The sequence below is a fragment of the Humulus lupulus genome, chromosome 4 (assembly GCF_963169125.1).
Source record: "Humulus lupulus chromosome 4, drHumLupu1.1, whole genome shotgun sequence".
NCBI classification, from domain to species: Eukaryota; Viridiplantae; Streptophyta; class Magnoliopsida; order Rosales; family Cannabaceae; genus Humulus; species Humulus lupulus.
Window position 1 is genome coordinate 211538413 of NC_084796.1, and position 72089 is coordinate 211610501.

General features: G+C 38.1%; 2 protein-coding genes across 2 annotated transcripts; one reads left to right on the forward strand and one right to left on the reverse strand.

The window, feature by feature from the left end:
* Positions 1–21860: 21860 nt before the first annotated feature.
* On the forward strand, positions 21861–24971 carry LOC133831175 (ACT domain-containing protein ACR10). Its single transcript, XM_062261380.1, has 6 exons — positions 21861–22300; positions 22619–22837; positions 23139–23244; positions 23613–23949; positions 24160–24444; positions 24576–24971. Exons 1-6 carry the CDS (start codon positions 22147–22149, stop codon positions 24711–24713), a joined length of 1239 nt encoding a protein of 412 aa, XP_062117364.1. The 5' UTR covers positions 21861–22146; the 3' UTR covers positions 24714–24971.
* Positions 24972–26678: 1707 nt separating this feature from the next.
* Positions 26679–53516, reverse strand: LOC133832856 (uncharacterized). The gene is made up of 15 exons (XM_062263137.1): positions 53430–53516; positions 30181–30245; positions 29649–29976; positions 29390–29527; positions 29195–29276; positions 29010–29086; positions 28800–28915; positions 28612–28708; positions 28403–28519; positions 28215–28306; positions 28025–28091; positions 27862–27943; positions 27635–27726; positions 27390–27533; positions 26679–26825 (listed from the first exon to the last, which is right to left on the reverse strand). Exons 1-15 carry the CDS (start codon positions 53514–53516, stop codon positions 26679–26681), a joined length of 1731 nt encoding a protein of 576 aa, XP_062119121.1.
* Between the last annotated feature and the right edge of the window lie 18573 nt (positions 53517–72089).

Here is a 72089-nt window from a genome sequence, read left to right on the forward strand (position 1 = left end):
CCGTACCGGGCGAGTAGTGGAGGCACAATCAAGTACTAAAGTAGAGGTGCTCCCACCAACCCTGATCATGTACTGGAGCAGACACCACTACCCCTGAGACCACTCACCTGACAGTGTACTTGCGTACTGCCTGGTCCCCTGGACCACATTGTATCAGGGGCCATTAGAGCCCACTATAAAAGAAACGCCACTTCCATTTGGAAGAGGGTTTGGAGAAAATACTGTAGCATTGCACCATAATCAATACAAACTGAGTTCACCATTTTTCTTCTGCAATTATTCTTGGAGTTTCTACTTAGATTTCTAAAGCTTTTCTTTTGATAATCTCTACGTTTCTATTTTTCTAACTTGACTTAGTTGGCGAGTTCTCACCGTCAACATATATATATTTATTTAATAGCTTTAAAATATATTATAACCGTAAACCTAAATCTATATTATAAATATTTATCTAATATTTTAAATAACATAAAGCATGGATTTAAATTATAGAAAAAACTAAATATTTATAATAATTAATTAATTAGTTGTCGACTACGATTTTGGCCAACGACGAGTAGACGTCAAAACTACAATGAACCTTCAAGAGAAAAATACGACACAGATAATTTTATAGTGGTTCAGCCCTAATTTGTTGGTAATAGCCTAATCCACATGGAGTTGTGATATATTTAGCCTACACTTAAGATCAGATGAACTTGAGCCAACTGAGTTTCTTAAGTGCAAGTAGAAAAATATAGAGTTTCTCTCTCTAGAGAATACAAGTTTTTCCTCTCTAACCTCTCAGAAAATGCCCTAAGAATGCCCCAAGTAACAGTCCCAAAATCTCAAAACGAGAGAGTTTTCTCAGTCTAAAAAGATCAAATCCCCCCAAATGATGCCATGAGCCATCTATTTATAGGCTCATGGATCGTACATTAAATATTCCCTTTGACCGGGTCTTTCTGTTACTCTCACAATATTTAATTAATAATAACATTTAAAATACAACAATATGCGATTCTTTGGAATAATATGAGAGATTCCCGCGCAGGTACGACCGATTATAGCTGAAGCCGTTACTGGGATCCCTTGTGTAGCACTGTTCTGTTTAGTCGGAACACATCACACCCAGAAGGAAAATTGGAGGGCCAAAACACTTCACCGGTCGCCCAAACCCTCACTAGTCGGCCAAGACAAGTGACTGGTCGGCCAAACACATGTCTGGTCGGCCAAACACTTTACTGGTCGGACAAGCACCTGACTGGTCGGGCAAGCACCTGACTGGTCGGACAAGCACCTGACTGGTCTAACATGGCACATCTCTGGTCTAGCATGACACTTGACTAGTCAGTCAAAAATCTTCACCGGTCGGATAGAAATTCTATCAGATTGGTCAGATCACTTTATCACAACTTCGAAAAGCCAACACATTTATTGACTATTAATGTGTCTTTTACTGACCATATATTGCCACTTATCACTTTTGATTGCCACGTCATCGAACTGAAATTTTTGGGATAACATTAGTCATTATAGATAATCTAAAAATTAAATTAGAAATAACTAAAATATTATATATTATTTTATTCAATGTAACTTAAATTTAAATAAGTGTTTAATTGAATTTAAATGTTTATTATATTGCAAGAAGATATTTATAATAAATTATCTAAAAATTAAATTAAAAATAACTAAAATGTTATATATTATTTTATTTAATGTAACTCAAATTCAAAGGAAATGATGTGACATTCTAAAATCTATTCAAACCATATTAGTTTAAAAATAAATAAGATATTTAGAAGACATTATTTAAATAAAAGTAATAACATAATTGCTATTATTTAGTAATACAAGAATTTCTTGATTTTTTTATTTATATTTATATTTATGCTTTCTTTCCTATCGTTAAAGAGATAAACTTTTTCCATTTGTTTCGCATGGGAATGTGAAAAGAGTAACTAGTACATTTGTTATTAATAAGCATACCCTGTAAAAAGAAAAAATGTAAGTATATTTACAGCAATGGCCATAGTAGTATTTGAATCATGAGAATCTAAAAAAAAAAAAACTAATCAACATATTATTATTATTATTATTTTGATTTAAAAACTATTTCTACTAATAATAAAAAAATATATTATTAATATTACTAAAAATCGTTTATTTACTATATACACACTTCATATCTTAAGATCATAAATGATTTAAATTTGATTATATATTTATTTTGCAATCTATACAAGCATAAATTTAATCAAATTAAATATCTAATTTAAAAAAAATTGACAAATCATAATAAATAAAATTAATTAAATATCTAATTTAAAAAATTTGAAAAATCCTAACCAATACACATTAATTTTTTTTAATGAATATTCGTATAAAGAGAATAAAATAAAATAAAATAAATCTCAAAATAACAACCAAGCTATGTATACAATTTAAATTTGAATTATCTATTTTTTCTTTTTTTCTCATTTTTATTTTAATAATAATTATAATAGATGAAAATTAAAAATAGGGTTTATACTTTTGTGGACCCTATGTTTTGTCTAATTACATATTTGGACATTGTATTTTGATAAATTACTTTTTAGATTCCGTGTTTGTAAAATTGTTTAATTAGAACCCTAAACTCGATTTTGGTCAAAGTTTTCTGAGCTAAAATTACAAAATAATTCACCAAACTAACAATTTAAAAAAAAAAAAATCATTTTTCCTAACAACTATGTTGTTATATTCAATTTTTTTTTCTTCATCAAAATAGAGTTTAGGAGTCTATTGAACCATTTTACAAAACACGGGATCCAAAAAGAAATTTGTCAAAACACAGGGTCCAACACAGGTAATGAGACAAAACACAGGGTCCAAAAATGTATAAATCCTTAAAAATATATATAATAATAAATAAATAATATATCTATTTATATTTTAAACTTTAACAAAACAAATGATTCAAATGTTAGTTTTTTACAATAAAGGGTTCAAACGGGTAATTGGTCAAAATACATGTGGTTCAAATAATCGTTATATGTATAAATATATATATATATGTATATATATTCCTATTTGTAAGCTTTTGACAAAACACGAGATCCACAAATTAATTTATAAAAATAAAAGGTCCAAACGGCTAATTGACTAAGATACAATATTCAAAATTGTGTGAACTTTTACAGAAAACATAAATTATATATTTATATAGTTTACTTTTTATAAGAAAATTTTAACCTTTAATAAATACATACTCTATATGTTAGTTTTTAAAATTAAAGGGTCAAAATGGGTAATCAGCCAAAATACACTGTTCAAATAATTTATCTATTTATTCATATTTTAACTTTTTGACAAACTACGATGCCGAAAAGTTAATTCTTAAAAATAAATGGTCTAAATGGGTAATAAGCCAAAATAATAAATAAATAAAGTATGCGTACAACAAGTTGTTACTTTATTTTTGATACTTTAATTATTCAGAATTTCTCGAAATCCTGCAGGAGGTTTGCTATATAATGAACACTATCATGAAAAAACTTTTGACAAAACATGAGGTCCAAAAGTTAATTTCTTAAAATAAAAGGTCAAAGCAGGTAATCGGCTAAAATACAAGGTTCAAAATTGTGTGAACCCTTACACAAAACATAAATTATATATATATAATTTATGTTTTGTGTGACTTTTCATTAAGAATTTTAGCCTTTTGAGTACATACATGGTCCAAAGGTTATTTTAAAATTAAAGGGTCAAAACGGGTAATCAATCAAAATATAATGTTCAAATAATCGATCTATCTTTCTTATTTTTAACATTTTGACAAAATATGAGGTCTAAAATTTAATTTAAAAAAATAAAGGGTCCAAAATGGTAATCGACCAAAATAACCCTTACACAAAACATAAATTTATTTCTACACAATTTAGAAAATCAAGTAAAGTGTATAATAGTAATATAAATAAATAAAAGAACACATACAACAAGTTGTTTGACTATGTTTTCATTTATTTGTTATACTGTAACGCCCTAGATAATCAAGACTCTTACACTATGTATTTGAAATAATGCAAGACTTGCTAATTAAGTCATTTGAATAAAAATGTGATCCTAAGGTCAATCATCAGGTTAGGGTTAAAAGATTTTGAACATAAACGGTTAATTTTCATTAAAACGAATGTTTAATACATGGGATCCCAAAAACATGGTATTAATGATAATTTACAACTCTCAAAAGTTTTATACAACCAAAAGCCACTCTAATGGCAAAATACAAATTTTAAGGATCCATCCCTGTACTTTCCCTCGACTATGGTGGACGAGTAGCTGGCAATGTACACCTCGCCCCCAAAACTCTTCAACTCATGGCTGGTCCAGGTTCCCTTTACCTTTACCTGCACCATGTAGCACCCGTGAGCCAAGGCTCAGCAAGAAAACCAAAGAAAACAGCAGATACATGTAGTAATAGTGGTATTCGATCAAGCTTAACTCATTCAATTCAATCATAAAACAAAGTACGAATGTTCAACTAATCAATGATAAACACATAATCTCAAGTTCACAAATATTTAGGGTTGGCACACTTAGGCCGAGCCCCCTGTTGATCTTGCTGACCCCGGTCGCTTGGGCTGAGCTGCATTCAGTGCGCTTACCGTCAGCCCCGACTCTCTTAGGCCGTTCATTCTCGCACATTACATCAATCTTACAAACACACACTACAAGCATTCAATACTTGGGAACCTCAGTCCTGTTCACAACCAAATAGGGGTGCAGTTTTCTTACCTCAAATCCCGAGCGAAGAATACAAAACAGTCTCGAGCACGATCCTCAATCCCGAGCCTTAGAAATAAACCTAGTCACAGTGTCAGTAGGTGATCATCAATTTCTAATCCAAATAAATACTTAGAAAACAATAGCTAGCCTCCAGGACCTTGATTTCTAGTAAACTAGGTAGTAGAAATTGTCCCAAGCGCTTAGGTTCGAACCCCCCGAGCCTTCCTAATCCTAAAGACCAACTTAGGCCAAAGTTCCCTAGGTGGCCTGCGACCTGGCCCTAAGGGTCGCGGCGCGCCCTTAAAACAGAGACACGACCCCAAGCATTTGGGGGAGGCAGGCCGCGACTTGCCCCCTCGGGCCGCGACACGCCTTCAAGACAGATAGCCCTCCCAGGGCACTCTAGGCATGCGGGCTGCGGCGCCCATGAGCTGGGTTGCGGCGCGCCCCCACGAACCCAGGATTTCTGGGTTTTCTCAGCATCCTTCCCAGCCAAAACCTCCACAATTCAACTTTAAAATGCACCCCAATCAAAACCAGATTCAGACTCACGTCTAGAAAGCTTTACCCCATAACCTAAGCATCAAATTCAAGCCATAACAATTTCTTACTCCTATTAAACACTCAAATTCAACCAAAACCAGCTAACAAAATTAAGCCTCATGCAAACTCAAACCTTAACATGGTTTCTAATAGAATTCTAGAGGAACTAACACAAATTCTTACCTTAGGTTGCAGCTCAATTCCTCAGCTTCAAACTTTCAATCCTTGAGCTTTAATTCCAAACTTTCCCCAGTTGAATTCCCTAGTTCAATGCTTCAATTCACCAAGAACTCCTTAAGCATATTGAGAGAGAGAGAGAGAGAGAGAGAGAGAGAGAGAGAGATGGAAGTTAGAATTTTCCTGGGTCGGTTATATCCTCTAACTTAAAATGACCAAACTACCCCGCTTGGATTACCTAGCCCTTTAGTTTGTTATAGGGGTAAAATAGTCTTTTCCCCGGTTCCCGCTACTTCCTCAAGTGTTCTTAATATTTACTAATTAATCTTGTCGTGTCCAATTAATTACCAAGTATTTATTCATCACCCAATAAACCCCAACATATTCTCTATATTCCCAAAATACCCCCAGGCTCCCCCCAAGCCGGGTATTAGACACTGTTGTGACTATTTCACTAATTCGCTCACTAGGACCGTCTTGAGTCAGATACTGCAAATATATCCATATAATAATGTGGTCTCAACCATATATCACGAAAAATCACATTTATGCACCCAATGAGCCAAAATTACAAATATGCCCTTATAAGCTATAAAAGGTCCACATGCATATCTAATACTCATAACACATGCATATAATATATTCATATAATCATATTAATCATGAATGCCACATAGTCACGCATTTAACCAATTGAACATACATATATCAAATTATGCTCTCCCGGCACGCTAATCAAGACACTAAGCCTTATTAGCAATTTTGGGTCGTTACATGTATATAATGAATACCATTTTAGAAAAAAACACTTGGGTCAAGACACGTCCATAGTCCATATGGGGAGCATGTTGTAAATGTAGGATGAAAATGACAACCTACAACACAATCTCCTAAAAAATATATATTTTTTAATCATTACAAAAGATTGCGCGAATGGTGGTTATGTTTTCTAGTATTATATATAAAAGAATGACATAGCCATATTAAATAAAAAATTAAATTAAATAAAAAATTAAATCAAAACACTGTTTATGTTTTTTTTTTGTATATATATATATAATATGATAATATTTTTAATAAAAATTAAGATTATTTATTATATATTATTATAATGATATTTTATAATATTTAAATTTATATTAATATAAGTATTAAATATGTAGTAAATATTATTATGATAATAATATTTAAATTTATATTAATATAATTAGTAAAAAATAAGGATTATATATTATTATTATAATAGTATTCTATAATATTTAAATTTATATTAATATAATTATTAAATATTTAGTCTTGCATGCATTATATATTGTTATAATAATGATATTTTATAAAATTTGAATTTGAATTTATATTAATATAATTATTATGTATGTAGTTTTATATTAAATATTAATATTTTATAATATTTAAATTTATATTAAAAAAATTATTTAATTAAATATTTAGAATTTTCTGTTAACAAAACAAATGGTTACAGTAAAAAATTTGTGTTATCAACATAATTTTTATAAAGGGATTTCATATATATTTTTAATTAAATTTAAGTGGGATAAATAAAAAAAAAATAACAATTAGGTGTAGAGGAATCTTAATTAAGATTTTGAAATAGGTTGAGAGAATTGACAAAGGAGCTCTACTTGAAGCATCAGTTAAGATTAAATTTAAGAAAGATAAGCAAGTGGGGACCATCTTTTTTTTTTTAAATATTATTATTTTTAAAAAACACTATTATAATATCTAAAAATAAATAAATAATTAATAAATTACAAAAGAGTCACGTGACGGCGGCTGGTGGCTTTGTCAGTCTGGCTGGACGACTCGTAGCCCTAGGTTAGGGGGCCATATCACGATATATTAAATCCGATATATCGTTAAATGAGTGGCTCCAACTTATCCGTAAATGAGTGAATGGAACAGATACCGACATGTGTTTTTTATTTTTATTGTTTAAATATAAATTATTGTAAATAGGAGTCCAATACCGTTGAACCACGTCACCACCATCTCATGCTGTTGTGTTACCTACTAACGTTTTGGATAAGAAGCTCTTATTTAAAACAAGGAAATTCATCATTATTATTTAAAAATTATATATTCATGTATTTATTATTTTTTTTTTGCCAAAATTATGTTCACTGATTTCTTTTGGGTTGAAGATAAGTTCAATTGGATTGGATCATTGATCATATTTGTCCATGGAAAATGGTTTGTGCTTGGTTCAAAATCTTTCCCTAATTCTTTTATTTAATTAGCTAGATCAAGAATTCATCCTACTATTATTTGATGATGTAGTTCATCTAGTAAATACACATTTTATGGCTAAACCAATATCATAAATGCGTTCTCCACTGAATTTATTAGAAAGAACAAATGAGAGACTACATGTAAAAGACACTAAAGTTTAAGGTCCCTAAAATAAATCTATCTTCTTCTATTTATAGAAAAATAACAAATAATAAAGTTAAGAAAGCATATCATGATTGGTTCACGTGTCTAGTTTTATTAACCTTCTTCTCGCTTTTTCTCTATTTCAAATCATGAGCTCTCAGGCTCACCGATCTTTTTCGCTAAACTTAAGCTCTGGACTCTTATTTTAGTTTGTTCGTTTTGAGCTCAAGACTCATTGTCCCGTTCATTTATTTTGAGCTCATAGCTCTTCAATCTATTCAATCATCTTGAGTTCAAAATCTCATCAATCTATTAAATCATTTTAGGTTCAAAGCTCATCAATCTATTTAATCATTTTAGGTTAAGAGCTCATCAACCTATTCAATCACTTTGAGCTTAGAGCTCATCAATCTATTCAATCATTTTGAGCTAAGAGAACATCAACCTATTCAATCATTTTGAGCTTAGAGTTCATCAATTTATTCAATCAATTTTAGCTCAGGGTTCAGCTATCACACTTTAATTTTTTTAACGATATACTTATCCAAAATAAGCATTTTCCCTTCTGTTGACGCGGTTCTTCGGCAACAGATAATTAAGAGAAGAAGAGAAAGAGATTAGTACTAAAAGTAGAACCGTCGCAGATATGAAATCTTTTGGAAAGAACTAGGTGACTCAAGACACGTTATTAAGTGGTTCGAAGGTTAAAATCCCTCTACTCCACTAGTCAATATTATTGATCTTCTCTGGGTATTTGGTTTACAAAGTATATAGTTCTTCAAAGACTATTTTTTCCAACCCCTATCAACTCCCAGGGTCTCCCTATTTATAGGAGAAGGCACCTGGAAGTTGGTAGGGAGGTCATCCCGTGACCTTACCATTTGTCATATCAAATCTGTGACATTCATGATTAATTCCTAAACCTGACACACAAGTGTGGTCTAATCAGTATGGAAGGAGATAATGGGCCGCACGGCCCAACCCGTCCGTGGGTGTCTGAATACGCACGTTCCTGCTGTGTGTCCGAGAAGTCAGGGGGATATCGGACACGTGATGGCAGGAATATGCACGTTTATCTTGCGTGTTGACTTCCCATAGGGTCGGAGCTTCCTGAGAAGCTCATGACCGGAGCAGTTCGTAACCCGAGCTGCTCCCGTCCGTGGCCTTCGGATGTCATTCTCAGCTCCTGGGCAACAAATGCGAGCTGGAAACAGGACCCCCTCGAGCTGACAAGGGTCCGTCCTGGAAATAGATCCTCCGGCCTGCGGGGGCCTCGGACTAAACCTGATTAGTCCGAGGCTCGCCCTGCTAAACAGCCCGTGGGAAAACCAGGGCGTACATCTGCCCCCCAAGCTCCTGCTCGTGGTCTATGACGTCATATACAGGAGACAACAGTAGGGGCTTCTAGACTTCCCCCACAACCCTTCGCATTCCATTCTTTTCGCAGGCGTCTGATACGTGGAACGCCGTGGGTGGCGACGGTACACTCTACGAGAACCGCATTAAATTGCCTAGCCTACTGTCCAGTCGTCGTTTCACATTTCGAGTGGAGGGTCTCCCAAGAGCGTTTTACACGTGATCCTCCCCTTGTATAAAAGGGGGTGGTCATCCCACGCACGGGCCACCTTATCATTCAAAAAATTCCCAAATTTCCTTCTTCTTTCTCTGACCTTCCAAAGAACGAAACCCTCATCTCTGCTGTTCTCATCTTCTCCGTTCACGAAGCTTAAGCGTACGAGTTTCTTCAAAGCCTTGGAGGTCACTGTACCGACGAAGCTCCTACCAGCGCAGCAACCTCGCTCACCATCCAACCACATACTGTAAGTTCTTCTGACGAAGTTCACTTTGAAAGCATGCCACTGTAGCTTAGGTAAAAAATATTACTGTAGCCACATGCAGGGGTTTTCTGAGCTGCGTGAATATAGAGGGTGACAACCCTTCTTAGGTTAGGGCACGCCTGCCATGGGACACCGTCTTAGAGTATGGGTTCATGGTGCTTCTTCAGGGAAAATTTCTGGGTAGGACCTTTAGGAATTTTGGGTGCAAAACCAGGTAGCTTAGGGAATACGCCTCAAAAGCGGTTTTGCACGTTTTGCCTGTTGAAACTTTCCCCCCAAGGCAAATTTTTACTCTGAGCCCCCTGACACACGAATTCTGAGTAATATGGGATCTGTTGAGGGCCTAGGCGCATGTTCATTGAACCGCGTGGTTCTACTCTCCACGGGCTGGGCTTACCCCAGCTCGTGTAATTATCATTTGTTTCATCCTTCTGCTTGGGTCGCCTTTTCTAAAGTGTTTTCTTTTGTTCGATAGGCGACCAGATGGCCCCGAAGAAGAACCTGCCCCAGAAGAACGTGGGAAGCTCGGCCTCCCAACAAGATAAAGGAAAGGCGGTGATGCCCAGCTCGTCGATTCCCCACTTTGGCCCGGCCGTGGAGAAACAGGCTGAGGTGGCCCCTGACGCGTTTTTCGAGGCGGAGAGAATCATCTCGAAGATAACCGAGCAGGCCAAGATCACCAAACTCTTCATCACCCACAACATTCCCTTGGGGAAAGCCTCAGTGATTGCCCGACCTGCTGCGGAGGGTGAGCGGAGCTGCACGCCGCTCGACGAGTCGTTCGCGACCTGGAGCGGTGAACACTTCAAGGCAGGGGCCTTCCTCCCCCTGGACCAGTATTTTGCTGACTTCCTGAATTATGTGGGGTTGGCCCCATTTCAGCTCCCCCCCAACTCGTACCGTCTGTTGGCGGGGTTGAGGTATTTGTTTCAAAAGCATGAGTGGGAGGTCCCCACTCCTGCTGACATTCTATACTTCTTTTGCCTCAAAGCCAGCCCGAACCAGCGGGGGTGAGGTGACGGGTTCTATTACTTAACCCGCTTCCCTAATACAGCAGCGGTCATCGAGCTGCCGAGCCATCCGAACGACTTCAAGGACCAGTTTTTTATGTCAACTGGGTTCCGCAGCTGCGATCATCACTACTTCAACCGTCCTCGTAAGTGATCCTTGATCTAGCCCGCCTTCTAAAGGTTATCTTATTTTAGCTCTTCCCTTATTCCACTTCTGACTTCAACCATCCTTGCAGCCATCTACGCGAGGACCGAAAAGTCTGTGACCCTCGGGGGTCAATACGACACACTGGCGAACTTGCCCCCCAGTGAGAAAGACTACCGCGTGCTCGTGACAGACGAGACGATGGTATTCTGCAAGCTGATTTTCCCAAATCAGACTTTGAATTTGAAGAGGCCTCGGGGGCCTCCCCCAGCCCGCGACAACAGACCGATCATCGCGGAGGGGATTGCCGACGACGAAGGCGAGGAGGAGGGTGATGAAGTTCCTCTCGTGATGAACAGGAAGAGGACCTTGGAGGTCGCCCAGGGTATGGGCGAGGAGAGGGTCCGATCTGGAGCAGCCGCGGGTCCCTCCGGCCAAGGTAATCCTTACTTATTTAAGAATGTAGATAGGGCCACTGCAGACCCTCGGTTGGTTAGGTTCAATCCTAGGCAACTCGTCCATCGTCACCCGAGGAATCCGGACCTGGACACGCTCTTGCTCCATTGTGTTGACCAGCTCGTGCTGGACAACCAAGAGAGTCGGCCTAGGGGTACCGTAGTAGTAGATAACACCCTAGCTTTTAGGTCGATCCTTTTTGAGGAGTACGGGACCAACTTACGCACGTGGCCGGCGCTCCAGAGGGGCATCTATGCCCCGGGGATTAGGCAGTATGTAGAAGAGTCCAGCCCCGAGTCGGAACCGGACCTAGAACCTGCGCCAGTTCGTGAGACAATCGTCTTAGACTCTTCCAGCTCGGGGGGTAGGGCTCCCTTAGTATTCGCTTACTCATTGCCTTTAAACCTTTTCTCTATTTCTGCATGATTGCTACCTTGTAATAACCATGTTTTTTGTTCTTAGCAGAAGAGATGCCTCAGCCCGGAGGTAGTCTGCGGGGCGTGGTATTCGGTGGGAACCCCCCAGCAGGGCCGAGGTTAAAAAGGCTCCGCGAGTCCAAGAGCTCAGCGGGGACCTCCACCAAATCCCCGGCTAAGGAGAAGGAGAAAGCCCCGCCATCCCAGGTCGCGGGGGCGATCCTTCCTGTTGCTAGGACAGGGCCCATGCCCCCGCCACCCCAACGATCTCCATTAGCCACCCAGGACGGGGTAACAGAGATCGGGAATCTGGCCGCGGCAGCCCCGGATGTGCGTATCCCGGTCGATCCCCAGGCTCTGGAGAAGATGCCCGAAGCATTCCGGGGTACGGTGTATGAGTCGGCTAGCTATGCCGTCAGCCATTTCTACAATCTCAGGGAGAGGGAGCTCCGGGCCATCGAAACAACGAGCCTGGTCCGAGTTATGGAGTCTTCGATGGACATGACCCTAACGGTAAATTGCCCCATTCTTTTAGAGCTTTAACATTCACACGCCGCCCCTTTTTTTTTCTTTTTTTTTTTCTTTCTTCCAGTTAGTTAATTTATCCTTCCTTTCTTGTAGGGCATTGCTGCCGCATACAGAGGCATTGCTAGGACCAAGGTCCAGCTCGAGGGTTTGGAAGCTGAGCGCCAGACCGCCCTCCAGGAGGCTCAGGAGGCGAGAGACGCGCTGGCGGCCTCTAAAGCCGAGCTAGAGAAGGTCCGCTCCGAGAACCAAGAGCTTAAAAACTCCCTGGCCGCATCGCGGACAGATCTCGAGGTAGCCAAGACCGAGGCCCAGGCCGCCTTGGAAGCCGAGCGGGCCGTCTCGGAGCAGTCCATGCAGGACCTGTTCTATCACTGCTGGGCCCATAATCCAGACGCGGACTTTTCTTTCATGCCGTCGGACCTCTGGGCATTCTTGCTACCGAAGCTCCAAGCCCACCTAAATAAAGAGGTACCTCCCTCGGAGACTGGAGAGGCCTCTGCCGCGGCGGAGCAGGACGAGACCGCGACCTCCAAAGGGCCAACTGATGGGGCTTAGGATACTTCTCTTTTAAGTATTTTGAACTCTCTTACTTTCTATTGTAAATTTTTTTTTTATGAGGTGTTTCCACCTCGAGACAATTTTCTCAGCAATTTTAACATATATATTTTTATGCATTTGGCTACAATTTATCCCTTTGTTTTTATGAACTTAGTTCGGGTTAACCGTTATTTATATCCCGGGCTTTTAAAGAAGAGCCACGATCTATAAATTTTTAGTTAACTTCTAAGTTTTATGACCTGGTTAAGACCAGGAACTTATTTTGAAAACTTAGTTCGTGTCAACTTTTATTCATATCCCGGGCTCTTTAAAGAAGAACCGCGGTCAATAAATTTTAGTTAACTTCGAAGTTTTATGACCCGGTTAAAACCAGGAACTTATTTTAAAAACTTAGTTCGTGTCAACTTTTATTCATATCCCGGGCTCTTTAAAGAAGAACCGCGGTCAATAAATTTTAGTTAACTTCTAAGTTTTATGACCTGGTTAAGACCAGGAACTTATTTTGAAAACTTAGTTCGCGTCAACTTTTATCCATATCCCGGGCTCTTTAAAGAAGAACCGCGGTCAATAAATTTTAGTTAACTTCCAAGTTTTATGACCTGGTTAAGACCAGGAACTTATTTTGAAAACTTAGTTCGCGTCAAATTTTATCCATATCCCGGGCTCTTTAAAGAAGAACCGCGGTCAATAAATTTTAGTTAACTTCTAAGTTTTATGACCCGGTTAAAACCAGGAACTTATTTTGAAAACTTAGTTCGTGTCAACTTTTATTCATATCCCGGGCTCTTTAAAGAAGAACCGCGGTCAATAAATTTTAGTTAACTTCTAAGTTTTATGACCTGGTTAAGACCAGGATAAGGCTTAGTTTGTGATAACTCTTATCCATGGATAAAAATTAACACCTAAGTCGTTAAGGAGACCTGGTTATATCCAGGTACCATATGCCCCCCAAGTAACTGGGAAAGGGTCTTTCGTGATTACTTTAAAATCACACTTGCAAATAAAGAGAAACATTTGATTTTTATTTATACATGGAAGGTGACCTTCTAGGCCTTACAAGTGGATCATTGATAGTATTTCTTTAGGTGGATAGCATTCCAAGTCCGCGGGACCGCCCCTCCACCAAGTCGAGCTAACTTATAAGCTCCCTCTTTGATGACTTCGATGACCTGGTATGGTCCTTCCCGGCTTGGTCCCAAAACCCCATCTTTGGGATCTTTCCCGGCCAGGAAAACTCTCCTTAAGACCAAATCACTGACGCTAAAGGCACGTCTTTTGACCTTAGTGTTGAAGTAACGAGTGATCTTCTGTTGATAATGGGCGAGCTGGAGTTGTGAATCTTCTCGCCTTTCATCTACCACGTCTAGGGAATGGCATAGGAGCTCGTGGTTCCTGTCTTGGTCGTAGGACTGGACCCTATGTGACAGAACTTTAACCTCCACGGGGAGGACTACTTCACTCCCAAAGGTTAGGGAGAAAGGAGTGTGACCCGTGGGAGTCCGATGTGAGGTCCTATATGCCCACAGGACTTGGGGGAGCTGTTCTGGCCAGACCCCCTTTGCCTCATCTAGCCTCTTCTTGAGGCTCGCCTTCAGAGTTTTATTGACAGCCTCGACCTGGCCGTTCGCCTGGGGATAGGCCACGGACGAGAAGCTTTTCACAATCCCGTGCCTTTCGCAAAATTCGGTGAACAGATCGCTGTCAAATTGAGTGCCATTATCGGAGACGATCTTTTTAGGTAGGCCAAATCGACATATGATGCTTTTAACCACGAAGTCTAGCACCTTTTTCGATGTTATTGTCGCCAACGGCTCTGCTTCGGCCCACTTGGTGAAGTAGTCAATGGCTACTACGGCGTAACAGACCCCGCCCTTTCTGGTAGGCAGGGCGCCTACCAGATCTATCCCCCAAACGGCAAATGGCCAGGGAGACGAAATCATTTTTAGCTCGACCGGAGGAGCTCGGGCAACCGCAGCGAATCGCTGACACTTGTCGCACCTTTTTACATATGAGATCGAGTCTTTGGATAGAGTCGGCCAGTAATAACCTTGCCGGAGAACCTTCAAGGCCAGGCTTTTCCCCCCAGTGTGGTCTCCGCAGAATCCTTCATGAACTTCTTGCAGGATGGCCTTCGCTTCATTTGGAAGAACGCATCGGAGGAGAGGTAGGGAATACCCACGTCGGTACAGCACCCCTTCGACTAGCGTGTATCTCGAAGCTTGATAAAGGACTCGCCGGGCGTCGTTGCGCCCTTCGGGTAACTTGCCCTCGATGAGATACTCAAGAATGGGAGTCATCCAGGTCGGCCTGATGTCAATCATTTCAATTTCCGCCCGATCCTCGTCTATGCTAGGATTCTCCAAGAACTCAACTGGCACCAACCCTAGAGTTTCCGTCTCGCCCGAGGTGGCGAGCTTGGCGAGAGCATCTGCGTTGGCGTTCTGCCCCCGAGGTATCTGTTCGATTGATCCTCGAACAAACGCAGACAGTTCGGACTTTACTTTTGCCAAATAGGCGGCCATCTTGGGCCCCCGCGCCTGATATTTGCCTAGAACCTGGTTCACCACGAGCTGGGAATCGCTGAAGCATTGGACAGAGCTCGCCTTTAGCTCACTAGCTATCCTAAGTCCAGCCAACAAGGCCTCGTACTCTGCCTCGTTGTTAGACGCCTTGAACCCGAACCTTAGCGCCGAGTGGAATCTATGACCCTCTGGGGATATCAGAATGATTCCGGCCCCGGAGCCGTTCTCGTTAGATGAGCCATCAACGAAGATCTTCCACGATGAGCGTGAGGGGGCGACCTGAGATGAGTCTTCTGATGGAATCTCCTGAAATCCTGCGCATTCAGCCACGAAGTCGGCCAAGGCCTGACTTTTTATGGTAGTTCGGGGAGTATAGAAAATCTCGAACTGACTGAGTTCGACCGCCCACTTTAGCAAGCGTCCCGATGCTTCAGGCTTTTGCAAAACCTGCCTTAAAGGCTGATCGGTCATGACGTGCACAGAGTGGGACTGGAAGTACGGCATGAGTTTTCGCGAGGCCGTGATTAGGCAGAACGCCAGTTTTTCCATCATTGGGTACCTTGATTCAGCTCCGAGGAGTCTCTTGCTGATGTAATATATCGGTTTCTGAGCTTGGTCCTCTTCTCGCACAAGAACGACACTAGCTGCGTCCTCAGTGACGGCCATGTAGGGGAAAAGAGGTTCTCCTACCTTGGGCTTTGATAGCACAGGCGGTTCAGCCAGATGCACCTTCAGATCGAGGAATGCGCTTTCGCACTCTACTGTCCATTCGAACTTCTTATTTCCCCGGAGCAGGTTGTAAAAGGGCAAACACTTATCGGTCGATTTGGAAATGAACCGGTTTAGTGTTGCCACTCTTCCTGTGAGGCCTTGGACATCTTTCCGCGACCTGGGGGAAGGAAGCTCGAGCAGTGACCTGATCTTGTCGGGGTTTGCCTCGATTCCTCGGGTATTGACTATGAAACCCAAGAATTTCCCCGATGCGACACCGAAAGTGCACTTCTGAGGATTGAGCCTCATGCCATATTCTCGCAGTATGTCAAAGCATTCTTCCAGGTCGGCGACGTGGTTGCTGGCAGTCTTTGACTTGACGAGCATATCATCGACGTACACTTCCATGCTTTTCCCGATCTGGTCCGCGAACATTCTGTTAACTAGCCTTTGGTAGGTAGCTCCAGCATTCTTCAGACCGAACGGCATGACCTTATAGCAATAGACATTAGTCGGGGTCATGAAGCTGGTATGTTCCTGGTCTGCTGGATTCATCGCGATCTGATTGTAGCCCGAGTACGCGTCCATGAAGGACATGAGCTCGTGCCCTGCCGTGGCATCCACCAATTGATCGATCCTCGGCAATGGAAAGCAATCCTTAGGGCAGGCTTTATTCAGGTCGGAGAAGTCAATACAGGTCCGCCACTTCCCGTTGGGCTTTGGAACTAACACAGGATTGGCAACCCAAATGGGAAATTTGGCTTCGCGGATAAAGCCACACTTTTTGAGCCGGGCCACTTCTTCTTCAAGGGCTTCGGCTCGGGTCGTCCCTAAACGTCTCTGCTTTTGAGACTTGGCAGGGACGCTTTTATCTAGGTGGAGCGTGTGCATGATGATGCTCGGGCTGATTCCTATCATGTCCTCATGCGACCATGCGAATACGTCAAGGTTCTCTTGCAGAAACGCAGTCAGCTCCGCCTTTCTTTTATCGCAGAGGTTCTTTCCGAGCTTAACCGTCCGTGACGGGTTTTGTTTATCGATGCTCACCTCCTCGAGCTCCTCAATAGCTTGTAGCTCGGACCTGTCCTCGTCTACACGGGGATCAATATCCTCACTTAGGGCGGTCTTTTCATCTTCGGAAATCTGAGGTTTTTCAATCTCAGGAGCTGCCTTTGGTCCCTGAGATTCCTCTTCATCCTAAATGGCCATCGTCACCTGCCCGGGTTTAGATTTTCCCTTCATGGAAATGCTGTAGCATTCCCTGGCAGCGAGCTGATCGCCCTTGATAGTACAGACCCCTGTCGAAGTGGGGAACTTCATGGTGAGGTGCTGGATGGAAGTGATAGCCTCGAAGGCTATGAGTGTAGGTCGGCCCAAAATGGCATTGTAGGCAGCGGAGCAGTCAATGACCACGAATTCGAGTAGTTTGGACACTGTCCGGGACTCCTCTCCTAGGGTGATCACCAGCTCGATTGTCCCTATCGCTGCTGATCCTTCTCCTGAAAAACCATACAGCATCATCGAGGTTGCCTTAAGCTCGGCAACAGTCAGACCCATTTTTTCTAAGGTGGATCGGAACAGGAGGTTCACCGAGCTCCCATTGTCCACCAATACTCTCCTTACTTTCCGGTTGGCGAGCTGGACTGTTACGACCAAGGGATCGTTATGAGGGAATTGGACATGGCCTGCGTCTTCCTCCGTGAAAGTTATCGGTTGTTTCTCTAATCTTTGCTGTTTTGATTGACGCACATCCGGGGTGAACTCCGCTCCGTTGTGGGCCTTTAATTCATTCACATACCTCTTCTGGGCGCCTCTACTCGTGCCGGCCATGTGCGGTCCTCCAGAGATGGTGGATATCTCTCTCTCGACCACGGGGGGAAGGACGTCCTGATCTACCCGAGGTCCGGGCTGACTGGCTGGGACCTCCGTAGCGGGTCGACTTGTCGGGACCCTGTTCCGCGAGTATTGCGCCAATGGACCTGCTCGGATGAGAGTCTCGATTTCATCTTTGAGGTGCCTGCAGTCGTCGGTGTTGTGCCCGATGTCGTTATGAAAACGGCAGAATTTGGAAGCGTCTCTCTTTCCCTTAGGGTGTTTCAATGGCTCCGGCCTCCTCCAGGGGACTCGAGTAGCGTTGGCCAGGAAAATATTTTCCCTGGTCTGGGTGAGCTCGGTATATGTTGTGAACACGGGCTTGAATTTATCCACAGACTTATTCTTCTTTTGACCGTGCTGGCTGTTTTCACCATTTCCTTTTCTTTTGCCACCACCGGGCTGGTTATTCTGCGCGACGTCGGGAGTCGCCACTACGATCTCTGTTCCCGTCCCAGCGGGCTTCTCGGGGACCTGGCTGGTCCCTGCGGCTGAAGCTTCCGCTTCTTCCAAGTTTATCCACTCTTGGGCTCTGTTAAGGAATTCACTAACCGAACTGACTCCCCTCCTTTGAATATCCTTCCACAGGTCTCCGCCGACTAGGATCCCGGTCCTCATGGCCATGAGTTTGGAGCTATCGTCAGCATCTCTGGCTCGAGCAGCGACATTTGCAAATCTGCTCAAGTAGGCTTTCAGCGTCTCACCAGGTTCCTGTCTCACGTTAGCTAGGGAGTCGGCCTGGACTCGGGCGGCCTGAGAGGCGCAGAATGCCCTCTTGAAGTCAGCCGAAAAGGTCTTCCAGGAGCTGATTGACTGCCTTTTACTCTGCTTGAACCACTGCCTGGCAGGTCCAGTTAGGGTGGAAGGAAAGATCAAGCAACGAAGCTCCGGTCCGATGTTATGGGCCATCATTAGGGTGTTGAACATCCCTAAGTGGTCAGACGGGTCTCCATCCCCGTTGAACTTTGACAAGTGGGGCATACGAAAGCCAGAAGGGTATGCCGTCACGGCTATATTGGGGGCGAAGAGTTCCATCTCATCCCCTGAATCATATTCGTCTTTTTCTTTTTCCGATAGGAGCTTCTTCATCAGCTCCTCCATCTGAGTTAGGCGCTCTAGGGTTTTGTCCTGAGATCCTGGGTTATTCCGGGGCTGTTCAACAGCTCCGGACCCGTTGTACATATTAGGCGGGTTGTTGCCCCTCCTATCTTGAGATAGGTCATTTGGGGCATTTCCATCGTTACGTACTTCGGATCGGACCCCCACTGAGCGGGCCTGGCTACCATCCCTAACTCGACCCTCTCTGTGAGAATTGAGTCGATCTCGAAGGTCGCCTCCCTGGGTAGTATGGTGACTTTGTGCTGAACTTAGTCGCTGGCGCAGGTCTCCTCTCGAGAGATCACTCCGTGCACTGCCGGTCCAGTGACTCCTGCTGGACAGACTCGGGGTGCGTCTTTGGCGGCCATGACCTGATCCTTCCTCCGGCACCCTGCCGCGCCAGGAGGGTCCAGCTGACGGCGGGCCCCTCCTGCTATTCCCGTAGGTCGGGATGTCTCGGACGGGCTGAGGAGACGGATATCTGATGGGAGAAGGAGGATGCCTGACCGGAGAGGCGATCCTAGTGCCGTCCGGACGGACTAAATTTGGTGGGGGCCTCTCGGCCCTGCTAGCTTGCTGGTCCCGCGCTGGGCGAGCTGGACGAGGAACTGGATGTCCTTCGGGGATGGGCTGACGTCTCTGGCTCTCCTCGGCCCTTCTCCGGGAATTTCCTCGATCTCTTCTGGGCGTCCTCAAGGAAGGCTGAGAACTAGGGGTTGACGTCCTAACCGAACGACTGTACTGCTGCTGTCCGGTCCGAGGCATTTCCCTGAGGTATGCCTCCTGATGGTGTGATGAAGGGGTGGAGTTGGCTGCAGGAAGTCTACCCGAACGGCTATGCCTGGATCGATTACTCCGGCGAGACTTAGGAGCCTCGCCTTGCCTCTCTCCAACGTTACCGTTGGTTGTGAGAGGGGGTAGTCGGCTCAGAATATCCTGGATTTGCTGACCAGCTGCTGCTAACTGGCTCCTCAGCTGAGCATTCTCCATCTCCACCGCAGTGTAATAACATGGATTCGGATTAGGCGGCCGGGGCGCTGAACTACCAGTGTCGTCTTGGCCCGCCGGCTGCTTCCCTGGCCTCTGCTGGACTTTAGGATCTTGCTCATCAGGGAGGGCAACCTGGTGGGCCTCCTGCCCATCATGCTGCTCTGTCTCGTTGCCATGCCTGGATCGAGTGGTCACCATAGTTGGATGTTTGTGGTAGTACTAATCGAACTTGCTCTCAATGAAAGCACCAAACTGTTGACGCGGTTCTTCGGCAACAGATAATTAAGAGAAGAAGAGAAAGAGATTAGTACTAAAAGTAGAACCGTCGCAGATATGAAATCTTTTGGAAAGAACTAGGTGACTCAAGACACGTTTTTAAGTGGTTCGAAGGTTAAAATTCCTCTACTCCACTAGTCAATATTATTGATCTTCTCTGGGTATTTGGTTTACAAAGTATATAGTTCTTCAAAGACTATTTTTTCCAACCCTTATCAACTCCCAGGGTCTCCCTATTTATAGGAGAAGGCACCTGGAAGTTGGTAGGGAGGTCATCCCGTGACCTTACCATTTGTCATATCAAATCTGTGACATTCATGATTAATTCCTAAACCTGACATACAAGTGTGGTCTAATCAGTATGGAAGGAGATAATGGGCCGCACGGCCCAACCCGTCCGTGGGTATCTGAATACGCACGTTCCTGCTGCGTGTCCGAGAAGTCAGGGGGATATCGGACACGTGATGGCAGGAATATGCACGTTTATCTTGCGTGTTGACTTCCCATAGGGTCGGAGCTTCCTGAGAAGCTCGTGACCGGAGCAGTTCGTAACCCGAGCTGCTCCCGTCCGTGGCCTTCGGATGTCATTCTCAGCTCCTGGGCAACAAATGCGAGCTGGAAACAGGACCCCCTCGAGCTGACAAGGGTCCGTCCTGGAAATAGAGCCTCCGGCCTGCGGGAGCCTCGGACTAAACCTGATTAGTCCGAGGCTCGCCCTGCTAAACAGCCCATGGGAAAACCAGGGCGTACACCTTCCTAGTCCAATGCCATATCACTATGGAGAAATTATCCCCATACATTTTGTAGCTAGAGTTTTAATTTATGAACATTATGTGAGAATTAACTTTGTCCATGCAAACATAAATATTAGTTAGAATCGATAGGTTTTATGAAATATAAAAATTTGAGAACGCCCGAAATGGTAAAGGGAAGAAAAATATTAAATAATTTGATTGGATAATTTGTTTAAATTTCTGAAAAAAGTATATTGTCAAAATTTTTAAAATAGTAGCTTCGATCAACAATAAAAGTATTACTATAACAAAAAAATAATAATGGGATCGATTAAATTAAAAAATTATATTTGAACTTATTATTCTTATTTAAATTTAAAATGATTATTTTATGAGATTAATTAGATTCTATATTTTATAATTGAGTTTTTATAAAAGCTCTTATTTACAGGATCGGTTTACTGTTAAGGTATATATATTACTTTTATAGAATGATCTTAATTTGAAAATAAAAATCGCAAAATATTATTATTTCTAAGTCTAGAAAAATAAATTTGGATCTTGATATTTATGTATATTATAAAAAGAGTAATAATATTTGCACCCAAACATTAAGTTTTTTAAAATAGTGAGTTCCAATTTTAATTAATATGATTGACTAATTCAACATGCCACATTACTATATATAATATTTAAATGTACATTTTAAATACACATATCATTCCACTTATACAAAATATGATGAATATTTAAAAGGTTATATAAAAGAAAAGAAACGAAAAGAATGCGAAGGGAGGAGTAATACGGTGATATTGATATATATTAACGAAAGTTCTCTTTTCGAACTAATTTGTCTTGGAATTCCAGGACTGCACTACATTACCAAACAAAAGTAAACGAGACAAGCAAGCCACAACACCCTCGAAAACAACAACTACAACAAGAGGAAGAAGCAAAACTTGTAGAGAGAGAAGGTTAGAGAGAGAGTGAGTGATTGAGCCTTAGAACTCTGTGTTTCCTTTTTCTTTTACCCTTTTGAATCTTTGTATAAACTGAGTGATGAACAACTGAGAAAGGGGAGAAATAAACTAAACAGCTGAGCCTTGCTTGACAAGAACAAGAAGAAGACATGGGTATTTTACATGAGGATGTGGTCATGATCAGGAGATCAGAGAAAGAAGGAGAACCAATTGAGATTACTATAAACTGCCCTGATAAAACTGGTTTGGGTTGTGATCTGTGTCGTATCATTCTCTTCTTTGGTCTTAGCATTGTCAAAGGAGGTGACTCACATCTCAGACTAACATATTTTTTTAACGAGTTTTATTAGTTTTCTGTTTGGTTCTGAGAATTGGGTTGCCCTAAAAATATATCCTTTACTCTTGTTAAGTGTTTTCTCAACACCCAATTGGTGGTTGATTGAGAGTCACAATCATTTTTCCTTCTAAATTTAGTTTTACCAACTTAAGGGTACTTAAGTTATTGAGTTAAAGTTTGTCATTTTTTCTCACTTAATATATGTTAATCCAGAAGGTTTTTTTTTTGTTTGTTAAAAATTGACTTTTGAACTGTTTGATGTTTCGATAATTATGGGGATGAAGATGTGTCCACGGATGGGAAATGGTGCTACATAGTGTTCTGGGTGATTGGGAATTCAGAGACAAGATGGAGCTTGTTGAAGAGGAGATTAGTGGAGGCTTGTCCTTCTTGTTCTTCAGCTTCTGGGATTTCCTTTTACTGCTCAGAATTACTGCCACCTAAGCCTCCTGATGTGTTTCTTCTCACGATATGTTGTCATGATCGAAAAGGACTTTTACATGGTAAAATCTTTGAGCTAATTTTCTCATCTAAATCTCCTTCAAGCTGTATAAGTAGAGTTTTGGTTCTTGAAATTATGGCTTAGCCTTGCATGGTTATCATGTTGCTATGTTACTTATTTGTCTGCTGTTTTAGTAATTGCCAAGATATGAAGGCTTGCTCTACCACCAAATCCTCTTACATGTTCTTGTTGTATGATTTCTGTCTTCTATTTACATGTGAATATTTATTGAGTATTAGGTGCTGAACAATTGGGTGACTATTTTTGTGTTTTGATTCTTTCCTTAATTCCTGTGTGAGCAGATGTGACGAGGGTTCTTTCTGACCTTGAGCTGACTATTAAGAAAGTGAAGGTATCGACAACCCCAGATGGAAGAGTGGTGGATATGTTTTTCATCACAGACACCAGGTTGGACATTCTTGACTGATTTCCTTGAAATATTTTTTTTAGTTATCTGTTATTAGTTATGGAAGGCTTTACTTACGTTAACCGTCAAGAACTATTTGTAAAGACTGCAAATTTGATGCTGAGCCATGGCAGGCAGTCTTCCTCAAAGTTAAGTTAAAAATTCATAATTTTTTAATGCAGCATCCAATAAACAGATATATGGTCCTTAGAGGATGATGAGTAATTAAACAAACAACATTATTCTTTCTTTTATAGTGCGTCTAGTAAATTTATAATGTGACAATCAGAGACATCGAATGGTGTCAGGCATATGAATTTCCTTCCAGCCAGAAAATGAGAATTGACTTATTTATGTGTGTCTTCATCAGGGAGCATCTACACACCAGTGAAAGGAGGAATGAGACTCGCAAATACTTAGAAACTGTTTTGGGGGATGCAATGATAGATTGTGAAATAGAAAAGGTCGGTTCTGAATTTGCTGCGAGTTCACAAGCACCTTCGTTTCTTCCCTCTGCAGTCACAGAAGATACATTTCTATTGGAAATGCCCACTCAACTTCCAAGCGGATCACTCATCTCCAGTAGTGTTTCGATTGTGTTTGACAACTCGTTGAGTCCAGCTCACACACTAGTTCAAATTATATGCCAAGATCATAAGGGTCTCCTCTATGACATAATGAGGACTCTTAAGGATTATAACATTCAGGTAAAGATATTGAAATTTTATAGAGACAAGTCTGTGTAATTTCTCTGTGCATCTTGTTAAAATCTATCTATATTTTACTTTTTCTTGAATCAATTTAACACAAACTGTGGATTTTTTTACTTCTTAATCTATGTCCTCCACAATCATTCAATTACAAGTATTTGTGAACTTTGGAAATATGAAAGCTGAATGTAACTTCTATGTAAGCAGATTTCCTATGGACGATTTACTATAAAGCAAAAGAGGCATTGTGAGATTGACCTGTTTATTGTGCAAGCGGATGGAAAGAAGATAGTTGACCCAAGTAAGCAGAAATCTTTGACATCTCGATTGGAACTGGAACTACGCCGTCCTCTCAAAGTAGATATTGTCAGCCGAGGTCCTGATTCTGAGCTGCTGGTTACAAACCCTGTGGAGTTATCTGGCAAGGGCCGGCCTCTAGTTTTTTTTGACATTACCCTTGCTCTTAAAATGCTTAACACAGGCATCTTTTCGGTACGTACCAATCTCTCATTTTCTCTAAATTTAACTAGAATGATTGTTGAATTACATTTTGCAGGCAATTGAAAATCATAATCTGTGAAAAATTCAGCTAACTTGATAAATTTTGCTGATTGTTTCTCCAGGCAGAAATTCGGAGACATATAATTGGGGGTCGGGAATGGGAGGTTTACAGAGTCTTGCTTGATGAAGGAGACATCTTCAGTGTTCCAAGAAGTAAGATCCAGGAAGGTGTATGGAATATGTTGATGGGCTGGGAATGATACCAGTTGCAAATATGAGCTCTTGTACAGCATAGTTATCCCTGCTACCTTAGTATTTAGAGTTTAGATGTAAATTATGAATATATACACATTTAAAGGTTATGTGCCATTAAAAGGCAGAGCCGTTTCTCATACTAACTGTTGGTAGTATAAAATGAGAAAAATCAGCAAGACGATAGAGAAGGGAGAGTGGAGTTTTCATGTAATTGGATGCTAAAAATATTGTAAACATGTAAATATTTTTACTGTTTTTAGTTATTCGTCTCTTCTATGATTGAAGTCTATCTAGTAAATTCTCATTAAAAATCAACTTTCAGATTTCTGTTTTCCTTTTTCCCTGGAAAAAAAATCTAAGTATTTTGTTTGGTTGAGTGTAAATATATCATTTGAATATGCTTTCTCTTGGCATTTTCTAGAAGAGTATTGACAGGTGCACCACCCAATTTTTACACCTAAATATTACACACTTTTACACTCAAATATTACACATTTATATGACAAATTTTTTAACCAATCATGTTTAGTATAGATGTGTCCTACGTGTGTAATATTTGGGTGTAAAAATTGTATGCATATATCATTACTCTTTTTTTGTAGACATAAAAGTCTTATATATATTTTTTCTATATAATAAATGTGTAGATATCGAATTTTTTTAGTTTTAACAGTTTTTTATTTTTTTAATGTTAATTTTTTTTTACTTAGTTTTCAGTTTAGAACGACGAGTGATCTTAGCTTATAATGAAAATGTCCTTTACTTTTTTACTTAAAATTTAACTTATTTTTACATTTTGTCTTGAAATATTCTTATATTTAATTGTAGTTTGTAAACAATTAAACTTAAATAAAATAAAATAAATAATTAAAAAAAAATTAAAATATGATATTTTTAAGATATTTTACAATGATAATTATTTAAAAATAATAAATAATTAGACAAATTAAAATAAGATATTTTTGAGATATTTTACAAAGATAATTATTTAAAAATAATAAATAATTAAATAAATTAAAATATGATATTTTTTTTTAGATATTTTACAATGATAATTATTTAAAAATAATAAAATCATATATTTTATATTAGAATAATATCATATTAAACATATAATATAATCTATTGTCAATTAGCAACAAATTATTTTAAAAAAAAACTAGCAAAAAACTTAAATTTAAAATCTATTTATAATATTTAATATTATATTAAACATATAATATATAATTTCTTGTTATCAATCTCAAATTCAAAAATTTAAAACAAACATAACCTTAAACAGAAATAAATAAATTATTTAATTAAAATATAATATTTATTTCAAAATTTATATAACATTAATAAAAATTTAATAAAAATAATAAATAAATTCAATAAATAAAACTAACCAATGTATAAATATAATTGTTTATTTGTCCCCAATACATGCATATGTTTTGGAGATATTTTAGAGAGATATTTGAGTCAAAGAAGAAGGTCAAATAACATTTATGATATTTTGTTTAATGACCATAAGTAACCATAATTTTGGATCAGAGAGATTTTTTTTTCTTTTCTTTTTGGTTTGTCTGTTTCTCGGAAAATATGCCGTTTCATTGGTATTTGATGGTAAGGTGAAGGGACCATTGTACTATGAAAAGAGGGCAGGTTTCAATTTCTACATTTTAATTAACCTTGTCATTTTTCTAAAGATTCCGTGTCATTTATGATTGGCTTACCCCTCAAAAATCTATATTTTAAATCTTTGCTAATGTCAAACATTTGCTTTTCACCAAATTTAAATCTTTACTAAGCTATATCCGGTATTACATAAAACTTAATTAATACAAAACCATTACAAACAAATTCACTAGAGAAGAAGAAACTTTTTCTATAATAATAATAATAATGTAAAAGAAAAAAAACTTTGAAATACATGTTGAAAATTGAGCCTTCCATTGATCTTTTCTATAGTGTTTTCATTTGTTCTCTTACAACTTCCAATAAATTCTCAATTTGTGTAAGATTCCAGCAACTACTCCCCAAAATGTGATTTCTGCAAATATGACATATAAAAGAGATCCTACTCTCTCTGAATGCCAAACATTGATAAAGACATGCTCTTGTATCCAGTTAACCTGTTCATCATATTTTTTAATTCCATAATTAGTTCTTAAACATATATAAATATATATAAACAGTAATAGAATAAATAAAGAGTAATTTTCAGAAATAGACATTTGTAAAATAGTATATGTTATTATTTTTTTTTTACATAACTCATGTGATAACATTCAATACTTGGTATTTTCTTTAATATGGTATAAAGACTAGTCTGCAAATAAAAAAATTGAACTCTCTAATAAAAGAAATAAAGACTAGTTTGTAAATAGTAATAATTGAACACAAAATATTAGAGGAATTGGCAGTTTTTACTAATTTTGTCTGTCAAAATGTTGATTTTATATTCTCTTTTTTTTTTAAAGAAAACAAAAATAAATGTATGGACTTTTGATCGATAAAAAAAAGTCTTTACTTTAAAAAGGTTATATATTTAGTATATATTGGTATATGTTTGATTATATATATATGAAAACTGTATTTTACAAAATATATATATATTTAAAATTGTATATCTGAAATTCATTATATTGGGTTGCGGATACAATTTTTTATTTTGTTATTTTTGGGTGAGTACTTACTAGAGATTTATCTGGGGTTTCATAGTACCATCCATTAAAGAAAGCTGCCAAAATGCCCTGAGCTCCCAACACAAACACTAGCATTGCATTCATTCCAATCCATTCCAGGAATAAAAATGGTGTTCGAAATCCCCAAACATCAATCTGTTTGCTCATTAATATAGAGGGAGAAAAGGATCATAAAACAAATAGTTGACCAGACTTTTATTTTAAGTTTCAATTGAAACCAAGTGTTGTTTTTGTACCAGTATGTAGAGGCCAGAGAACACTAGTCCAGCTGCCCCAGCTGTAAAACATACATAGCTGAAGCTATATAATTGTTTGTTTATAGGAATAGCTGCAAACCCATTATAAACAAGTTTCCCATTCCAATATTATAAAAGATTGAATAAAAATATATGTGTGTGTGTGTGTGTGTGTGTGTGTGTATGTAAAGTTGTAGTGAGATTGATTGTTTGTGAAGAAAGCTCACCATCAGTAAAGTGAAGGATTATGGCTATGATAAGCAAACCAAACCCCATAGACATCCATTGCTTAAGCCTCTCTGAGTGACCCTGCAAATTTTGGTATTCAAATATCTTGGAACATTTGCACTAGTTATGTGTAACATTTTATCCATTTGAGTGGAGTCAAACCTTGAAATGAACCAAAATGTGTCCATAATGGATTCCTATTGTCCCAGAAAGGATAGCTGAGATTGAACTGAAGAAGGCAATCATTCACACCATTCAAAAATCAATACTTAATTAGCTTAAATGATTGTCATATTGAGTTCTAAACTTTCTCTCATACCCGAACTCTTTTTCTGGTTTTGAGTTGACTTACCTCAAGAGGCCTTCGGGTTCAAATGGAGCTTGACACCAAATTGGAGCTCCTTCCCTTAGGGGACCTCCACTTGGTGAGCTCAGTGTGCAAGCCTTGACAAGTTTGAAAAGAAAAGACAAGTTAGTTAACATGTTACATGTATAGCCAGCTATAAAAAGTACATTATTAAACCTTGTTTAGACCAAAACCTTTAAGCGAATCCAAACAGGATAAGAATAAAGATGGTTAACACCCCAAACTTGTCTATCTACATATCCAACTGCATTGCAGGCTGGCCCAAAATGTCCTCTCATTCCACACTTAACCTGAAAAAAAGAAAGACTAGTAGAATGTGTAAGAGAATATCATATGAATGGTGACATATCCATTAGAAATACTATAGGGCATTATTACAAACCGTGTATCTCTCTCCTTCATCCATAAAGCTCCAGTCAGGAACATATAATGCAAAGGTAGTTATCATGTAAATAATGAACGAGATGAACCCTCCGATCCTTGATGAAGACAATTGTGTTATATGGTTATCAAAAAGAAAGAAAGAAAGAAAGAAAGAAAGATTTTAAACCGTTTGATCAAGCTAGTCACCATTGCCATCTGTATGCAGTGAGAATGGAGGTTGGTCTGGAGTCTATAGCAGTTGGTCTGCCTTTGGTTGTGAATGTCTCTATTAAAGATACAACCAAGTACACTAAAGCTATTCTCTGCTCACATACACACATAAAAATGTTTGAAGATCAGTGAGAATTTGAACAAAATAGACAAGTCATATTCAATTTGTTTTTAGTTTCTGAATACCTGAAGTATTCCACACCATCTAATTTTCTTCATGTTAACACCATAAATTAGATCACTCGGTGCATGAGAGTACCCACCTGCATTACATTAGTTAAAATTTACAAGTTTCTTGACTAACAATATAAGCTCTTACACTGACAAATGAGCTATTAATTTATAAGAGAAAAGATAACTATTTGTATTACCTTGCAAAAGAATCCCCCAAAAGAGAAGCTTTAATGTTCTGATAATGATTTTTTTCACTACATCATTGATCTTTGGAACTCTCTGAACAACCAAAAAATAAGCCATGCGACATGACATGTTTAAGAACCAAAATAGTGAAATACTTGATGGACTGAGGTGAGAGCTAGAGTAAGTTAAAAAACAGTGTGCCATACCTTTAGAGCAAGGGCTATAGCCACCCCAACAATGAAGAGAAAGAAGGGCATGACAAAGTCAGCCAAAGTACAACCATTCCATGGTGAGTGGTCAATGCGTGGATAGTATTCTCCACCATCATCTACCAATATCATCAACTTCACGTACATGTACACACATTACTACATATCTATATCTACATCTATATAGAAGATAAAAACTAATGTTCATTGTTAAGAAGTTACTAAAATATATATATACATATATATTTATATATACCACTATGGTAAGGCCTCTGAAGGCATCTAAGGTAGCAATTCTCTTGCTCCTTTTTGTCTGCTTAACCACGGTAATAGCTTGCTCCCCAGCCTTTTGTGCAACATCTTCTTCGATCTTCTTCGCCTCATTCTGATCTTTTTGCTCAATGACATCTCCTCTTTCAGTCTTATTGACCACTTCATGATCATGGGAATGAGTAGTAGTATCAATAGCCTTGTTGTGTTTTTTATATTCCTTGTCTAGTTCTGTATTACTTCCAAGAGTACCCTCTTCCAATTTCTTAGCATCCTCCATGATCAGTGTCTGAATAATATGATTCAGTTCTCCGCTATACAAAAATCAAGTTAGTGGATTAATGTACTATATAGTCAAGTTTATTATTATTATTATTTGCACTAATAATGTCATAATAGTAAAATTAGTGAGTAGAGAGAAAGACAACAAAGAGATCAACAGAACAGGCCGGCAATAGTTGGCTTCTGGTGGAGAACTGGGCCACAGAGAGGCTCAACATAGATACATACAGACAAACCAAGGTTCTTGGCAATGAAAGACAGGAATAAGGTCCAAACTCCATGGTGGTATGGTAGCCAGTAACTGTCAAAAACATATATAATGTTGAGGAATATATGTTCTTTAAATAATAAGTTATAATACCATTTATTTTATATTTCAATATCAGAGTGCTATTTTAGGCTTTAGAACCTCACATATATATAAATAAATAATAAGAGTGAAAAAAAAATTGGGCATTGAATTTAATAGTGATTACTTTTGTCAATTAGTAACTGACAGAATACTGAAGTGTTTCTTTCTAACTTTTAACTAGGCACAAGTGCTTTGACTTAATATGTTACTTAAAAGAAAAAGAAAAAATAATTTTGACTGTAGACATGTTTGAAGTCATTATAAGATGAACCAGATATCAGTGTTCAACAAAGTTAGGAATCTGTATACATTAGTGTAACATAAAATAACATAGCAGCTAAATTATCCTATGGGACTAGAATTTTCAATGTAGCCGGCTATAACATATATATGTTTATCTATACAGGAAAGTATGCATTATATTCACTATATATGTATAGCACCAAATTTAAAATCATTTTTTTTATTATATTAAAAAATTCAATAAATATAGTATTTGATCTTGGCCGTATGTCCATTAGCTTTATTTTTTTTATTTATGCTCGAGACACCTCTCATCCATGGCAAATGTCAAGTCTGTTGGACATAAATATCATACTTTTTTATCATCAGTTGTAATCTCAGCAGTTCAATACAATATAATAGGAAATAAATAGAGGAAGATGAAGGATGTTGCTCACGTGTGAAATTGTCAATAAACTCCTAAGAGAAGACTTGTGCCAGAAAATAAGATTTAAATAGATTTTGTAAAAATAAATCAAGAACACAAATAATTTATAGTGGTTCGGCTATAATCTCGAGCTTACGTCCACTGCTTTCAAATTGAGAGAGTTTTTTCTCTGGAGAATTAGAATTCAAGTCCCTTTTCCAAATGAACTTCAACAGTATATATAGTGAAGCATAGGGTGTTGTAACTGAGAAACACGTGTTGACGTGTCCTGTTCATGGTACAGGTGTCAAGCATTTAGATAGGTTATTCATAGCTTCGAGAATGATACAAGTTCCTTGAACCAGTAGTTCGAGTGAAGACCTATCCGACCAGATCACCTAGCCAGATCCTCAAGTCGCTTAATAGGTAGCTCGAGCATCTTAATGTTTGAGTCAGTAAAATTCTAGAAGCCTTTAGCTCGCGTAGCACGCATTCAGCTCGCTGCCGACACGTGGAACGACAAATATTGTAGCTCGAGCATGAGATGCCGATGACACTACCAAGCTCATGGCAATGCGGTCTAGGATCACCGTAGGAGGTGAATTGTGGAAAGAACTCCAAAGGAAAGGAGTTAAAAACACAGAAGAATTTTAGCTCGGGCTCAAGAGTGGATTAACCTCGAGGAGGCAGAGTCCACCGTAGCAAAAGCTAGTAGTGTTCCATTTCAACCCACTGGAGTGGTGACAAATGTTGTAGCATCCGCTCAGCCAGTTACCCATAACAACCAGACGAGTAATAATAATAAAAGGAAAGGGAACAATGGAGGTGACCAAATAGGGTATAATAAGAATAAAGATGGGAATAAATAAGTATACCTCAATTTTCACTGTGTATACTGATCTAATAGATACAAGTGAAAGCATATACCTAGCTAACTTTTCTTGCCTTCCATGGTAAACGGTCAAGCCCTTGAGAAATTAGCGCGCTAAGAGAGATCCGTCAAAGTTTTGTCGTTACCATAACGATATCGGTTATAATACATACGATTGTCGCCAACTGGAAGATGAAATTGAGATGCTAATTCGGGCTGGACCGTTAGCGCAATATGCCTGAAATTGGGTAGCTCTTAATCAACAAGTCGCGTAGAATCCATAACTAGCTTTGGGTAATCAACCGAATCCACCTGCAGCTCTTCCAGCTCTGAAAAACCCTCTTATCCCACCTCCAGTAGAAGGGAGGGACATAGACACTATCACAGGTGAGCCACATTTAGATGGAACTAGTAATGGGGCCCAGAAGAGGTATATTCAGGGGCTGAAGACCCACGGCGATGTAGTGTATACTCCTGAACAGCGCTTGCCAAGGTGACAAAGAATAGATAAACAACCCATCATTTTTACAGAAGAGAACACCAGCCATGTCCAATTCACGCACAATGATCTGCTCGTGATAACCGTTCAACTCACCAATAGGAGAGTCCGGAGAATTATGATCGACAATGGAAGCATAGTAAATGTCCTATTCAGGTCCACATTGGAAAAGATGGGACTTTCAGTCACAGACTTAAAAGCCTCCTCAACAACTCTATATGGGTTCTCAGGAGAAGGATTAGCAGCAATAGGAACGATTGATCTCCTTGTAACAATCAGTGATGAAGTTCGAGCTACTACGAAGATGCTCAAGTTTATTGTTATAGAGTTCCCGTCTACCTATAACGCCATCCTAGGGAGACATGCCTTAATAATTTTTGAGGCCATAACCTCTGTTCGCCATCTGGCCGTGAAATTCCCCTCACCAATGGGAATATGTACGATTAAAGGAGATCAGCTCGCTGCTAGAGAATGCTATAACATGTCGATGGAGGGAATAACGCAACCTAGGCAACAAACAATGGTAATTATTGATGAGTCAAAAGATGTTCAATTAATGGAGATTGAGGTCGTAGAAATAGATGAAAGTGACCCACGAGTGGGTGGGGATAAGTCAGAGGAGGATTACCTTGCAGAGGAGGATTTACTGGGTTATGCTTTCGTAACGACCCGACTTTTCTTAACTAGACCCGACTAAGACTTTCAGGGGTCCACTAGACCCTTACGGTCAACTTCGGTAAAAATTGAACATTGAGAACTAAATAAACTTAAAGCAAACTTTAGAAAATCTTACATTAGAGTACTTTGAAATAAAATAGTGTTTGGATGGGATCCCTGTTAGGGTTTTACGCCCTAATTAAAACCCAATTTCTTTGTAATCTCATTTAGTATCAATAAAAAAAATAGAAATCATTTTTTGACTTGGTTAATCACTTTGCTCACATGTTTTATTTTCATGATTATTTGTATAATATAAACTTCTATTAAATCCCGAGCATATAGCTAATCGTATTTATAGTGACGTAATCACAGTGGAATATAAATATGATTATATGTTCAAAATAAGTTAGTCCTAAGATTAGTCAGTGCACATGATTTACACTGACTTTCCAATATATGATATGATCTACTTACACATTGTAGTGTTATGTTCTTTCCAGAACATTAACAAAGTAGATAAGATCAGATGTATTTGTTACATCGAACTGGACTCATATTGACAGTTGATAGGGTAAGTAAACATACAGTTATTATCTATTCTAGTCATATCATATAGTTGACCATAGGTCAATTCAATCTCAATTCTGAGTGGTTAGCATTCTAACTAATTGTATTATTTGAGTTCTTTGACTTGTTCGTTACCAGCCTACCTTACGGACTAGCCCATACTTACATCTTGGGAACTCGGTAGTATAATTGAGTGGGAGTGTTAATCATAGATATGAACATCTATAGCTTTTGATGAAGAAGTGAAATGATGTTTTCCTTTTACTTTGGTTCAAGGTGCTAAATGATAGATATCTCATTTCAATAATTAAATTAGTTTACTAAATTATCATTTACAAGGAACTAAGTGTTTTAAGGATAAAATACAATAAGGGGTAAAACGGTATTTTAGTCCCATCTCATTGTAGACCGTCTATAGAGGATTGAGTGACAATTATGGTTGTAACAATGGATAATTAATAGCGTATCTATATTTGTTATAGAGTGTTCTATGAATTCAAGAGTGCAATTCCGAGTCTTTAGTGGAGTCACGAGGAATTAATAAGTTAGTAAATTTATTTGTTAGATTTATGATAATTTATAGGCCCATGGTCCCCACAGTACCTTGGATGAAATCATCTAGATAGTCTCAATTAATTGATTTAATTATCAATTAGAATTATCAAAGTTGACCAGGTCAATTTTGGATAGTTTCACAGAGTTATGAAATTTTGAGAAGAAAAGAGAAATTAGGGTAGATTTATTAATTAAGATAAATTGGTATCTAAATTAATAAATAGGTTTAAATCAAGGTTCAAATTATAAATAATTAATTTGATAAAGGGTTTAAATAATTATTTAATTAATTAAATCAATAGAAAATAATATATGCCTTGATTTTAAGTCCAATGGGCTTATAATCAAATGGGAAATTTCACGGGCCTAAAGCCCATGATAATTTCGACCTAGAGCTGTTAATTGACTATTATTTTATTGATTTTTTAATTAAATAAATGACCTAATTGAGTCTATTAAAGGAATGTTAAGAGAGAAGTCAAAATAGAAGTTCAGATTTCTGAAACACAAGTTTATGAAATGTTTTAGATTCTCTCTAAACATAAGTCCTTTACTAACCCTTATTGTTCTTCTTTCTTCTTCTCTCTGTATCTATCTCATGTGTTGAGAATTGCCCACCCTAGTCTAAGTGATTCTAAGGATACTTTGGAAGACTGTGAAGAAAATTGAAGATCGGTTCAGTTTCTTGATAATACTCTGCGACAGAAAGGATACAAGGGTTAGAGAAACTGAATGAAGGACTCATTCATTCCGCTACGTATAATGTAAGTATTCTTATCATTATTTCTCTTTGAATTCAATTTTAGAAACATGTTCTAGGTTATCTCATATTAATTTGTTTAATATTAGATCTACGTGAAAATAAATAAAGATCATGTATAAGTTTTCCTAACATCTGGTATCAGAGACATTGATAATCTTTATTTTCATGCATGAACATGTTGAAAATTGGATTATTTGATGTGTTTGAATAATTGGATGGATTTTCATGTGTTTTATAAAGCATATTGATTTTATGTGATTATTAGCAATTTTTAGGTTATTTTGTTGTGTTTTCTATGCCATTAATTTTTATATATGCTTTATTTTGTGTAAAATATGTTAAAAATTAATTAGAAAATGATTTTGGTTTGAAAAATTGCACAAATTTTTTTTTGAAATTTTTTGGTCTGCTTGCCCACATGCACGCGCACACCAACGTGCATCACCCCTCCCCGCCCACGTGCGCTTGCGCATGTCCCCCCAGCCGCGCGCGCACATCAAGCAGCCAGCCCAGCCACCGCGCGCGCATGCTTGCGTGCGTTCCCCAGCCGCGTGCGCACACCACGGCAGCCAGACCAATCCATGCACACGATGAACAGTACCCTCATCCAGATTTTTTTAAATTTTTTCAAAAAAATTAATTATTTACAATCAAAGCCAAAAATATCATATTTGTTTTTGCATTTAAAAAATATTTTTTAAAATAAGATATTTTTGTTGGTTGAGATTTAAATAATTAGATATTTTTACAAAGATTCAAATTCAAATTTAAAAATAAACTAACAACTTAATTTTAAATATTTTAATATATTAATTAGAATTAAGATATCAGATATTTAAGATATTTTCTTTTAAATACTTGATAAATTTATTAAATCTTTATTTGAAATATAAATATATGTTTATTTTATAGTTTTTAATATTTAAATTATTTGAAATTTGTTAGTTAGATATTTTCATGGATCTTTGAATTTGTTTAACTGTTTTAATATATTTTAGGGTTGTTATAACTATTAATATATTTTTTAAATGGTTAAAACATTTGCTTATAGTTGTAACAACACAAGATATTTTTGAAAAACAGTTAAGATATTGATTTTAAAATTAGTTAAAATTTGAAAAATGTCATTTTTTTTCAACCAATTAATAAAATATTTTTTAATAAATGTGATTTAAATTAACTTTGGTTAATTATTGATAAATCTTATTTAAATTAAATTAATATTTTTTTTTCTTCAAATTAACCTAAACCAAGTTGATTGTTAATAAATAAATTTAAATTAACTATTGTTAATTGTTGATAAATTTCATTTAAATTGACTTATTTTTTGTAAAAAATTTAATTAATTCAATTTTTTTTGATAAATTCTAGAAATTAATTGTGATATTTTTGCAAATGAACTAAATTGTGGTATTTTTGCATAAATTCATAGACTTGCTCATATAGTAACATGATTAAGCCCATCCAATTATAACATGTCTGTTTGCACTATAGGTGGTATTTTTGCAATTGAGCTTAGATGCATATAGTGGCCCATATGTTTATTAGATATATGGATTTTTCCAAATAAAATATTCATAAAATGATAGGTTTTATTTGGACCCATTAGAAAATGTAAAGTTTAAATTCCTCTCTTGTGGGTGATTCCACTTGTGAAGGCCTATTTGCTTTGCATGACTATAGTGAGCCTAATCAATTAATAACAATTAATAAAACGAATGTTTAAATTCCTGTCTTTTGGACCTTGTATGGAAGTTTGAGGGCCTTTGTAGTGGGAACGACATACTGAACCCAGCCCTCCTCCATACAAGACAAATTATTAAGACCCATTTACCTGAGTTGGACTTAATTGTATAGGTTCATTATATTAGTTAAACCTAAATATTGATTAGCAACGAATTAATTCTAAATTAATTAAATTTGTTTCAATGTGACACTTTAGAATTAATAGGAAATTATAGGACTTTGGTTTTAAAAATTTAACTTTTTCAATTTTTTGGAGAACCATAGTCATTAATTTTCTAAAAATAAATAATAAAATACTATTTTTAATTTTATAATGAGCTTATTTTAAGAATTATATTCGATCTCCACCGTTGGTTTAACAAAGTCAATAACTTAATGTGGCCTCGAGACGCTTTGATTCGTCCCCCTACGGAAGGTGTTCATTAGTTATTTTGACAAGGTTAGATTTTGAAAGATAGATAATTATAGGCCAAATTCTACTAGACTCACCCCTACGGTGACTACTAGGACTAAATCTATGATTATCCAAACCGTGGGTCTAGCTCATAAAATAAGAAATTTTGTTTTGCTTATTTTGATCGAATATTAGGTTGTTAATAATGGTGTCCATTATTAAATGAGTTTACAATTCTATTTAACTCGTGGTATTTTTGACTCTCGCACACCGGGACAAGGATATCATAAATTAGTTAAAAACCTAAAGAAATAGAGATATGATTATTTTGGTATTTTTTCTCATATCTTACATATTTTTGGTATATGTTGTGCTTTTTCTTGAAATTTGTGTGAATAGAAGTTTTATTGAGCAAATGTGATTGATTTCTATTTTATTGATAATTTGTAGTTTTAAGTTAAGTAGTGTCTATGTCAACTCCCATCCTTTCTCAACTTTCGATGGAGAAACTCACTGGAGAAAACTTCCTTAAATGGAAGCTAAACATCAACATTGTGTTGATTGATGACAACTCCAAGTACATCATGATTGAGGAATCCCCAGAACGAGCATCGTGTCCGCACGTTCGTGATGGCACCGTAAATGCTCGGATAGCACCATCTCCGCATGTTCGTGATGACACCGTAAATGCTCGAATGGCACCGTGTCTGCACGTTTGTGATCAACTCAACTATGGTCTGATGCAGCTCATGAACGAGCTTCAGAATATTGAGCCTATCATGGGTGGACTTAGTAAAGGAGGAGAAAATAAGACTACTACTATTGCTGCTATGGATGCCAAAAATCCACCAAGGAAAAAATCTCTGGTCCCTGGTTGGAATACATGGCTAACGGTCACTTAGTCATGCTATCGGGCTCGGGCGTATAGGTCTTGTGAACATGGAATAATTTCCCTTAAAGCTTCCCTCAGTGAAAGTATGAAGCCCTAGGCGCACATCTCCCTCGGCCAATGGCCTCGCACAGTGAGGCCTAATCCCCGTGTGAAGGCCTTCGGGCTTCTCGCATGATGGCGCTAGGCACGTGTGAATACGGGAGATTGTCCCAAGGGAAACATCAAATTATGAGCCATGAAGTTCGGCCTTGCTAAGCTAAGGGGCCAAACTAAGCATTGCAAGAGGACGGGTGCACAAGGCCCTCGCATAGCAAGGTTTGGCGTGCCTGCACGAGGTTGACATGCTCATGGGTTAAGATGCACTCACATGCATAAGGGTTGTCAAAGGCACCCGAGACGTACACCTACCTCTGTGCAAAGGGAGCCTCCTATAGCGAGGCCCTACCTGCCTTGACGCCGAGAGATGTCGAGGGCACCTGAGCCATATGCCTCAACCGCGCCTGCGTCTCGCAACCCTACCTTGCACAGGAAGGCATGCCGCACCATGGTCCTGCGCACCAGAAGCCTCGCGCACCCGCACACCAGGCGCCTCGTGCGCTTGCGCCACCATTCGCCTCGTGCACTTGCGCACTAGGCGCCTCACGCACTTGTGCCACTAGTCGCCTCACGCACCCGTGCACTAGGCGCCTCGCACTCGCGCACCAAGTGCCTCGCGCACCTGCGCCACCAGGCGCCTGGCGCACTAGGCGCTTGGCACACCTATGCCACTAGCCGCGTCACGCTCCCGCGCACCAGGCGCCTCCTTCACGCCTCGGACGTGGTGGGTTACGTAAGGCCCCGTTGAAGAGGCCTTATCTTCCTCATTAGGATAAGTGCCACCAACGGGGCACATCTTCACTAGCTAGTCTAACATGGGGGCGAAGTGGAGGTCCTCCTAAGCATTAGTGCGAAGAGAACTAGAAGTGATCCCAAAGAGGAAAAAACTAAGCAATCCGCCCATAATAACCATCAAAGATTTTGATACTTAGAACATGTAGGAACAAGGCATATTTGAAGGGTGAGAGTACGAACACACTATCACGCCAAACAAGTAGTGGCAGTACAAGGAAGGTACATGGCATGGCCTCCTCCAACATGTACCTGACATTCGTACAAGAGTAGTGGTGGGGGTATGGAATGGTACCATGAGGGAATGTTTTTCCGGACCACTGACAAGTACTATGGACCGACCACCACTCCTTCAACACCACTACCACCTGCTCCACGATCACCTACGACCTGCAGGTGAATCATTTTGTCCTCTTGGGACCACAATGTACCTAGAGCCATTAGAGCTCACCTATAAATAGGGATCCACTTCATCATTGACGGGGTTTTGGAAAGTTCATTGTATACTCAGGCTATTAAGCAATATACGAATGTTTACTCCATTGTTGATATGTGTTTATTTTTCCTTAAGTCTATTCTAAGTGTTTAACTAGCTATCTCCATACTTACCTTTGAGTTTTCCGACCTAACATCGTTGACGAGTTCTCACCGTTAGCAGTTTGGCACCGTCTGTGGGAAGGACGACTATCAAGCCATCGTTCTTCCATAAACTTTGACAAGAAAAAATGCCAAGAAGTTCAAAACGCCTACCTCAGGATGCTGAGATCCACCTTGACGGAGGCCAACCGAAAGCCTCCAGAAGAGACCCTCCGCCACCTAAGAATGGAGACATGCCGGTGGAACATTCAACCCCTGGAGAGGAGAAGGAGGAAACACTCCCAGCAGTCCAACCTAGGGGAGGTCATCGTGAACCATCTACGACCTATGTGGGTGGCCTGAGTACGCACCCTCCTCCTCAACCACCGACTGCACCACGCTCCGGCCAACGGGACCCATGCTCCTCTTTGCACAGGCCTGACAAAAGTTTGTGGTTGCACTCTGTGAGTCCCAGCTCCAGGGCTCGCTTTTACGAGAATGGGATACGCGAGTTGCACATAAAAAATAGAAGGCTGGAAGCCGCAATAGAGAACATCCAGGAGGTGTTGAATGACCTGCTGCAAGGAAGGTCAAGTATACCCCTTCCCCAGCATAGGAGAGAAATGCATGCGCGAGGAGAAACCACCATACCCGTGGACGGTGACAAAATGCGGCTCTCCACTTGTTATACCCCTCACTCAAAATGCAAGGAATATTATACACCAGTGGCAAAGCCTGGCGTGAACCCCACCTACGGGAGGTGCAGACCCAAGATCACCCCCACAAAAGCCTCATCTGACTTAAAAGGGAAGTTTAACTAGAGAGGGTCTGGGGTAAAAAACACACCCCCTGCAGCTCTCCCGATGGACATAACCAAAGCAAGGGTTCAGTCTGAGAACCCGCAAGATTCCTTAAGTGAAAAGAAGAGGGAACTAGACACCAAAATGCAAAGCCCTCAAGGCAAGATTATCACTGCACCTGGAAGGCACATAGATGATGAAGAATTTAACCATGATTCACCCTTCACAAGGGAGATCTAGGCTGAGCAACTCCCCACCAGCTTCAAAGAGCCTCACATGGCTCTGTACGAGGGCACTACGGATCCAAAGTATCACTTAGACTCCTTCAATAACTTGATGAGGTTAAGGGGGGTAAACATCGGAGCAAAGTGCCATTGCTTTGTTGTTACAATTAAAGGAGTTGTGTATAAGTGGTTCAAGAGGTTAAGGCTAGGAACCATCAAGTCGTGGCAGCAATTCTCCGGCGAATTTCTTCAACAACACCGTGCAGTCTGTGATTATGTTCTGCCAATTACCAGCCTCGCTAACATAAAACAAGGCGAGAATGAAAGTCTGAAGAGCTATATCCATAGGTTCAATATGGAAGCAACAAAGTTGGGAAGTTCAACTAGAGAGGAGCTCAAGCTGGCTATTACAGCCGGAGTTCAACCAGAAAGTAGGTTATGGGGTAACATGCTCAAGAGAGAAGTTAGAAAATTAGATGACTTCTTCGAAAGAGCACAGAAGTATATACGTGTGGAAGAGGGCCATAAGAACTTGCATGTTGAGGAAAGCGAACCTTCCTCCGATCACCCTTCTACCAATACATCTAAAGATTCCGTGTAAAAGAGAACATCGTGATAGAGAAGTCGCTGATCAAGTTGAAAATTGGAAGAGGACTACAAAAAGGCTTCAAAGAAGAAGCTAGCAGGATTCATCAAATCATCGCAATCGGCCCCCATAAAGATCCAAAGCAGGTGCCAAGCCTCACGAGCCCTAATAGGTGCTTGGCCAAGTGCGAAACAGGCATCTTGTCTTGCGACACACACATATATAAAAGTATTTATAATACATATATGTGAGAGTAGTGAACCTTATGAGACAACATTTGAATCTATAAGGACTAGCTACCCTTATAGAATCTGAAAAAGTCAAAAGGTCCCTCAAAAGTGACCTCGTCACGAACAAACCCATCCTGTAAAGGGACCGCGTCGCAGGAGACGAAAGGGGAACCCAAAGAGATCCCTAAGTCTAGATCGACTGAGTCGCCTTACCAAGGGAAAAAGGGCTATGAAAATAGGTGTTCGCAAGGTTTCACAAGGACCATCTCCCTACAAGGGTCCCAACTCGAGGAAATATCACCTCAAAAACCATAAAAAGGTCTCAAAGAAGACGCTTATGCAAAGGGTCTCAAAGAAGACGCTTATGAAAAGGGTCTCAAAGAAGACGCTTGCGAAAAGGGTCTCAAAGAAGATGCTTGTGAAAAGGGTCTCAAAGAAGACGCTTGTGAAAAGGGTCTCAAAGAAGACGCTTGTGAAAAGGGTCTCATAGAAGACGCTTGCAAAAAGGGTCTCGAAGAAGACACTTGCAAAAATAGTACTATGCATAATGACGAGAAGGACACTTCTCGCACAAAATAAAATGTGCGCATAAAAATATATAAAAGGATAGCGAGAACCCAAAGGGTCAACATATCCTTACAAGTAATCAAGGTGCACCAACAAACACGAATCACACATGGTAGAGGGGTCCCAAAAGGAACCCTTTTCAAAATAAAGTTATTGACCATGGGGACTTGCGAAGATCCCTCATCAAAAAAAAAAAGAATGGCTTGTCAAAGTCCTAGGCTAAGGAAAACAAGGTGGCGAGACACCTCACACCTTGCAAGAGGATCTCCCATAGCAAGGGCACCCTCCTTCGGCAAGACTACCCTCGTCTTTACAACTTAATCAGGCTCCATTCCTTTATTGGACATTTGTATAAATACCACCTTCAGACATAAATGAAGAATAAAGTCACGGAAACACAAAAGAAGGTTAAGAAGCCTCGCACAGCGAGAGGGCCCTCGCATAGCGGGACCAACTATAGCCTAGTGCTTCCAAACACTCTTGTCTAAATGTTTAAACATGCCCCTAAGCCTCATATAAGCCTTATCCTTGGAAGGAAGGTCGATGAAGGGCCCGAGATGTCAACGGATGAAGCGCGAAGAAAAGGAGGCAAGTCTCACCATGTGAGAGGGTCCCGCTGTGCATGACCATCTTGCATAGCAAGGTCTTCATCGCCCAATAGTGTTGAATGACATCCTTCGCTGCTTTATAGGCCTCCAGGAATAATGCAAGTATTGCACTCATGAAAAATAAGTATAAACATCATAATAAGTCTATAAGGACGTCTAAAGACCTCCTTATAGACTGGTGGGCAAGTGTGGATGCCAAAAATCCACCAAGGAAAATATCTCTGGCCCCTGGTTGGAATACATGGCTAACGGTCACTTAGTCATGCTATTGGGCTTGGGCCTATAGGTCTTGTGAACATGGAGTAATTTCCCTTAAAGCTTCCCTCGGTGAAAGTATGAAGACCCTAGGCATACATCTCCCTCGGCCAATGGCCTCGCATAGCGAGGCCTAATCCCCATGTGAAGGCCTTCAGGCTTCTCGCGTGATGGCGCTAGGCACATGTGAATACGAGAGATTGTCCCAAGGGATACATCACATTATGAGCCATGAAGTTCGGCCTTGCTAAGATAAGGGGCCAAACTACGCGTTGCAAGAGGACGGGTGCACAAGGCCCTCGCATAGCAAGGTCCGTCATGCTTGTGCGAGGTTGACATGCTCCTTGGCCGAGATGCACTCACATGCATAAGGGTTGTAAAAGGCACTCAAGACGTACGCCTACCTCCATGCAAAAGGAGCCTCCCATAGCGAGGCCCTACCTGCCTTGATGCCGAGAGATGTCAAGGGCACCTAAGCCATATGCCTCAACCGTGCCTGTGTCTTGTGACCCTACCTCGCGCAGCAAGGCACACCATGGTCCCGCGTACCAAGAGCTTCACACACCCGCGCACCAGGTGCCTCGCGCGCCTGCGCCACCAAGCGCCTCACGCACCAGGCTCCTTGCGCACCTACGCATCCATGCACCAGATGCCTCGCGCACTTGCACCACCAGGTGCCTCACGCACTTGCACCACCAGGTGCCTCGCGCACCCCCGCACCAGGCACCTCGCGCGCCCACGCCACTAGGCACCTCGTGCACCTGCGCACGTGCACCACCAGCTGCCTTGCATACCCGCGCACCAGGCACCTTTTGCGCTTGCGCCACCAGGCGCTTCACGCGCACCAGGCGCCTCGCGCACCAGGCACCTCACGCGCCTATGCCACCAGGCGCCTTGCGTGCACCAGGCACCTCGTGCACCTGCGCACCAGCACCTTGGGCACCTGCACCACCAGCTGCCTCGCGCACTTGTGTACCAGGTGCCTCGCGCACCCGTGCCACTAGCCACGTCGCGCTCTCACACACCAGGCGCCTCCTTCACCCCTCGACTGTGGTGGGTTACGTAGGGCCCTGTTGAAGAGGCCTTATCTTCCTCACTAGGACAAGTGCCACCTACGGGGCACATCATTGCTAGCTAGTCTAACATGGGGGGTGAAGTGGAGGTCCTCCTAAGCATTAGTGCGAAGAGAACTAGAAGAGATCCCAAAGTGGAAAAAACTAAGCAATCCGCCAATAATAACCCTTAAATATTTTGATACTTAAAACATGTAGGAACAAGGCATATTTGAAGGGTGAGAGTACGAACACACTATCACGCCAAACAAGTAGTGGCAGTACAAGGAAGGTACATCTCATGGCCTCCTCCAACATGTACCTGACATTCGTACAAGAGTAGTGGTGGGGGTATGGAATGGTACCATGAGGGAATGTTTTTTCGGACCACTGACAAGTACTATGGACCGATCACCACTCCTTCAACACCACTACCACCTGCTCCATGATCACCTACGGCCTGCAGGTGAATCATTTTGTCCTCTTGGGACCACAATGTACCTAGAGCCATTAAAGCTCACCTATAAATAGGGATCCAGTTCATCATTGAAGGGGTTTTGGAAAGTTCATTGTATACTCAGGCTATTAAACAATATACAAATGTTTACTCCATTGTTGATCTGTGTTTAGTTTATTTTTCCTTAAGTCTATTATAAGTTTTTATCTAGCTATCTCCATACTTATCTTTGAGTTTTCTGACCTAACATCGTTGATGAGTTCTCACCGTCAATAGTTGCTGATCCAGCAAAGGCTAAAGCTAACAAAGCTTCGTCTTCGAAAGCTGGAAATAAGAGGAAAGGTGGACAAAAAAAAACAACCCCAAGTCTACAAAGGTTGCAAATACGAGTGCACAATCAAATCCACACACACCTAAGGGGAAAAACAAGAAAAATAAGAAAGGTAAAGATAAGTTCTTTCACTGCAAAGAGAAGGGGCATTGGAAATGAATTGCCCCAAGTTTCTAGCAGCGAAAAACAAAGGTAATGATTATAGTTCATTTATCTTAGAAACATGTGTTTTAGAGAATGCTAAATCTGTTTGGATTATTAATTTTAGAACTACCAACCATGTTTGCAACTCTTTACAGCTTCTTGAATCGTGGGAGGAAGTGGACGAAGGCGACTTAAAGATTAGAGTTGGGAACAGAGCGTTCGTTGCGGTCCAAGCTAGAGGAAGAGCTCATCTGAAGTTCAGAAATAAATACTTAATTTTAAAAGATGTATTTTTTATTCCAAATTTTAGTAGAAATTTAATTTCAGTTTCCATGTTGCAATTAGAACGATTTGTTATGACTTTCACAAGTTCTAATATATCTATTTCTTTCAATGGATCACAATTGTGTATTGCATGTTTGGAAAACGGGCTTTATATTCTGCGACCTAACGAACCCATCGCTCTTAACAATGATTTATTCAAAGTAGCTAAACCTAGGACCAATAAACGTCAAAAGACCGATAACGATAATATGATGTATTTATGGCACTTGAGAATAGGTCACATTGGCTATGATAGGATTCAAAGACTTACAAAGGACAAGCCTTTGAGGGAACTCACCCTAGGTGAATTACCTGTTTGTGAATCTTGTCTAGAAGGTAAACTGAACAAGCGTCCATTCTCTGCAAAGGGTGATAGGGCCAAAGAACCACTTGGACTTGTGCATTCAGATGTTTGTGGACCTTTGAATGTACAAGCCAGGGGTGGTTTTGAGTATTTCGTCACTTTCATTGACGATTACTCTAGATAATTGTGTCCTTACCTAATGCATAGGAAATTAAAAACATTTTCAAAGTTTCAAGAATTCATAGTGATGGCTCATAACCAATTAGGTAAAATGTTAAAGATCTTGCGACCGGATAGGGGTGGAGAATATTTGGATATGCAGTTCCAAGATCATTTAACTGAACTTGGGATTTTATCATAACTTACTGCCCCTGGTACTCCGCAACAAAATGGTGTAGTGGAACGCCAAAATAGAACTTTACTGGAAATGGTTCTATGCATGCTTAGTTACTCAACTCTACCAACTTCGTTCTGGGGTCATGCAATTGAAACCGCGAATGACATTCTCAATGTCGTGCCGTCTAAATCAATCCCCAAAACACCTTTAGAACACTTGAATGGTCATGAACCTAGTTTACGCCATTATAGAATCTGGGGGTGTCCCGCCCACATCCTGAGGAAAATAGAAGGAAAGCTAGAACTGTGAACTTAAGTTTTCATGTTTGTTGGCTATCCAAAAGGTACTCGGGGTGGGATTTTCTATAGTCATTCAGAAAAGAAAGTTTTTACTTCTTCGAATGCTAATTTTCTGGAAAATGACAATGTCCAAAACTTCAAACCACGCAACAAAGTAGTTTTAGAGGAGATGGTTAAAGAATTGCCTCCAACCAATGTTCCATTGTCATCAACGCAAGTTGATGATGAAATTCCCACTCTTCATGTCCAACTGACTCAAGTCGATTTAAATGAAGATAGCACTACTGTTCTTGAGATAACTGTCATGGAGCCTCGTCGTAGTGGAAGGGTTTCCAGGAACCCAATTCGCTATGGTTTGGATGGTGAAACCAATATGGTTGTTGGTGAAACTAGTGATGATTATCCATTGTCTTTCAAACAGGCAATGGCTAGCCCTAAAAAGGAACTATGGCTCGAAGCCATGAAACAGGAAATGGAGTCCATGTACTCAAATTCCATATGGGATCTTGTGGAAGCACCTAGTGACTTTAGGGCCATTGGGTGCAAGTGGATCTACCAGAAGAAACAACGTGTTGATGGAAATATTGAGACTTATAAAGCTCAATTAGTGGCAAAGTGTTATACCCAAAGAGAAGGCGTGGAATATGAGGAAACTTTTAGTCCGGTAGCCATGCTCAAGTCCATTCGCATCCTCCTATCCATAACACCCGCTCTCGACTATGAGATCTAGGAAATGGACGTCAAGAAAACTTTTCTTAATGGGAAGCTTGATGAAGTCATTTATATGGATCAATCAGAAGGTTTTAAAGTAGCAGAACAAGAAGGAAAATTTTGCAAGTTGAATAGGTCCATTTATGGACTTAAGCAAGCTTCTCGTTCCTGGAATCTTAGGTTTGATGAAATAATCAAAACCTATGGCTTTGAACAAAATATTGATGAGCCTTGTGTTTACCAACTGAAGGAAAATCAAATAGTGGTATTCCTGGTTCTTTATGTAGAAGATATCTTACTCATTGGAAACAATGTTAAGAAATTGTCAGATGTGAAGATTTGGCTGAGCACTCAATTCCAGATGAAGGATTTGGGTGAAGCAAGTTATGTTCTAGGTATCCAGATCACTAGGGATAGAAAGAACAGACTCTTAGCTCTATCTCAAGCAACTTACATAGATAAAGTGCTTGAACGATTCTCAATGACGAATTCCAAGAAAGGATGTTTACCGTCCCGCCATGGAATTCATCTTTCAAAGAAGCAGTCTCCCGAGACTCTTGATGAGGAAGATGCAATGAGAAAAGTTTCTTACGCATCGGCAGTTGGAAGTCTGATGTATGCCATGTTGTGTACCAGAACAGATATCTGCTACGCAGTGGGAGTAATGAGCAGGTGCCAGTCAAACCCAGAACTAGAACATTGGATAGCTAAAAGCATATCCTAAAGTATTTAAGACGAACTAGGGATTATATGTTAGTCTACAAGGGTGGTGTTTTGAACCCTGTAGGTTACACCGATTCAGATTTTCAGACTGATGTCGATGACAGGAAGTCTACTTTTGGAATGGTGTTTACTCTTGGGGGTGGAGCTGTGATATGGAGAAGTGTAAAGCAGTTTGCAATCTCAGATTCCACCATGGAGGCTGAGTACATAGCCGCATCAGGAGTAGCTAAGGAAATAATCTGGCTAAAGAAGTTCTATTCAAATCTTGGTGTTATTCCAGAAATGGATAAACCGCTTATGTTGTTTTGTGATAATACAGGAGCGATAGCCAACTCAAAAGAACCTCGTAGTCACAAGAGGAGTAAGCATATAGACAGGAAGAATGACATTATTTGAGAATATGTGGCCAGGGGAGATGTGAAGGTTATGAAGATTGCAACGGAAGAAAATCTTGCAGATCCATTTACAAAGACACTACCAGAAGCTACATTTGATAAGCATATCAAAGAAATGAGATTAGTAGAATTAATGCATTAGTTTCAATTAGTGCAAGTGGGAGTTTTTTAGGGTTTTACGCCCTAATTAAAACCCAATTTCTTTATAATCTCATTTATTATCAATAAAAGAATAGTAATCATTTTTTTGACTTGGTCAATCATTTTGCTCACATGTTTTATTTTCATGATTATTTATTTAATATAAACTTATGTTAAATCTTGAGCATATAGCTAATCGTATTTATAGTGACGTAATCGCAGTGGAATATAAATATGATTATATGCTCAAAATAAGTTAGTCCTAAGATTATTTAGTGCACAGGATTTACACTGACTTGCCAATCTACGATATGATCTACTTACACTGTAACGACCCAAATTCACTAATAAGGCTTAAGGGCCTCGATTAGTGTGCCTGGAGGGCATAATGGGAATTATGTGTGGTTTTAATGATTAATATGCATGATTATGATTTTAAGCATGTTATATGACTATGTGTATTATGTTATGTGATAATTATGCTATGTGATTTGTACCACGTGGGTGTGGTGATATCAATGTGATGCACGTGCCGAGACGGTCCTAGAAAGCTAGATAATGGTAACTGATGATTTGGTAACTTGCGTAGCTATTAGTAACCATAGAGAGTAACAGGTTTTATTGGAAAAGTGGTAGAATTGCAATGTTAGTAAAAGGACAAATATGCCCTTGAGGTTTAGGTAGGAAGGGATATTAGTGGAGGGCTAAGGTAGACTTTTGGCAGTGGTATAGATGGTTTTGGCTAAGGGAAAAGGATATATACGATTCTTTTATGCTAAGTATAACTAAAATTAAGACTTGGAAGGCTAGAAAGATCAAGAAGGAAAGGGAGAATCAAGAACCTAGAAGGCAAAGTGGAAGATGAGTTGAGCTGTGTTATTTGAGGCTAGTAAAGGGCTTGATGGTGTGGAATCAAGCACATATCAAGGTTTATACTGAGGTAAGGATTTGGTCCCTGTTTTGTTAAGTTCTGGTTTGATTTTGGAAGGAATTGAAAGATAGCCATGGCTTGTTTTGCATGAAAAGCTCAGCTGGTTTGTCAAGGGGAAACTCAGTTTAAAGCTTGGATTGGAGGAAGCTCAAGTTGAATTTCTGATTGAGGTAAGGGTATTAAACATGTTTGTAATCTTGTAGCTGTTATGATTTAGGGATTTAGAGGTCTGGTTTGTACTTTTCTCAAGTTTTGGTTTAAGTGTTTGAGTCTGAAATTTAAGTGTGAATTCTGTGTATAACTGAGCTAGATTATGATGTTTGTAGGTCGTTGAAAGATTTATTTGGGGTTTTGAGTTGGTTTTGGGGCTTAGGTATAAGTTTGGGGTGATTTGGAGTGATTTGGGTTCGGGAAAACACAGGGGAAAAACCCAGAATTCTGGGCTCGCGAAGGAGCACCGCGACGTTGTTCTAGCGCGTCGTGGCGCTAGGCCAATTTCAGGACATGGGAATTTGCAATTTTGAGCCTTTGCTCCGGGGGTTCGGGGGATGCCTTCGGTGCATTGTTTTAGGGATTTGGGGGTTCCAAGAGTGTGAGATTGGTTCCGAGAAATAGTTTTGGATTGATTAGTGACAAAGGAAGTTTCATTTGTGTTGTGATTAGGTCTTTGGAGAGGCTCGGGGTAGAGGACCGTGCTCGCGGCTTCGAGGCATCGGGAACTAGTGAATTGAAAGGTAAGAAAACTGCACCCGGTTGTATGATTGTGATGGGACTAAGTGCTCCCGAAAGATATATCGTGTCAACGTTGGTATTACGCCATGGGACATGTAAAAGCCGTCTAAGAGTGCCGTACATGATTTTAGCGCACAGGGCGCGAATTGGCCACTGGGAGCCAAGAACAACGGGATAACGGAGGGAGCGGCCTGAGGGCGCTAGCCCTGGTTATCGTTTGTGAATTGTGAATATTATGAACTGAAATGCCTAGTATGTGGAATACTTGATTATACCGACTGATGCTATATTTGAGTATATGTGATGCAATGTGAGATGTTGACCTGTCTGTTAATTGTTCATGCTCTGTTGTTGTTTTGTTTTCTTGCTGGGCCTTGGCTCACGGGTGCTACGTGGTGCAGGTAAAGGCAAGGGCAAGCTAGACCAAGCCTGAGGTGGAGAGCTCCGAGGTGGAATGTACATAGCCAGCTGTTCGATCACCATGGTCGAGGAGTGAGACAGGACAGGGATCTACCTAACTGCTCATTTTGCCTTAGTATGGCTGGTTAATGTATTTGAACCTTGTAACTTTTGTAAACGGCCTTTAAACTGATATTTTTGGGATCCCGTGTAAATAAACAATGTTTTTTTTAATGAAAATGTGACTTTTGAAACCAAAACGCTTTCAACCCTAGTTCCTTAATAGTTTCAATAACACGATTTTATTTAAATGACTTGGTTAGCAAGTCTGGCACTTTATAAGCACACAGTGTAACGATCTTGGCTATCCAGGGCGTTACATACATATTGTGGTGTTATGTTCTTTCCAGAACATTAACAAAGTAGATAAGATCGAATGTATTTGTTACATCAGATTGGACCGATATTGACAATAGATAAGATAAGTAAACATACCGTTATTATCTATTCTAGTCATATCATATAGATGACTATATGTCAATTCAATCTCAATTCTGAGTGATTAACATTCTAACTGATTATATTATTTGAGTTCTTTGACATGTTCGTTACCAGCTTACCCTACGGACTAGCCCATACTTACATCTTGGGAACTCGGTAGTATAATTGAGTGAGAGTGTTAATCATAGATATGAACATCTATAGCTTCTGATGAAGAAGTGAAATGATGATTTCCTTTTAGTTTGGTTCAAGGTGCTAAATGATAGAGATTTCATTTCAGTAATTAAATTAGTTTACTAAATTATCATTTACAAGGAACTAAGTGTTTTAAGGATAAAATACAATGAGGGGGTAAAACGGTATTTTAGTCCCATCTCATTGTAGACCGTCTATAGAGGATTGAGTGATAATTATGGTTGTAACAATGGATAATTAATAGTGTATCTATATATTTTATAGAGCAATCTATGAATTCAAGAGTGCAATTCCGAGTCTTTAGTGGAGTCATGAGGAATTAATAAGTTAGTAAATTTATTTGTTAGATTTATGACAACTTATTGGAGCTTGATTTCATAGGCCCATGGTCCCCACTGTACCTTGGATAAAATCATCTAGATAGTCTCAATTAATTTATTTAATTATCTATTAGAATTATCAAAGTTGACCAGGTCAATTTTGGATAGTTTCACAAAGTTATGTAATTTTGAGAAGAAAAGAGAAATTAGGGCAAATATAGTAATTAAGATAAATTGGTATCTAAATTAATAAATAAGTTTAAATCAAGGTTCAAATTATAAATAATTATTTTGATAAATGATTTAAATAATTATTTAATTAATTAAATCAATAGAAGATAATACATGCCTTGATTTTAAGTCCAATGATCTTATAATCAAATGGGAAATTTCACGGGCCTAAAGCCCATGATAATTTCGACCTAGGGCTGTTAATTGATTATTATTTTATTGATTTTTTAATTAAATAAATGAAATAATTGAGTCTATAAAAGGAATGTTATGAAAGAAGTCAAAACAGAAGTTCAGATTTCTGAAACACATGTTTCTGATATGTTTTAGATTTTCTCTAAACATAAGTCCTTTTCTAAAGCCTTATTGTTCTTCTCTCTGTATCTATCGCATGTGTTGAGAATTTCCCACCCGAGTCTAGGTGATTCTAAGGATACTTTGGAAGGCTGTGAAGAAAATTGAAGATTGCTTCAGTTTCTTGATAATACTCCGCGACAGAAAGGATACGAAGGTTAGAGAAACTAAAGGAAGGACTCATTCATTCCGCTGCGTATAATGTAAGTATTCTTATCATTATTTCTCTTTGAATTCAATTTTAGAAACATGTTCTAGGTTATCTCATATTAATTTTTTTAATATTAGATCTACATGAAAATAAATAAAGATCCTATATAAGTTTTCCCAACAATCCCATAGTTTTAAAAACAGAACGCAGTTAAATGTAACTTTAATAAATTATCTGTGGCGATAGGGCCTTCTTTAAATAAACTAGTAAACATAGAATTTATAAATTGTTACTTGACATAGCAGAAAACTTAAGAGAACCCTGCCAACCCTGTAGGTCGGTTGTTTCACAGTATGCATACTTAAGAGAGAATCCCGTCTAGCTCATTGCACCACTCCTTAAGCTTTACCCTTACCTACACACACAGATTAACTGATGAGCTACAACACTCAATAAGGAAGCTAGCTATAACTTATAATTCAACTAACTAATCAACTTGGCATAATAGTAATGCACAACTAGAAACTATAAACTGAGCAACACGTCTAGAACATTCATGTAAGTCAAAGCATTGCGTAACATACTAAGAACATATAACTGAGCCACCGAGTTATCTATGGGGTCATGATCCTCGTGTGGCCTCCACGGCCCAGAGAATACTTACCTCCCATACCAAAGGGGTACACTCTGCTAAAACACGATGACTTTACCGACTTGGTGGCTGCCCCACTGTACGACTGTATGGGACCCACCCTCACAAGGTTTCCCTTAGTAAACACAAATATCTCACATATTGAATTCACGATAACCTTACTAAACTAAGTACATTCACCCGTCAGATGGGTACTGCTATGCACATTCAGCCATATAATCATACATATATAGCAACTAGAATATAACTGGCAGCATACAAACATGCAAACAATTCACTAAGATCACAACAAGCTAAGTTACTCTTGGTGCATACTTCCTTACCTCTTGTCCTTAGCTTTCGTGAATTATGTCCTTGTGAGTATTTCTGATCGCATTTAGACTCTATAATCATATTGGGACAATATTCCTTAGTTTATGCTTTACCAAGATTTTAAATATATTTAAGGGAATTTAAAATCAAAAACTGAAATTCTCGATCCTGGCCTAACCCGAGCCCTTGGGGTAAAATAACCATAATACCTTTCTCAAAATTTCGAACTCAACATAGAAAATTATTATTTCCAATAATAATTTTATCCTAGACTACGCTCAAAATTTCAAGTCAAAACTCAAATTATATCTTAAACTTCCATTTCTCGATACCCGAGTCCAAATCACGAGCCCCGAGCCCACTTCTTGATCTTAAGGCTTAAAAGAAGTAATATTGTATGTCCTAAAATATTCCCTAAGTCCTTGAAAATATTTTGTAGGTTCTAAGCCGTCAAATCTAAACTTTGGAACTAAATCCCGAGCCTAGAATTTTTCTTAAAGCTTAAGTAATAATTTCTGAGCCTTGCTCATAAATTATTAAACTTGGATAGTACTTAGATAAATTTTCTAACCCCAACTCTCAAAAATCAGGTCTTAGACTTTGGGGTACCTAATCCTGAACCCCGTGACAAAATTCTAAAGTTTTGGGACCAACTATCATTTTTTGTCCCTTTGGTTACTAATCAGTAACCATTAGTAACCAGATTAATACAGGCACTCACATGCACGTGACCACCCCATTTTCATCATCCTCATCACACGTTCATCCATGCCCACCAGAACCTTGTTTGGACCCAAGGCTCCTCACCATCCCAGCAACAACCTCACTCCCTACACCACCATGCCCATCACTTCGGCTACCACTAGCACCACCATCACCACCACCGGCCTCCATCCGTGACCACCAAGGCTCATGCATGGCCAGCCCCCACTACAACCTCTAACCACAACCAAAACATATCAAACTTCAAGATCACACATATTAAACTATCCCCAACCCGTTAATGTATGTTTCTAGTCCTAAAGCACTGATTAAATCCGTGCAAAATAGCCCACAAATCCATAGCCATCCTAAGAACGAAAATGAAAAAAAAATGGTACTGTATGAAGGAAATCTACTAATTTGAACCTCTTACTGTGGCTGGTTTCTTGTGGTTCCTTCTACTCCCCACTTTAGTCCACAATGCTATGAACACAACCAAACCATTCCACATGAGTTTCCTACTCAAAATCTAAGAGAACAATCAAGGCAAAGTAGACTCGTACTTACGTTTTTTCTTGAGACCGTTCTTGTACCGAAACTCCCAAGAACACTCTCCTTTCCTTTGATTTCTTCTACAAGGGATTAAGAGATTCTATGAACGTGTTAAGGGTCTGTAACTTCAATGGAAGCCCAAAGAAAAACACTCACCTTTCTCTTATCTCCTTGGACCCAAACGTACAACACTCTTAAGAACTCCAAGTGTTCTTCATTTTTTCCTCTCTCGGTTTCCCTTCAAATTTCGAAAATGGCTGAAGCAAAAATGAGAGAAACATGGCTCTAACCCCCTCTCAACCAACATATAATAACTAATGTAAATTCCATTTTTGGAAAATTATATTTGACAAAATACTTTTTGATTTATTTCTTGTAATCTCGGCATTCAGTTGAAGATTATTTCATTTTTATTCTGTTCAAATTTATGTTTTGATTATATAAAAAGCTGATTATATCAATCTATTCTATTTATAGAAGGTTTGAAAATATACTTAGCTTTTAACATATGAAGCAAATAATAAATGTTGATTTATTTTATATCTGGCTGATTTCATTTGAAAATCTAATTCTTATGACTATATTTCAACATATAGGATCAGATTGATCTTCATTAAAACCGAAGATAGGATCTTGCACTGACAACTTAGATACGAACTGTTCTGTAGCTACAAATAGTCTGCCTGTTTCCTCAGATCTCGGATGATTCAATGTAATTGATTGATTATTTAAGGAAACATTTCGTAGTGAGCTGTGTGCGTTCAGACCTAGTAAAGGCGGTCTTATGTGAGTATATTTGTGTATAAATAATTACCATAACAACTTTTTCTAGGTTAACTCTTTGGTCTATTCTTTTACATCGTTAGAAAAAGAGTGTTTATTTTGTAGAGGTTTGTGGTTTGACTATACCTCTGTTATTTTGTGTCTTTGTATGTGTTTTGTGTATTGAAACAATTCAACAAAGAGAAGAACAAGATCAAACCTTCGGGAGAAGGTTCATCCTAGTCTTGCCTCGGGAGGAAGCAAGCACTCTTCAAGAAAATCGAAGGGAGTTCGAGTTCTTGAAGTTTCAGCAAGAATCATTCATCAAGTGGAAAGTACATCAAGCTTGCGGCATAAAATTAGAGGGAGTCTAATCTTTGCTTAAGTCAAATACTTTGTATTTTGAGAAACTTTATTAATGGATCTTATCTCTGGGCGTGGCCCCATGGACTAGTAGTATTCGAAAGGATATTGACACCACGTAAAAAAAACTGTGTTTTTATTTTTTGATTTTTCTGTTTTATCCTTCTGTTGTGTATTTCTGTAGTTACAAAATCTCTATCTGTAGCTACAGAATATCTGTTCCAGTACCAACCTTTTATTCTGCATTTAATTAAATATAAAGTTGGTAACATTAAAATACGAAATTTCATTTGGTATCAGAGCGGTTCACTAAACTCTTAGTGAGATCTTGTGGTTATTTTTTCGTTTAATTTGTTTTGTGTAAGATGTCTTTCTTTACAGAAGGAAGTTCCATAACTAGCCTCTACTGAATGATACTAACTATCATTATTGGAAAGTTAGAATGAGGGCGTTTATCAAGTCACAAGATGAAAGGGCTTGGAGATCTATGTTATCTGGATGGACTCCACCAAGTGATAAAGACAAAGAAGATAATACTAAGGTAAAGTCTAAGCTCGAGTGGTCTACTGAAGATGAAAAATTATCTGGTTATAATAATAAGGCTTTGTATGCGATCTTTAATGGAGTTGGTGAAGGATTTATAAAATTGATTTCTTCTTGTGAGTCTATAAAAGAGGCACGACACATCCTACAAACTCAATTTGAAGGGACTACTGATCTCAAAAGATAACATTTTACCATGCTACCAACTAAATTTGATGAATTTAGAATGTTAGAATCTGAAACTTTATCTTAGTTTTATGAAAAATTGTTTGACATTGCTAACGAGTTTTTCCCTTTGGGTGAGAAACTTGATGAATCTGTTTTAGTTCAAAAAATAGTTTGTGTGCTTCCAGATAGATTTGACACAAAGCTTCTGGCAATGGAAGAAGCAAAAGATTTTGGCAAAATGAAGGTAGAAGAGCTAATGGGCTCTTTGAGAACGTTTGAACTAAACCAATAGATTAAGAAAAAAGATAAGCCAAAATCCTCAAGTGAGAAAAATACAGGTACTGCTTTTAAAACTTCAGAAATTTTTTCTGATAATGAAGAGGATGAAGAAATGGCCTTGTTGACAAGGAATTTCCAAAAATTCATGAAAAAGGTTAGCAACAAAATGAATCTGTCAAAATTACCTAAAGGTAATACATCTTATAAATTTTTTTGGTTCTACTAACAAAAAGGTATCTAATGCAGAGAGTGTGAAAGTTTTGATCATATTCAATCAGAATGTGCCAATACGTTGAAAAAGAACAAAAAGGGGCTAAATGTCACTTGGAGTGATAATGAGACCGAAAGCAGTGAAGAAGATGAGGGAAATGTTGATTTAACCTTTGTTTTGTCTAGTGTTTTTCAGGAAAAACTTGTGTGTTTGAACAACACTATCACTGAAAGCAATATTGATGGTGTAGTCTCAGATTCTGATGAGTGAGAAATCAATGAAGATTCATTGGCTGAATCTTACAAGGTAATGTATGGTAAGTGGGTACAAGTTTATGCTGAAAATCGTTCATTGACAAAAATTAATAAAAAATTCTCTCATTGCATCAAAGAACTTGAGATGAAAAACAAAACTTGTGAATCTGAATTGTGTTAAAAAAGGACTGAAATTAACTATTTAACAAAATAACTTGAAAATCTGAAAAGAAATGTTAATATGTTAAATCTAGGTTTGTCTATTTTTGAAGAAATTCAGAACACAGGGCAAAGAAGTCATGCTGGGATGGGATTTGTTGAATCTCAAAATAAAATAGACACAAAATTTGTTAAATCTGAGAAAATACGTCCTGGATGTTCTGATCTAACATTACAGGTGTCTGATACTGCAAGTAGGTCTTCTGCACCTACAAAGGAGAAGTGATCAGGTAAGGATGACAGATTTCGTGAACAATCCAGAAAATTTGTTCTCATTTGTCATTTTTGTGGTGTAAGAGGTCACATTAAACCTAAATGGTTTATTTTTCACAATATGTTCAGGTCCAATTATTTTGGAAAAACCAATAAAAAGCAAAATAAATATTTCTCACCAAAACAAATATGGATAAAGAAAGAAAAATGTCTTGCTGGTTTTTCTTGCTTTAAAAATGTTACTTCTCAAATGTGATATTTTGACAGTGGTTGTTCTAGACACATGACAGGTAACAAAGACTTTCTTGTCAATATTCAACCTATGCGATGTGGTGGCGTGAAATTTGGAAATGATTTAGCTGGAAATGTTATTGGGATGGGAATCCTGAATTTTGAAGGCTTACCATAGCTAAAAAGTGTGATGTTAGTTGAACGACTTAAAGCTAATTTACTTAGCATTAGTCAAATCTGTGATCAAGGGTATACTGTCAATTTTGATAGTGATCATTGTTATGTTCTCAACAGTGATAAACAATGTATTTGACAAGGTTTTAGATCTACTGATAATTGTTACACTCTCACTCCTGTTCTTACATGTCACTCAACCATAGATAATGCCACTGATCTATGGCATGAAAAACTTGGGCACGTAAACTACAAATTTTTTAAAAAGTTGTCAAATGCAGGGATTGTTCAAGGGTTGCCTAAATTAGGTAAAGAATTTGTGAGTAAATGTGAACCTTGCCAGCTTGGTAAGCATTGAAAGTTACCCACAAATGCATTTATGATGTTAATACCACCAAGGTTCTTGAATAACTCCACATGGATCTGATGGGCCCAATTCAGGTTGAAAGTTTGAATGGTAAGAGATATATTTTTTTCTGTGTTGATGATTTCTCTCGTTTCAAATGGGTTGATTTTTTAAGAGAAAAATCTGATACTTTTGATGCTTTTAAATCTCTTTGTTTGAAACTAAAAGTTGAAAAAGACTGCAATATTGGATAAATAGTTCGAATTAGGAGTGATCATGGGAAAGAATTTGAAAATGCTGTTAATGAGTTTTCTAAGTCTACATGTATTTCTCATGAATTTTCTGCTCCTAAAACTCCTCAGCAAAATGGAGTTGTGGAAAGAAAGAACCGCACCTTGCAGGAAATGGATAGGGTGAAGTTAAATAGCAAAAATATTTCCAAGCGATTATGGGCTGAAGCAATCAACACAACTTTTTATATCATAAACAGAGTGTTTCTTCATCCAGGTACTCTTAAGATACTTTACGAAATATGGAAAGGTAAGAAACCCAATGAAAGTCATTTTCATGTGTTTGGTTGTGCTTGCTATATTCTAAGAGATCATGAAAACACTGGAAAGTTTGATGCTAAGAGTGACGTTGGTGTTTTATTGGATATTCTGTTAACAGCAGGACATATCGTGTGTATAACATGAGGACCCAAGCTGTAATGGAGTCTGCTAATGTTGCTGTTGATGATTTCAAGGATTTTTCAAAGTTTTCTACAGAAGTCAACATAGAAGACTTGCTGGAAAAATCTCCTGCACTGACAGAGGATTTGATTGAGCTATTAGAATCTGCATCTGATGCAACAACTTCAGATTTTGTAGCTACAACTGATGATTTTCCAGATTCTACATCAGAGAATGAAACAAATCAAACACCAAACATCATCACAGATCCAGTTCAGAAAGAACCATCTTCCAGAGTAAAAAAGAATCACCCTACTGACCTCATTCTTGGAAATATGGAAGAAAGCATGGTTACTCGAAGAAGGTATGCAAATTTGGTTCAATTTTCATGTTTTACTTCATCTTTTGAGCCTAAAAATGTGAAGGAAGCTTTGATGAATGAAACATGGATTCATGAAATGCAAGAGGATTTGGATCAGTTTTCTCGTAATGAAGTTTGGACTCTTGTTCCTAGATCGAGCCATGCCAATGTCATTGGAACAAAATGGATATTCGAAAACAAGAGTGATGAATTTTGCACCATTGTGAGGAATAAAGCAAGATTGGTGGCTCAAGGATACACACAAGTTGAAGGTATTGATTTTGATGAAACATTTGCACTAGTGGCAAGACTTGAATCCATAAGGTTACTTCTACTATTGCTTGTGTTATTAGATTTAAATTGCACCAAATGGATGTTAAGTCCATTTTTTTAAATGGCATTTTGAATGAAGAAGCTTTTGTTGAGCAACCTAAAGGGTTTGAGGACCCTCATTTTCCTAACCATGTTTAAAAATTAGACAAAGCATTATATGGTTTAAAACAAGCTCCACAAGCTTGGTATGAGCGTTTAACTCAATTTCTAAATTCACATGGTTATCAAAGAGGTAGTGTAGACAAGACACTGTTTATCAAAAACATGAATTCTGATGTTATTGTTGCTCATTTATGTTGATGATATAGTCTTTGGTTCTACTTCTAACTCTGAAGTGCAGGTTTTTGTTTAGCAAATGCAAGATGAATTTGAAATGAGTATGGTAGGTGAACTCTCCTATTTTTTGGGTCTTCAGGTTAAGCAATCCGAGGATGGTACTTTTGTTTCACAAAGTAAATATACAAAAATTTGGTGAAAAAATTTGGTCTTTAAAATGCCAAAAATACCAATACTCCAATGCTTACAACAGTAAAATTATCCAAAGATGAACATGGAGCAAAGGTAGATCCAACACTATACAGAAGTATGATTGGTAGTTTGCTTTATCTTACTGCTAGTCGTCCTAATATTTGTTTTAGTGTTGGTGTGTGTGCTCGTTATCAAGGAAATCCCATGGAGTCTCATATTACTACTGTGAAAAGAATCATTCGCTATGTAAATAGCACTCTTGATTTTGGAATTTGGTTTTCCAAGGATACCAATTCTAACTTGGTTTGTTTTAGTGTGTTGACTGGGCAGGTAATGCTGATGATCGAAAAAGCACTAGTGGATGATGATTCTATCTAGGAAACAATCTTGTTTCATGGCACAGAAAAAAACAAAACTCAATTTCTCTGCCAACTGCATAAGTTGAGTACATTGCTGTGGGTAGTTGTTGTACCCAACTGTTATGGATGAAACAAATGATGGTAGACTATGGATTTGATTTGAAAACTTTAACCATTTTTTGTGACAACACTAATGCTATAATTATTTCAAAAAATCATGTTCAACACTCACGCACTTAGCACATAGATATTTGTCATCACTTTATTAGAGAGCTTGTGGAAAATAAAATTCTAGTCTTAGAATATGTTGAAACAAGAAAAAAAATTGTAGATATCTTTACTAAAGCTCTTAATTCGGTCCGCTTTAATTTCTTAAGGAAATCTTTAGGGGCTTGTTCCATTTAAAATTGTGTAGCCTATGTATCGTGATATTTTTGCCTTGATTGTATTGATCAAAAAGTCTTGTCTTGTTCTTGTTCCAGAAGAAGTTGTCAATCTCAAAAGAAATACATATTATTATGTTACTTGCTAATTTCTCTAGTGTATTTTTTCATACAAGTTTAGTTCAGGAAAATTAATTTACTCCTCCTAGAAATATTTAAGTTTTTCAATCAGTGTTATGTTCAAGCTACCATTTTTTGTTTAATAAAAAAATATAAATAAAAATGTGTTTCGAGCTCCATTGGAAGAATAGAGCTACCTGTCTCAATGTGTGAAAACCAATTATGAGTAAGTTGATACTATGTAATTAGCAGCTATGTAGATGACACACTACCATTGAGGTAGTGTGATAGCGCCTCCATTGGTTACAATTCTCAGTTAAAGTCTCTTTGACAATTTTGGGCAATGTTCCCTGCTTTCACTTTCACACACAAATGCTTGACACATTTTCAAATAAATAAAAACATGGTCTCAAACGTTGTTACATACTGATTGAACTACTTAAAATATTTATCTATGACTGAGTAAATTATTTTCCTGCATAACTTTTATGATTTAAGTACAATAGATAATTAGCTTGTTAATATAATATTTGTATTTTCTTATGAGTTTGATTCTTTTATCAAGAACAAAAGCAACTAGAATAGTTAATTCAATTGGTTGGAAAAATTAACAAGGTTTGTGGTTTTTATATATATATAATAATAATGCACATTTTTTTTTGACCGATTTTAAGAGCTTCATTAAAAATATTGTATTTGTTTGTCTTGGTTTAATTTTATTTCATAAACTAGCATTTTTGCTCTCAGTGTGACAAATGTCTTGTCCTTTTTTGTTGTCATTTAAAAAAAATACAAAAAAGGAAAAATAATAAAAAGAGAGGTCAAAATTTTAAACAAAAATGATAATAATAAAATTTTGCAAAATATAAAAAAAAAGAAGGTTTTGGCTGGTAAGTTTTTTTTATGGTTATTTTGTTTTCCTTTTTAGGTGTTTCTAATTGGGGTAATTAGATTGTGTGAGTTTTGGGAAATAAAAAAAAAAGGAGAAAATTCTTAATTGACAGTTACCTGATTTGTGTCCCTTTATTACACATATTTAGTTTCCTTTTCTTGATTTTTCATTTTAGGTAACTACCCACTCGTTCTCTTTATAAACCCCTAACCTACAATCACATCTATCACTCTCCTTACTTGTTTCTTCTACTCAATTTCACCTTCTCTTCTCGTGTGCTTGTGGTTTCTCTGGTTCTTTTTTGTTTTTGTTTTCAGGAATGGCTAAAACCAAATCAGCTGGCAGTTCCAGGCACCCTGCTTGTGCAAAACCCTCGGTCAAAGCCCCAATCGACCTTCTTGCTACTACAAACCCTTCGGGAAAACCAAGGGGTTAAGCTCGGAAAAAGTCCTTAACCTGAATGAGAAACCATCTCAGACTGTCTCTTTAATCGCTTCTGCTACTCTGGGTCTGGGTGGTGATAACCCTCAAAAGACCTCCTCATCTTCACTGTAGAGTCCAAGAACTTTACTTAGCTAGTTAGATAGTAGTAGCAATAGTAATAGTTGTAGTATTTTTATGACTGTGGATTTTGGTTCAGACCGGGATTTAGTTGGACACTCGTAGTAACACTTGTAGATTTTCTAAGTTTAAACTATAGTTTAAGAATATTAATTTTAACCTAAGGTTTGATTAATATGACTGATATTGATGGTGATATTTATTATATTATAAGGTTTAGATAGACCCAATAAGATAGTAACACTTGTCATATGTATGTTTAATGATAATTAAGTATTTTTGAGGAATAAGTTTATTAAGATTAATATTTGAATATCCTAGGGTCTGTCAGTAGCTTTGAAATCGTTAGAGGACTTAGTCAAGGCTGTTTACTCAATTCAAATTAGGCTGAAAATGTGCAATTTCGTGTTTAATATTTCAGCGTATGCCGATATATCGTAGCTATAGGGGGCGATATATCGCCATACGGGGATACGAAAAACACGTAACTTTGCACGATCACCTCGACGAGCCTTGGGTATATTAGCCCAGGCGATATATCGCCTACTAGGGGCGATATATCGTCTCCTTTGAATGATTTTTGAATGTTTTTAAAACCGAGCACATTTTAATCTTTAACCTCTTGATAAGTCCAACATCTTTCTGACCGAGTCTTCAGCCTTTGCTGAACGATAATTCAAATATTTTTCAATTAAAAAGCCATTATTTTATTCAAGTTAAATGAAGATCTTTTCATTCTTGAACTCTATAAATAGGACCTAGTACCCAGCCATTTATTCATTCATCAAGCTAAGTTCAGAGTCTGCAAGTTGCTAGGTTATTTTTGAGTGCTTAAACACTTGGGTTGGGAATATAAGCTTTAACTTTATAAGCTTAATAAACACTCAGGAAGTAAGGTTCATAGTATTTTTCGGTTCGAGGTGTAGTTCGGTTATAGAAGCCTTCAAGGTATTCATTATTCTAGTTCATTTATATGTTATTCTTATAGTTTTCTACTCAAAATCCCAACTCTATTCTTTATTCTTGGTTAGGAAATTTAAGATCTTGAACGTAAGATTTTTGGTAAGTATATTCTCAATGGGATAGTTCATCCATTCTTTTCATCCCCTTTTTTTTAGTATACTCACCTTTCTTTGATGGTTTTTAGGAGTGTTCCAAAGTCCCAATCCTGTTCTTATATCCCGGTATTTTTTTGGTAAGGAAAATATGATAGGATTTTATATGTTATGTTATATGTTATCTTATGATTTATATGTTATGTTAAATGTTATCTTATGATTTATGTGTTATGTTATATGTTATAATATGTATGATTGTAGACTTGGGCATATGACTTGTATAACTAACAAGCCCCAATAAATTTATGGGCATATGACTTGCTTAGCTAGCAAGCCCCGCAAATCTAATGGCATATGACTTGTTTAGTTTACGAGCCCCAAGTAATAATGGCCATTATAGTATACGTGACATATGTTTATGATATGTTTTAGTATATGTTGCGGTATGAATTTTATGTATATGATTTATGTGTTAGATTTTCCTTGCTGGGCATTAGGCTCATTCCTTTATGTTTATATGTGCAGGAAAATAGCTTTGGTGGCGGAAAGGTTCTTGGTAGCTTGGGGGTTGTGTATTGAGGCAGAATGGAAATGGATGGATTAAGCGTTTGGTTCGAGGATGAAGTCGCTTCTTAGTATTTTAAAAATTATGCTTTACATGTATTTTCCGCACTTTATTTTGTAATCAATTGTAAAGTTATGTTATGTTTTTCTTTTAAAAAAACAATGGGATCCCATATCCTACTTTAAATTTTATGTAATTTAACATTTGTCTTACAAGTTTTAATGAAGTTATGATTATTTCACTTGTGATTTTTATTAAAGATTAGTGTCTATGTATAGTAGTCATTAATGGTCCAAAGTCTAGAGTAGTTGAGTCTTTACATGCACACTCGAGTCCTAAGTCTTCATCTTTAAAGGAGGTTTCTGCTTCTCGGTCTGACGGTTCTGGAGGAGCAAAATCCAGCACTGAAGTCTCCCCACAAGTATCCTCTCCACCTCCTTCTGCATCTAAAAAGCTCTCTGCTCATGGATCTGACCGACGCTCTAAACGTGGTGTGGCTGTCCCAACTCCCCTAGCTGTTCGTTTCAAAGCAAATCCACCTTCTGTGTCAACAACTGAATCTGAGGGTGGCGATAAGAGTGACTTAGAAGCTGAAACTGATCTTAGTGAGGGCTTGAATATAGGAACCCAACCTGAGGAAGAAGAGTCTCCTGATGAAAGTGAGCCTTCAAAAGACCATTTTGTAGCTTCAGAACCTGAAGGTGTGTCTCCAGGGCTTCCTGTTCTAGAAAAGCAGAAATCTACAGGCAAACGACCTCTAGAAATTCCTCCCTCTGCTCCTATCTCTAAAAAGGCCCGAAAGTCTGGTAAACTCAAAGATTTTTCTCCACATTCTAATTTTTTTAGCTTTAATGACAATGAAAGGCACATGAGTCTTTAAGCTTCTAAAAAATTCATTGTTGAGAAATTTTTTGATATTGATGCTCATAGGGTTTATGGGGTTTTAAAAATTGTTCAAGAGAGGGGTTGGATGAATACTATAAATGACTTTACTGGTTATGTTGATAGGGTGGTCAAAGAATTCTATGCTAATCTAAATGATGAATTTCTTGAGAAAAATTCTTGCATGTTTGGGAAAGTCTATGTTAGAAGTCATTGGTATTGTTTTACTATTCAAGATATTGCTGCTGCACTCAGTCTTCTTGTAGATGTAGAGTCCACCGAGGTGCCATTTGACAAAGATGTGGTTTTGTCTGAAATCATTGGAAAAACTGTTACTTGGAATACTCATGATACTGTCCATATTGCTCATCTCACATATCAACATGCTGCACTAATGAGGTTTGCTCTTTCTAATTGGTTGCCATCTTCTAACATGGTTACGGTCTCTCAAGAATTAGCCTTCTTGCTATTTAAGCTCACAACTGATACTCAAATTGATCTAGCTGACATGATTTTAGATCAGATTATGGCCTTGCACAAGGGAAATCGTAGGAATTTAAAATTTCTTTTTCCTAACTTGATTTATAAAGTGTTGTCTTCAGAGAAGGAGCTGATCTTGGACACTGAATTTGAAGAGCCCCTTGTGTCTGGAATGAATTTCAAACCCTCTGAGAAGTTTGAATCTTCAAAGCAACCTAAAGGAGTGTCTTTGCCACCTATGCGTGCTGCTTCTCCTTCAGATTCAGAATCACCGTATGTAGCTCCAGCTTTTCAATCTGTTCGAACAAAAATTGCCAGGGTTACCACTCGTTTGGGTAACTTGGAGGAAGGCCAAGCTTCCATTCTTCAACACCTCATTTCAATTTAGAAGTTTCTTGTTGTATGATTAGTATTTCCGTCTTGTTGAACATTGTGTTTTTTTTGGTCTTGTCTTTTGTGTTTTGTTTTTCTTTGGCCTATTGATAGACAAAAAGGGGGAGTAGTGTTTATTTTTGTTGTTAGTTCCAACTTTGGACCCTATTTTCAGGGGGAGTTGTTGTGTTAAAATTTTTCTTTAAAAGTTAACATGTTTGTTTGTTTTATGTGTTAGTAACTCTTATGTGCAGGGGGAGTATTGTATACTCTCATTGTTTCTAACATTTCTTCTTTGCAGATTCTTCTTGGGTATTTACATCCAAAATATTTTGTCAATCAAAGTGCCAAATGGGGAGATTGTAAATTCCATTTTTGGAAAATTATATTTGAAAAAATACTTTTTGATTTATTTCTTGTAATCTCGGCATTCAATTGAAGATTATTTCATTTTTATTCTTTTCACATTTATGTTATGATTATATCAATCTATTCTATTTATAGAAGGTTTGACAATATACTCAGCTTTTAACATATGAATCGAATAGTAAATGCTGATTTATTTTATATCTGGTCGATTTCATTTGACAATCTGATTCTTATGACCCGAATTCAACAAATAGGATCGCATTGATCCTCATTAAAAACGAATATAGGATCTTGCAATGACAGCTCAGATACAGACTGTTTGTAGGACAGTCTGTTTCCTTAGATCTCGGATAATTCATTGTAATTGATTGATTATTGAAGGAAACATTTTGTAGTGAGCTATGTGCATTCAGACCTAGTAAAGGCTGTCTTATGTGAGTATATTTGTGTATAAATACTTACCATAGCAGCTTTGTCTAGGTTAACTATTAGGTCAATTCTTTTACATCTTTAGAAAAAGAGTGTTTATTTTGTAGAGGTTTGTGGTTTGACTATACCTCTGTTATTTTGTGTCTTTGTATGTGTTTTGTGTATTGAAACAATTTAACAAAGAGAAGAACAAGAGCAAACCTTCGGGAGAAGGTTCATCCTAGTCTTGCCTCGGGAGGAAGCAAGCACTCTTCAAGCAAATCGAAGGGATTTCGAGTTCTTGAAGTTTCAGCAAGGTTCATTCATCAAGTGAGAAATACATCAAGCTTGCGGCATAAAATTAGAGGGAGTCTAATCTTTGCTTAAGTTAAATACTTTGTATTTTTGAGAAACTTTATTAATGGATCTTATCTCTGGGCGTGGCCCCGTGGACTAGTAGTATTCGAAAGGATATTGACACCACGTAAAAAAAACTCTGTGTTTTTATTTTTTGATTTTTCTGTTTTATCCTTCTGTTGTGTATTTCTGTAGTTACAAAATCTCTGTTTGTAGCTAAAGAATATCTGTTCCAGTACCAACCTTTTATTCTGCATTTAATTAATTAATTTAATTACATGTAAAGTTGGTAACATTAAAATACGGAATTTCAACTAACCATGATCATTCAAAAAATTTCCCCCAATTGTGTGTGTGTGCAGTCGAAACCCCATGCAGTTATCCAAAAAACAAATGCATTAAAGCTATAGCTAAAAAATAATCAAATACAAACTATAGTTTGAATACAAAATAGTGCAACTTTAGTTTAAACTTATGTCTATGATTTTATGTGAGTCCTTTCAACATAAAATCACGACTTTACTCCAATAAAAATTCCACTTGAATTATTTATAAAATCTTGGTGAATAAATCACAAAATCATAGTCTAAAAATGATTCTATGATTTTATGTGGGTCCAAACATAAAATCATATACTAAAATTCTTGGAAAAAATGTCCGAAATTCTCTTGTGACACAAATTACAATTCTAAGATTATTCTAGGGTCTTTAGTGATGGACCCAAAACGGGTATGTTTTAAATATTTATATCGCAAGCGCACGGATCGTTCATATAGAATAATGATCGTGTAAGCAAAGATGTCGAACCCAAAGGAGTTGTCTAAAATCGAAAAGAAAACTATTTTAAACAAAAATTAATAAATTCTATCCTAGCTCCAAAGATTGATGAAAATATGTAACAATAAAAATAAAATAAAATATAATAATAAAGATATTAAAGACAATATATATAACTAAATTAATAATTTTAAACAAGATGGTAAAAGAAAGATTATTAAGATAATAGAATCCACAAAATATAAGTTCAATAATATTTAAAAGTACATTGACTCCCAAGTTTTAGTAATAGTAGAAATTAATCAAACCATCACTTATTAAAATTAGATATTCCATTTAAGCACAAGTTTTTATAAAAATATAGGATCTATCTTCACTTTTAAAAAAGTATAATTTCAAAGCATTTAGTGAAAATCAATCTAATGAAATAACAAATAAATCAATGAACATTTTTTATAAGACAAAACATAATATTTTTGTTCTAAGCATGGATGTGTACAATTTAATGACACATCTTACACAAAGAATATTATGTTGTTGCACCAATGAAGAACAAAGTGTAAATATGTGCTAACAATCCAAAATACATGAGATTTAAGATGAAAGAAGATATTTGAAGAAGAAAATCCATAAACTTTATTGCACAAAATAGGAAATCAACACACAACATAAATACTATCTAGTTACATATTGTTTCATCATCACCTTAATAATTTTAAAAAGATTAGAAACTCATAACTAGAATAGCAAATACAAACTAAAAATGACAAACATAAATAGGAAAATTTGGAGGAAAACCCCCCAAACTTTTCCTCTAAAAACATATAGGAAAAATTAACCAAAAAGAAGAAGAAGAAGAAGAAGAAGAAGAAAATCGAGAGGTCTTGAAAGTGTGTAATGTGTAGTGTGGTATGGTAACCTCCTCCAAATGAGCACACCAATCCCTTATTTATAGCCAAAAAATGAGTATTAAAATAATCAATTTAAATTAATTAAATTGATTAAATTAATAATAATATGGCAAATAGGGATAAATTTTAGGGTGTAATGATGATGTTTTGGGGTAAAATGTGTAGAAAAGTTTGGGTAAAAAGTGGTATTTTTGGACAAAGAGACAAGGGGACCATTTATGGGCTCAATGAAGAAGGAGGTGGTTGGGCTTGTTTGGTGTGGCAGGCGGCTGGGAAGGAAACGGGGGTAGACGGCTGGGAAGGAGCTGGGCCCAGGTGTTGGTTCGGCCCAAGTGGAGAAGGTGAAGGCCAGTTGAAAGCTTGGCTGGTGAGAGAGGGGGTGCACGTGAGGAAGGCTGGGGATAGCTGCTGGAGGCTGGGTGCATCAGGTGCTTCATTGGCTGGGCAAGCTGGCGTGGGGTGCTTGTGGAGGCATTGGGCCTGGAAAGGTGCATGGAGGCATTGGCTGTTTTAGAAATGCCACATTCCTTTGTTATTTTTCACAAAAATGCCACTTTTTTTCATCATTTTCCTTGCTTTTCAAGAGCCCAAAAACAACATTGTTTTCTACAAAATAATCATAAACTAAATTAAAATTTAATATTTTCATTAATAAAATATACTATATAACTTCCATGAAAATATTAATTAAAATTTAATTTACATAACATTTAATTCCAATAAAAAATATTTTAAGCATTCAAACTAACAATACTAATTTTAAATAATTAAATTACAACATAAAACAATAAAATAACTATAAAAACACATCAAAATATATAAAATCAAAATAAACCCAATAAATTCAAAATTACTTTAAAACTTAATAAATCAATTAAAATCTCAAGAATTAAGCAACAATTAGCATATAAAAAGTGGTAAAATAACTCTATTTTGTAGAGTTATCATATAGTAAAATAAATATTTCACACTTTATATTTATTTCACATTTAAGTCCCCAAACTATAGTCTAAAACGATCAACTCACATTTCCTTAATTAAAATAATATTCACAAATTATTATTTTAATCTTTTCTTTTACCCTTAAATAAAATTAATTTACAATAATTTTACATAAAATAAAATAAATAAAAGAAAATTCTGGTTTATTACACCCTTCCCTCCTTAAAAGAATTTCTTCCTCAAAATTTACTTACTCAAATATCTCGGGATACTTCTCACGCATGTCATCCTCCAGCTCCCAAGTAGCTTCTTCAACTGCACTGTTGCTCCACAGGACTTTAACTAGGGGTATCTTTTTAGTTCTCAATTCCTTGATTCCCTGTTCCAGTATTTTAACTAGTTTAACTTCATAACTTAAGTCCGGTTGTAGCTCTAGCAGTTCATAACTAAGCATGTGGGCTGATCGGACACATATTTTCTGAGCATGGAAATATGAAACACATTATGGGTACTGACCAATGCGGGAGGTAGAGCTAAGCGATAAGCCACTGGTCCTATCCTCTCGAGAATCTCAAAATGTTCTACACACTTGGGGCTTAACTTCCCTTTTTTCCAAAACCTCTTGACACCTATTGTTGGCGAGGCTTTCAAGAACACTTTGTCTCCCACCTCGAACTCGATGTCCCGCCTTTTGGCATTGGCATAACTTTGTTGTCTACTATGAGCTGTGAGCATATGCTACCTTATCCTTTCTATAGCACCTATATCCTCAAGCACCAGTTCTGGCCCAACTAGTCGCCTCTCTTCGATCTCATCCTAATGTAAGCGTGAGCAGCACTTCTTGCCATAAAGCATCTCGTATGGGGCCATTCCGATGGTTGTTTGGTAACTATTGTTATACGCAAATTCCATGTGGTACAAGTACTCCTTCCAAGAACCTTTGAATTCTAAGGCGCACACTTGTAGCATATCTTCTAGTTTCTGGATGGTTCTTTCTGACTGTCCATCAGTTTGCAGGTGAAAGGCTGTGCTGAGTTTCAACTTTGTACCCATTGCCTCTTGCAAGCTTTCCTAGAAACCTGATGTAAACCTTGGGTCTCTGTTTGAAACTATATATACTTGTACACATGGAGTCTGATTATCTCTTTCATATATAGCCTTGAAAATTGATCCATAGTGTACGTCATTTTCACCAGAATAAAATGAGCTGACTTAGTAAGGCGGTCCAATACCACCCAAATTGCATCGTGACGCTCTGTAGTCACTGGTAGGCCAACCACAAAGTCCATAGTGATCTCTTCCCATTTCCATACTGGTATTGGTAACGGTTGCAGTAACCCACCGGGTCTTTGGTGTTCTGCTTTCACCTGTTGACTAACCAAACACTTAGATATGTACTTGGCTATGCCCCTCTTCATTCCCAGCCACCAATACATGGACTTAAGATCTTAGTACATCTTTGTTGCACATGGATGCAACGAATAAGGCGTTGTGTGTGCCTCTTTAAGAATTATATCCTTGATCTCCTGGTCACTAGGCACACAAACTCTATCCCTGTATCTTAATATCTGACATTCCGACATTGTGAAGATTTTATTCTTCTCTTCTTGTAACAAAGCTTCTTGCTTAACCAAATTGTTATCCAACTTTTGCTTTTCTTTAATCTCTTCCAAGAATTATGATTGCAACGTGAGATTGGCTAGCCTACCTATAACTATCTCTATCCCGACTCTCACTATCTCTATCTGTAAGGATGCTTCCACCAACCCTAGAGCTGGAATGGTGCCATGACTTCGCCTGCTTAAGGCATCAACCACCACATTAGCCTTTCTGGGATGATATAATATCTCGCAATCATAATCTTTAACGAGCTCGAGCCACCTCCTTTGCCTTATGTTTAACTCCTTCTGAGTGAAGAAGTACTTAAGGCTTTTTTGATCTGTGTATATTTCACATTTGTCTCCGTAGAGATAATGTCTCCATATTTTCAAGGCAAAAACCACAACAACAAACTCCAAGTCGTGTGTTGGGTATCTCTATTCATAATCTTTTAGTTGTCTGGATGCATAAGCCACCACTTTTCCGGCTTGCATTAGTACATATCCCAACCCCATCTTGGATGCGTCACAGTAGACCATGAACTTTTTCTCACTTTTTGGTACACACAACACTAGAGCAGTAATTAATCTTTCCTTTAGCTCCTAAAAACTTTGTTTGCATTTATCAGTCCACATGAACTTCTACTGTTTGTGAGTAAGGTTGGTTAGTGGCATTGCCAATTTGGAGAATCCTTCAACGAATCTCTTGTAATAGACTACTAGACCAAGAAATCTTCTTACATCAGTGGCATTCTTTGAATTTGGCCAATCCTTGACAACCTCAATCTTAACTGGGTCCATTGACACTTCGTTCTTGGTTACTATGTGGCCTAGAAATGCCACTTCCTCTACCCAAAACTCACACTTCTTCAACTTGGCATATAACTGTTGTTCTTTGAGCGTATTTCTCAAATGATCCTCATGCTCCTCCTTTGTCCTTGAATATATCAAAATATTGTCAATAAATATGATTATAAACTTGTCCAAATACTCTTTGAACACCCTGTTCATTAAATCCATGAATGCCGCAAGGGCGTTTGTTAAACTGAATGACATTACTAAAAACTCATAATGTCTGTACTGAGTCCTAAAAGCAATTTTGGGTATATCACATTCCTTGATCTTAAGTTGATGATATCCCGATCTCAAATCTATTTTAGAGAATACCGTTGTCCCTTGTAATTGGTCAAACAGATCATCGATTTTAGGTAACAGATATTTGTTTTTTATTGTTACCTTGTTCAACTCCCTATAGTCAATGCACATCCGCATCGATCCATCCTTCTTCTTGACGAATAGCACCAGAGCTCCCCATGGTGAGTAACTTGGTCTAATGAATCCCTTATCAAGCAGCTCTTGCAGCTGTTCCTTCAACTCCTTCAATTTCTAGGCGCCATTCTATATGATGCTTTCGAAATAGGGGTTGTTTTTGGTGCTAACTTGATCACGAACTCAATCTATCATTCAAGGGGTAAGCCTGGTAGATCTTTTGGGAACACCTCGAGGTACTCACACACCATTTTAATGTCCTCCGGCCATTGTGGCACGTACTTAGTTGTGTCCACTATACTAGCCAAGAATGC

Bases quoted from the DNA above. Each gene is read 5' to 3' on its own strand.
- LOC133831175 (XM_062261380.1), top strand. From the start codon at position 22,147: ATGGGTATTTTACATGAGGATGTGGTCATGATCAGGAGATCAGAGAAA. The intron at 23,245-23,612 runs GTTGGACATTCT...TGTCTTCATCAG, and splicing joins TTTTTCATCACAGACACCAG to GGAGCATCTACACACCAGTG. The intron at 23,950-24,159 runs GTAAAGATATTG...CTATGTAAGCAG, and splicing joins TTAAGGATTATAACATTCAG to ATTTCCTATGGACGATTTAC.
- LOC133832856 (XM_062263137.1), bottom strand. From the start codon at position 53,516: ATGGAGGCCGGTGGTGGTGATGGTGGTGCTAGTGGTAGCCGAAGTGAT. The intron at 28,307-28,402 runs GTTTTGGTCTAA...AAACTTGTCAAG, and splicing joins CTGTTTGGATTCGCTTAAAG to GCTTGCACACTGAGCTCACC. The intron at 27,534-27,634 runs GTACAAAAACAA...ATGAGCAAACAG, and splicing joins TCTCTGGCCTCTACATACTG to ATTGATGTTTGGGGATTTCG.